Below are 72089 nucleotides of genomic sequence, written 5' to 3'. Positions count from 1 at the left end.
AGCTTCAGTTTGATCGGTCACTATTGCAAACCCAACTCTATGCCCATGGTTTCAGCGGTTCCAGTAGCCAAAGACACCACAGGTGACCCATCACATGGTGCACTAAAGAGTCCCATTGACTATACTCTTTTTGGGACTAGTAAGGGTTACCTTTGGCTCCCAATCGTACCCTACGGTTATAAAGCCATTGGTCACATTGTCATGACTTCCCTTGAAAAGCCCTCACTCGACAAGGTTAGGTGTGTTAGATCCGACTTCACGGAGTTAACCATGGTGGACAAATGGATATGGGGGCATAATTAGATGGGGTTGAGTTCTAGTATGGTTAATTTTCAAACTACAAACCCGAAAACTAGAGGTTGAAATGTCCCAACAGGTATGTTTTTGGCACGAAATAGCTGGAGTACACACGAGTTACCGTGTTTAAAGATGGTCAAGAATGATGTTTATTATGCTATATATGCCTAATCCCTCACAAATCAGAACAGTGATCAATGCTTATGCTCCATGGGTTTATTTCCATCCTGATGAGGAGTACTTTCCATCTTCGGTTTCGTGGTTCTTTGAAAGCGGGGCTGAGCTACACCGACATGGTCAACCTCCACGTGCTGTGATCAACAATGGCGATAACCTTCCGTATCGATGGTACAGCGGATGATGCATTTCTAGACATACCGTCTGGTCAACCTTCCTATGAAAGGTTACGAAAGGGGTGTCTTCGTCGGGTGCTGTTGCTTACATACATGTGAAACCCGCACAAGGGGGTACATTTACCGATCTTGCCATATGGTTGTATTACCCTACTCCATCTTCTCGTATCCATTATATGGTTTTAAAGCATTTTAGATTTGAAAAGTCGGCTCGTTCGTCGGTTTTAACGAAACAACACTTTTAAAATTGTAAACGGGCCCTTTTCTAAATCCGCTTACCCTTAAACATTTTGTAACTTATTTATAGCCATTTTAACTCAAAAGTTTTTGTTCTAAATGTATATTCTTGAATTTTCAGGGTTTAAGAATTAATCGGTTTTTCTTTTTTTCCAAAAATGCCCTTAGCCACATTTAATGATTCAAGTCCGGTTTTTAACCACAAAACAGTTTTGGATATGTTGTAATACTTATTAATGACTTACAAAAAGTTTCATATTGGTATGAGGGTGCTCGGACCCCAAACAAGGGCCTCGGTTCTGTTTCATTTCCAACATAGTTGTTCTAACATTTCATAGCCCGGTTTCGGCCCGTTTGGTAAGTAATTATATCCATCAAAACACATCATGATATTATTATATATTATATATTATATACATAGATAATTATTGAGATGTCGGTGCCACGATACCCTTTTAGTACCATTTGTATGACCTTTTATACAATTAATTTCTATGTATAAACAAATTCATGGTTTGTTTGGAAGGCTGAGACTGTATTGCTAACTCTTTGAAAGGCTATGTGTGTGAGTTCTAGTCCCCTTGCCATTAGTGTTTTTTTTTCCCTTTTTTCTTGCCATTAGTGTTTTTTTTTTTCCTTTTTTCTTTTATGAGCTATTTCTAAGTGTTGTTTAATTGTTATCGTAAGATAGTCCACCGGGCTGGGCCAATTATATTAACGATTATTTTTTCCTTAATCGAGTCCCTTGGCTACAAGTTCTTTTAGTCGTTCTCGTATGTATATTTTTATTATCTATTTAGGTTTAGTTCCATACTTGTAATGAACCTAACTAATACTTCGTGTTAACTCGCCGACACAACGTCCGTGTATTAAATATGACAACTTGACTAAATTAGTTTTTGAGTTTAGTTTCAGTACTGTAACAAACGTAGCCAATACCGCTCGAATTCGCATCAACTCAGCGTTGCAATGTCCATCTTTTACCGACCGAATATGGTCGTTTTAAATATGTTTTTTTTATCATAGGCTATATGAGTTTCAATACGGGTGTCTATTAATATTTAGGGTTGTAGGGTTTAATGCATACATCCGCCAGAAGCATGTGCATCAATTGTTTACAATTTTTGTTGTTTTCTTTTGTTTTAATTCCGGCACTGTAATCGAAACCGATTGAAGTCGAGTAATACGCCGCCGCAACACCCAAATTTACCGATGAATAAACGTTTTTTTTACGTGACGTTTTTTTGTATTATAAGTTATGAGTTTTTCTTTTGTTTTAATCCAGTACTATAATGAATGTAATCAAAACCGACCCGACTCCCCGCTGCAACACCTATATTTTATTGACCGAATGCATCATCGCATCGCGACGGGTGCATAATTATTTAAAACTAATATTGAGTTTGGGTAATTTACAGACAAAAAATGAAAAAAATCCTCATGGTTTCTTTTGCTGACCTTGATAACCTACAGACGTAATTACTAAAATTAAATTTAATTCAATATTAAATAATTAAATAATTATATTATTAACTAATAATTCAAAACACACAAGTCTCTTACTTCTTGGTCTTCATTATCCGTTAAACTCATTTTCTTTTCCTTTCAACCGGTGTGATCTCCTACGAATACAAATTAAATATTAAATAATTATATTAAATAATAATATGATTTAATAATAATACTACTACTTATTATTATTATTAATTGTTTTATAACAAGCCTACTAGCAAGAAGATGAGAAGATAATTAGGGAGAGAATAAGTTTATATTATTAATTGGTGTGTCATATAATGAAATACCAATAAGTATTTATATGAGAAGGAAAAATTAAGGAACAAGCCAATCTATATTTAGTAGATGATAATCAAATAATAAAGACAATATTATTATTATTATTATTATTATTATTATTATTATTATTCACCTACTCGTTCTTATTCATGCAAAACTTAATTTTGTGTTTGCCTGTTAACTCTGTGTGATCACAAGGTATGTACCCGCCTCAACACCGAGCGAGGCGGGTCAACCCACAAGATATAGACAAGAGGCTTGAAATCAAGATACTATGAAGGCACAAAGCTAAAACCTATGCGCATGGCGCATATCACATATGCTCACGCATATCACATATGCTCATGCATCACATGCTCAGGCATCACATATGCTCATGCATCACATATGCTCAGGCATCACATATGCTCACGCATCACATATGCTAACGCGTATCACATGCTCACGCACCATATATGCTCACGCATATCACATATGCGCGTGACGCATCCGCGCGTGACGCATATCACATGCTCACGCATATCACATCTGCGCGTGGCGCATCCGCGCGTGGCGCATATCACATATGCTTGTGCATATCACATCTGCGCGTGAGAATAAAGAGAAGACATCGCGCATCCTCAGGATAGGCGCATATCACACATGCACATAATCAACCTCGTCCTTATCCAAATCAGGATAAGGGCAACCTTGATTGTGCACGTCAGACAACCTTCCAGAAGGTATCCTTTTAAGGAATAAGAATATGCTGATGTTGACAGCTGCCAATGAAAGGTGGACAACTCAGCAAAACCCATGTGCTACCACGTGATTGCACATGGGTCAGGTAAAATACCTGGGTCAGAGAATAATCAATGAAAGAGCACCAGGTGTCCCAAGGACACGTGGCGCAAAGCAATAGGAGGAGGCCAAAAAGGCCCTAGTGGGATCTGAGCCCAATCATTGGAAACCCTAGCACTATAAATACCACATCAACTCCACAAGGAGAGGTACGGCAGAAAAGCTATATTAAGCAATATCAAGCAATACATTCCAATTCCTTACTCTCAGATTATTATCTTCTCCTACAATCTCTTATTCTCACACCGGAGGGTTACCCCAAAGAGGACCCCTCTGTCCCTTTCTGAGGGGTAAGTTTACGGTGCTGTTCATTTTGTAGGTGGAAGAATCCAGATTCCAGAGAACCATCGGTGAAATAGCATAATCATACCCGAGGAAAGTTGATCGTCTACCAGTGAGCCGATCCACGTTTCTTCATTGGCGCCATCACCTGTTACAACGGCAACAAAATCTCATCAGTTCTCTCTGAAAAACTTCACCATGGTTTATGGTGTTCGTAACAGCGATCAAGTTCTGGAGGATATTGAGCGTGAGGATGTTAATGAGGGACAGCAGTTTCTGAGGGTGCCGCGCGATTCTGCGCGCACCACCAGTAACCATCCCTTCATCACAACTCCTCATAGCCAGACTGAAACTCCTCCAGACGATCTCACGTTCCAAAATCTTACCGGCGCGAAACAAAACGGGCCAATGGGTCCAGAAGATGAAACCAATGACCCTAAAGAATGGCTCATAAACGAGCAACGACGTCTAATGGACAAGTACAATGAGCTGGTCAAACACAAAAAGTTAGCCGACTTAACACAAAGGCTCGCGTTTGATAAGCAAACCAATCAAGGAACAACAAAAAGGGCGCGCGCGCCGGAAGATGGTCACTCTGTTCACACTGAACACGCTGAGTTCAGTGATGAAGAAGTACACAGCATGAGAAAGACGCGAGACACTAATGCAGGAGGCTCACAGCTCCGCGCGCACATGAACATGACGCCTGGAGCCAAAGCCGATATGGATCTGTACACACCGAACAGCCCACCAGTGAGAGGGCAAGTGGACGTAACCACACCGTACAGGCCAGCCATCTTGGTGAAACATTCAAAATTCACTGAGCGCATCGCGAAGGCTCCCATTCAGCACAAAACCAAGATGCCAAGTGATTTGGGCAAATATGACGGCACAACAGATCCAGACGATTTCTTACAAGGTTTTTACAACACTGGAAACCTAGAAAGCTGGACGATGCCAACATGGTGTCACATGTTTGCTCGCTGCCTCACGGGCACGGCGCGTGTCTGGTTCGAAAGCTTGCCGACTGGGCAAATCGATGGGTTCGAGGAACTATTGGAAAAGTTCCAAGCTCACTTCGTACAGCAGCGCAGACACACGCGCGACCCTGATGACATCATGCACTGCGTGCGCAGGAATGATGAAACGATTGAAGACTACATAACTCGTTTCAATCAGGAGTCTCTGGCAATTGGAGGTATCACTGAGCAACTCTTGCGCGTGGCCTTTATACAAGGTGCACGCAATGATCAACTCCGCAGAGCTCTTGTGAGCAGAGATGGCATGCCAACCACTTGGGCCAAGCTAATGGAAGTATCGCGAGTCTTCGCGCGAAATGAAAAACAAATTGCCCAAGATAGAGCGAGAGAAAGAGGGCATCAAGCAGAGGCACCGCGCAACAACGAAAGAAGGGGCAAACAAAACTCTGTATGGTCCAGGTTGCAACAAACCAGTTTTTCTCCCGCAGAAAAGCAGGCGCAACCAAGCTCACCCCAGCCCCAAAAAGACATTCGTAATCGCGGAGAGGGTGACAAGAGGGAAGGCGGCAGAGATCCTAACAGACCTCTGCCAAGAATATGGACTCCCCTCACTAAAACGCCTTCACAAGTATTAAGCACTGAGAATGTCCAGTTCAAAAGCCCCAAGCCACTACACTATAAGGGACCATCAAACAGTGGCAAGTATTGTGAGTTTCACAACTCCACAGGGCATAACACCGATGCATGCCACCACTTGAAGGATGCAATTGAAAAAGATGTGAAATCAGGCAAGCTGGCTCACCTGGTGAAAAACCCAAGACCAGAAAATGAGCAGCCAGAGGGAGCCTCAGCCAGCAAAAAGTTCAAAAGAATCTGTGTAGCCGAGGGAGGAAGGCAAGGGCAAAGATCAAGAAAGAGAAGCGCGCAAGTCCAAGGAGATTGGCGCGAGCAACAAGTAATATTCCCAAGAATCAGGGGAGGCCCTTCTATCAGCAGTCCTCTAGTCATCACTACACACATTGCTCATTATGAAGTGTCAAAAGTCCTGGTGGACACTGGCAGCGAATCAGACATCATGTATGAGCAATGTTTCAGGAAGTTGGATCTAGCAGACCAAGCAAGGCTCGAAATTGTGAATGCACCAATCTCTGGTGTTTCAAATGAAATCATTCATCCCCTAGGTCAAATACAATTTGAACTAACTATGGGGGATGAGAAACACAAGCGAGCCGAAGTTTTCAACTTCTTGGTCTTGCCCACCACTTCTTGCCACAATATGATCTTGGGTAGAGGAACGATTGCCCAATTCAACGCCATACCGTCGCCAGCGCACGGCGCGTTGGGGTTCCCAACACCAACAGGTGTAACATTTGTATACCGAGATCATTTGTGTGCAGTGACAAGTACACCACGGGAAGGGAGAATGAAACTTCCAATGGCAGACAACGCGCCAGAGGAATGGATTCTCAACCCAAAATTCCCAGAGCAAACAATCACAATTGGCGCTACGATATCAGACGACACGAGGTTGAGAATGAAAAGATTGCTCACAACATTTATGTCGGTCTTCGCGTGGCAACATTCTGATATGACCGGGGTTCCGCGAGACCTGGCGCAACATTCTCTCAACACGTTCAAGTCTGTAGAGCCAATTGCTCAAAAGAAGAGAGTCATGGGGGATGAGAAGGCGAAGGCCATGAATGACCAAGTTGAGGATCTACTGCGCGCAAACATCATCCGCCCGATACGATACCAGACATGGGTAGCCAATCCTGTGATGGTAAAGAAGAGCAACGGGTCATGGAGGATGTGCATTGACTTCAAGGACCTCAACAAAGCATGCCCAAAAGATTGTTACCCCCTCCCAAACATCGACGCAAAGGTGGACTCCGTGGCGCCATTCAAGCTCAAATGTTTCCTGGATGCCTACAAGGGCTATCACCAGATTCAAATGGCACCACAAGACGAGGACAAGACTGCCTTCAGAACCGACAAGGGTGTTTTTTGTTACACAAAAATGCCCTTTGGTTTGAAGAATGCGGGAGCCACCTAACAAAGACTTATGGATGCGGTTTTCAACGAGCAAATTGGAAGAAACCTAGAAGTCTACGTGGATGATTTGGTGATCAAAAGCAGGGAGGAAAAACAAATGCTCAAAGACATCGAAGAAACCCTTGGGTGCCTAAAGGAAGTAAACATGAAGCTCAACCCGAGCAAATGCACTTTCGGCGTACAAGAAGGGAAATTTCTAGATGTAATGGTCACCAAGGATGGTTTCAAGGTGAACCCTGAGAAGGTGGAGGCCATCCTTGACATGCCTACGCCATCCACCATGAAAGAAGTCCAAAAGTTGAATGGTAGGTTGGTATCAATCAACAGGTTCCTAGCGAAACCATGCAAGCAAATCTACCCCATTTGTTAACACATTGAGAAATTGCCTAAAGAAAAGCCAATTCAAGTGGACTCCTGAGGCCGAGCAAGCTTTCAGTGAGATAAAAGAATGTTTGATAAATCTGCCCGCGCTCACAGCTCCACTTCCTGGTGAAACTTTGACATTGTACCTGTCAGCAGGAGAGCGCGCCATCGGCGCAGTATTGTTGGTGGATCGCAAGGGGATCCAAACACCAATATATTATGTGAGTCGGGTGCTGACAGATCCTGAGACGCGCTACTCCATCATGGAAAAGTTAGTTTTGTCACTAACACACGCGTCGCGCAAGCTTCATAGATATTTCAATGGTCATCCTATTGAAGTTCTGACTGGTTACAACATCCAGCAAGTCTTGCGGCGTCCCGCGCTCTCAGGAAGGCTGACAAAATGGGCGCTGGAATTAGGAGAGCACACGATCGCCTATAAGCCCCGTCCAGCAATAAAGGGACTAGTCTTAGCTGATTTCATCGCAGAAATCCCCGAAGGAAAAATTGAAGAGGCTCAGCGCGAGGTAGACCCTCCGCGAGCCAATGATGAAGAAAATGTTTGGAGATTATTCACTGACGGAGCTTCAAACAACGAAGGGTCCGGCGCAAACCTCAAACTGGTGGATCCAGAGAATCATGAATATACTTACGCAATCAGGTTGGATTTCAAGAGCACCAACAATGAAGCTGAGTATGAGGCCCTGCTGGCTGGCCTGCGCATCGCGCACAAATTCGGAGTTAAAAAGCTAGAGACCCATGTTGATTCATACTTGGTAGCAGCACAGGTCAATGGCCTTTATGATGCCAAGGAGAACACCATGCCTCTGTATCTAGAGCAGGCGAAAAAGCTCATCGAGCAATTTGACTGCTTCAGAATCATACATATTCCGCGCAGTGAAAACAAGTCTGCTGACGCGTTGAGCAAGATGGCATCAACCAGCTTCAATCACTTTGGCAAAGATGTTAGGGTAGAAGTAATGAGCAACCCGTCGGTGGGAGCGAAGTCTGTCCTTGTAATTCATACAACCCCTTCATCATGGATAACTCCAATAATGGAATTCTTGAAGGAGGGAAAGGTACCGAACGATCGCGCACAGGCGAGGAAGATAAGACACAAGTCGCAGAACTATGAACTGCTTGATGGTACATTATATCGACGCTCTTATCTTGGACCGCTCATGAAATGCCTAGATGCTGAGGAAGCAAGCTATGTGATCAGAGAGATACACGAAGGAATCTGTGGAATACATGCTGGCCCGCGCATGGTGGTTGCCAAGGCAATGAGCGCAGGTTACTATTGGCCAGGCATGTACTTGGACGCGTTAAAAGAGATCCAAAAATGCAAAGCGTGTCAGAGCTATGCGCCAAACACCATGCGGCCAAAGAAAAACTTGATTCCGGTAACCTCCGCATGGCCTTTCCACAAATGGGCAATTGATATTGTGGGTCCCCTACCGCAAGCGCAAGGGCGAGTAAAATTTTTGGTAGTGGCAGTAGACTATTTCACAAAATGGGTTGAAGCCAAGCCACTAGCAAAAATCACAGCCGAGGCGATGAAGCAATTTATCTGGAGCCACATCATATGCCGTTTTGGCTTGCCCATGGAAATTGTGAGTGACAATGGCAAACAATTCACTGACAGGAAGATATCCAGCTGGCTCAAGGAATTGCGCATCAACCAAATCTTCACTTCAGTATACCACCCTCAGGGGAATGGCCAAGTGGAGCGCGCGAACCAAAGCTTGCTAAATGGGCTGAAGAAAAGGTTGGAGGGAGAATCCCATTCTTGGGTCGAAGAGCTACCTAATGTCCTGTGGGCGCACAGGACATTAAGCAAAACCAGCAATGGCGAATCCCCGTTCAGCCTAACCTATGGAACGGAGGCTATGATTCCAGCAGAAATTGGATGCCCATCCCATAGAGTGCTCATGATGAACAAGATTGATAACGAGCGCGAAAGGAGGTTGGATCTCAACTTACTTGAAGGGCGCAGAAAGGCGGCTATCATCAGTGAAGCCAAATATAAGAAAAAATTGGAAAAATATTACAATCAGCGCGTGAAAGAATGCCACTTCAAGAAGAATGATTTTGTCCTTCGAAACAATGAAGCTAGCCGCGCGATACCCCCGGGAAAGATGTCCCCCAATTGGGAGGGACCTTATCAAGTCTCGGAAGAATTGGGAAAAGGCGCATACGCCTTAAAAGATTTGAATGGAAAGAAGATCCCGCGCGCATGGAACGCAGCACAGCTTAGAAAATGTTTCATGTAAAAATTGTCAAATTTGTAATCAAGGCTTTTTAAGCCATTATGAATAATGATACGCGCTATCTTCTCTTAATGTGGATTCTATTACCTTTTGCATACATGTTTCACACTTCCCTTTATTAATTTTGAGCAATATGACAACATTGTATTGACATCAAAACAAAAAATAAAACGAAGTAAAACATACATGCGCGAGCTTCAAGCTCAAACGCGTTAACGAGTTTTAACTCTAAAACGTCAGGGCCTTAGCCCAATAATATGAGCCTTAGCTCAGGGCCTTAGCCCAATAATGTGAGCCTTAGCTCAAATTACTCACAACATCCATCCTACATGCTGCGCAGCCTGACCATAAAAATACCTAAGCACAACTAAGGCAAAGCACATGCCAAAACATAGTTGTTAAGGTCTCAGGTCGAGGTCGCGCATGAAATTGTAATGGATATCTGAGTAACACATACTGACACGTAAAGGCTAAAAAACTCATAATTCCCTATAATAAATGCGCGATAACGTCGCGCAAAAGAGGAATAATGAAACGCCAAGGCACGTGTCAACATAATCAGGATATTGCAAAATCACTTACAATATGACAAGGATTAAGTAAAATAACTTCTTTACAACCTTGTTCTTATTTCAACGTGCAAGCATATCTTATATTCAACAAGCAAACATGCAATATAAGGAGATGAATTGGGAATGCGCAAGATGCGAATGAAGGGAAAACAAAATTTCATTCCAAAGCATTGAAATTTACAAATTTACAAATTGATGAGATACAAACTACAAATAAAAAAAAAAAAAAACATGAAGGGCTTCTCAAGTCTCTATATCGATGTTAGCCTCTTCATCGCCCTCATCACCTCCCTCAGCATCTGGCGCAGCCCGCTCCTCATCATCTCCAAACGGACCATAGTCAAGTTGTTCGTCTTGAATGGAGTCTTCTATCACAATAGTGTCAGGAGCGGGTCCTTTGGCCACGCCAGAGCCGCTAGCAGGGGCAGCATTCCCCGCGCCATCATCGCCGCCACCAGCCCCTTCACACTCATCAAGTAGCTTCTTTAGCGCGCCGAGATCGAGCTGGTCAGCAAGCGCGGCTATCTGCAAATCATAAGAAAAAGTATGAGTACAAAAAGACTTGGAAAATAAGTCAAGGTAAACTCATTAAGGTTAAAATACCTACCCAAGAATGGGAATGGGAGTATTCAAATACTTCTCCCCCATCTCGGCCATGTCCGCGCAGACAACGTCGAGCTGATAAGGGTAGTCGGATGGGTTCTTCTTCAGCACGCTATATTCACAACCATCCTTGAACCCTTCAGCTCGACCCACCAAGCGCGAGGCAGCGTTGCAATCCATCACAAGGGTCTGAAACTCGTCTGAATATTTCATCGCGTAAGCGCAACGAGTCATACCCTGTGAGATTAGCCATTGGCGATCCCACACGAGGGAAGAAACAGACGTCTCAAGAGCAGGAACCTGAGAGTTTAACAACTCAACAGTTTCCTTGGTCTGTTTCAGCTCCTCTCTGTCGGACGCTGCTGCCGCCAAGGCCTCTTCCTTTTCCGCTCGCGCGGCATCGAGCGCTTTCTGGCTAGACGCTGCCGTCGCCAAGGCTTCATCTTTCTCTGCCCGCGCGGCCTCAAGCTCCTTCTTCAGGCGCGCAACCTCACTCTCCAATGAAGATTTGTCAGTTATAGACCGCACAAGAGCTTGGTCACGCGCCTCCGCGTCCAGCTCCAAGTCGCGCACTCTCCGCGCGTACTTGGCCGCGTCCGCCTCGGCCGCCTGTAGCTTCTCCCGCGCAGCCTGTAGCTCATGCCCGCGCTTCACGAAGGCAGCGTTGGCACTTGCTCGGTTCTCGCTGAGCTCTGCTTGGAGTTTCTCAGCTCTCTCTCGAGCATCAGAAAGATTCCAAGCAGACACTTTAGCCTCTTGCTTGGCTTCCGCAAGAGCATCACGTACCTTTACGTAATCATAGCGAAGCTCTTGGGAGGCAGCAAAGAAAGCCGACCCAGCAAACAGATGGTCATTGAGCAAGTCCACGCGAGCGCGGTCCTCCTGAAACCTCCTTTCAGCTGGAGGCACAGAATGAGCCCAGAAGTCCTCACACACACCCATGGACTGAAATGAGCTGTCCTCAGTAATATTCCATCTCGGGCGGTAAATGTGATCGGCTTCCTGCAAACACAAAGTAATGATCTAAGTCATCAAAACACTAATATGGAAGTCCGCGCAGCGGAGCAAAACGAACTTATACCTGCGGGGAGCAAGCAGAAAAGTCAGCGCCAGCCCCACGAGAAGACTGCGCCGCGAAATCTCGTGGCGCTGCAGGGCTGGCGCGGCCGCCGTTGGAGTCTTCAAGTTGAACCTCCTCATCTTCCTCTGAAACAGGCCTTTTCTCCTGCGACCTGGAAGAACCAAAACCAGTCTCGCGAGGAGGGCTGCGCGCAGGAGGAGGTGAGGGAGGTCTCGACGCCGCCAGATCGGCGCGTAAAACGGCCTCCTGCTCCTTAGTAATCCCGATGAGGGGAGATTCAGCGCTTGCAGGAGCAGGAGCAGAACCAACGGCGCTGGCACCGGCGCCAGCAGTGCCGCCAGCAGCTTGTGCGCCAGCTATGACTCCTATGAAAAATCAACAAAAAGAAATGGTTCATGACTTGATCTAAAAGAAAAAAGTCAGAAAATAAACAAAGCGCAATACATACCTTGGCGCACCACCGTTCGCGAGTTAAACATCGCCATGAAGTCCATTCTCCCCCTTTTTGGGGGTAGAACAGGGGACTTCGAAGCAACCGCCGGCGCAGCCTCGGTACCTTGTTGTGCCTGAGGTTGATCCACCAAGGTCGCCGGCTCTACAAACATTTGAGTGGGCAAAGATTCATTAATAATTCTATCAGAATCGCGCTCATAAAACCATAAAGTATAAACAAAGTATACCTGTTGAAGAGGAAACAGCAGGCGCAGCGCCGCTTCCTTTTTCCGCCGCGCGAAGGGAGGAGGTGGCGGCACCATACCTCGTGTGGACAGGAGGTCTGCCCACATTTTGAGGCAAGGAAGACAAGGAAAACTTGGAGGTAAACTCCTGGGTTTTCTCAAGTCCCCTCGCCTGAGTAGGAGGATCCTGAGCAACAGGGGCATCATCTTTCTTCTGTTTCTTACTGGCCCCTGCGCCAGTTTTCCCTTTAGCTTTACGCTTTAGTTGGGGCACCTCAGCCTCCTCCTCCTCCTCCTCTTCCGCGAGCTCCAGCTCGTAGTTCTCGAGCGCGTCTACAATACGTGCAACAGAAATGTTACCCAAATTTGGTATTATAAAGGCATAAGCATAAGTACAAAGACTTACCAGGCGCGTCGCTGTCAAAGCGAAATCCCAGATCAACAGGGATGAACATGTCATCGAAGCGATCGGGGAAGCCAACCTCCCCAGCGCCCAGCGCGACAGAGCCACCCTCCATATGCTCATCATAGGCGGCGTGGACATACTCCTTGCTTATTGCACAAAACAAGTCAAATGATATCAGCAAAACGAATTATATTCGCGCAGAAGTAATGCAATGAGTTAACTTACACAAGCCGTCAACTTGGATAACAGGCTCAGTCGCGCTATCGACCCACCTCCTGCTCATACCAACCCCCACCAGCGCCTCCTCGCAAATGTTCTTGGCGGGGGATGGTTCAGCAGTCAACTTTTTAACCCAGGAGCCAGTTGGGTTCTTGAAGACATCCACATCCGCGGGCGCAGAAGAGATCGCGCGCATGGTCATGCGGATGGGAATCACACCAGCCTTAATGTAATAAAATCTCTCAGACCAGTCATGAAGGCTCTTGAAGGAAACAGTGCAGCACTTGACCTTCTGACTGCGAGGAATGAATGAGAACCAAGTATCTTGGATCTTTGGCTTATAAAAAAACTGAAAGCGCCGAGGGGTGGGCTCCTCGCGCTGAGATTTGCACATGAACTCAAAGTGAGTCATGCGCACGAGTCCAAACGGATGGGCTTAGGATATGTGAATCCCATAGAATCGAAGCAGCGCACCCACAAACCTTGTCATCGGGAGACGAAGGTTGCAGTGGGTGAAAAAATGGCAATACAGGGAGATATAGCCGGTGGGCGGATCCGCCGCCGTTTGCCCGGCCGCCGGCAACATGCAGCCATACTCAGGGAGGAAACCCTGAGAGGCGATAAGACTGTCAAAATCGGACTGCCTCAGTTTACAGGGGATCTCATCCCACTTCTTCATTGCCTTGACCTTCCCCACCTCCTCCGATGAGGCCTCGGCGGCCCTTTTCCCCTTGCCGGTCTTCTTCAAAGTAGACATTACTAACGACTTCACACAGCGTTTGCTGGGGGAGATTGTGGTGTCTGGGCTATCAGACACACAACTGTAAAATCGGACAGAGGTTACTTCAAGAACGGAGATCTGGAAGCAGAAGACAAAGCAATCGGAATAAAACGAAAGGAAAAGCTCTGAATAAACAACAATGAAGATGAAGAATAATAACTCTAAGGGCTTGCTTTTATAGGCCCAGGAGAGAGAGAAATTGGTACTGATCGGACTTCACGCGCCCCCACTCGCAGGTGTAAGCCAACGCGAGCGCGACTCGTGTCCCTGACACTGTGTGAGGGGACACGAAAGGGAACGAAACAGGTGCTGCCAGAGTTCACGCGCCACCACTCGCAGGTGTAAGCCAACGCGAGCGCGACACGTGTTCCTGACACTGTGTGAGGGGACATGAAAGGCAACTGTAGCACCTCGAGCACACGAAAAGTCTGACACGTCTCCATCTCTGACGCATGTCAGCAACAACCAACCACGTACAGGGACGATTCGTTTCAACCAAAAGGATAGAATTTCGCGCAACGATGAGAAATAAAAGGAAAAAGACAAACCCTACTAAAAGAGCAAACTATTAAGTCTAATATCTATCTTACCTCGCTCGCGCGAGACAAGACACACATTAGACTGGGGGGGCTTGAAGAGGTATGTACCCGCCTCAACACCGAGCGAGGCGGGTCAACCCACAAGATATAGACAAGAGGCTTGAAATCAAGATATTATGAAGCCAAAACCTATGCGCATGGCGCATATCACATATGCTCATGCATCACATGCTCAGGCATCACATATGCTCATGCATCACATATGCTCAGGCATCACATATGCTCACGCATCACATATGCTCACGCGTATCACATGCTCACGCACCACATATGCTCACGCATATCACATCTGCGCGTGACGCATCCGCGCGTGACGCATATCACATGCTCACGCATATCACATCTGCGCGTGGCGCATCCGCGCGTGGCGCATATCACATATGCTTGTGCATATCACATCTGCGCGTGAGAATAAAGAGAAGACCTCGCGCATCCTCAGGATAGGCGCATATCACACATGCACATAATCAACCTCATCCTTATCCAAATCAGGATAAGGACAACCTTGATTGTGCACGTCAGACAACCTTCCAGAAGGTATCCTTTTAAGGAATAAGAATATGCTGATGTTGACAGCTGCCAATGAAAGGTGGACAACTCAGCAAAACCCATGTGCTACCACGTGATTGCACATGGGTCAGGTAAAATACCTGGGTCAGAGAATAATCAATGAAAGAGCACCAGGTGTCCCAAGGACACGTGGCGCAAAGCAATAGGAGGAGGCCAAAAAGGCCCTAGTGGGATCTGAGCCCAATCATTGGAAACCCTAGCACTATAAATACCACATCAACTCCACAAGGAGAGGTACGGCATAAAAGCTATATTAAGCAATATCAAGCAATACATTCCAATTCCTTACTCTCAGATTATTATCTTCTCCTACAATCTCTTATTCTCACACCGGAGGGTTACCCCAAAGAGGACCCCTCTGTCCCTTTCTGAGGGGTAAGTTTACGGTGCTGTTCATTTTGTAGGTGGAAGAATCAGATTCCAGAGAACCATCGGTGAAATAGCATAATCATACCCGAGGAAAGTTGATCGTCTACCAGTGAGCTGATCCACGTTTCTTCAATTATTATTATTATTATTATTCACCTACTCGTTCTTATTCATGCAAAACTTAATTTTGTGTTTGCCTGTTAACTCTGTGTGATCACAAGGTTTGATGGGTTTACCGATACAAATCATCGTTTGATTAAATTCTGATTTTTTTTTTGTAAAAAGAACCAATTTTATCTTTCTCTTCAATAAGTCCGTGAAGGGTTGCTTTTTCCTGTGTAAGCATGTTATACAGTTCAACCTCAGTGACGTCATCAACTTCATCGTTTGCAAGAACATTTCCCATCTGTGTTCTTTCATACGACGTCATCCAATTCTTGAACTTACACCCGTTCTTGGCTCTTCTACTACACGAATTTGGTGAAGTGTCCGCCCAATAACCTTTATCGATTCATTACACTGATTAATTCTGACCCTCAACCGCTGTAGCGAGATCAACATTAATTCCTGTTCCATTATCTCCTGTAAACTATGTGAGATAAAATTCATATAGTACTTTGTAATTTTTATGCATCTTTTTTTTAATTCTTTTTTATGTTATATAATAAAACTAATTTTAGAGCTTGTGTAACACACGAGATTATCTAATAAATTACAAATAAAATAATACATAATGTATATGAAAAAATGTATTACATCTATGCGTGTATCAATACTATGTGTACATAAATATACTTTGTTTAAATCTCAAAATGATTTTTTTAAATGAACTTAATAAAAAAGTAATAATGCACGTGCAAAAACATACATGAGAACGTTTCATCTATTAGAAAATTTATTATCAATATCATATATGTATAATTGAAAGAATTTTGATTATGAACCAATTTCAAAGAATATTTCTCAGACAATAATAGTTTTGGAGAAATTTCATTATCAGTATCATCTATTAGATTTTTCTTTTGCTTAAAAAATGCCCTTAGACACATTTACGCTCTGTTCCCGAGTTTCATTTAAGAAGAGAAAAGAAAAGAAATGGAATTTGGAGATAAAAGAAACGAAACGAAAGGAAAATGGGTGATTCTATTTGGTGTTCCAGAGTTTAATGAAAATGAAATGAAAGGAAAGAAAATTTAACATTTTACATGTTCCCGAGTCAGGAGGAAAAGAAAAGAAAGTTATGATTTTACTAATATACCCTTGTTAGAAATAAAATAAAATTCACATGTGATAACATTCCAAAAGCATTTCACGGATATATAAAGCAATCCTATCAAGATTTTTAACATTATAATATCAACCGACACCGTATCGTTTTCAATAATAACATAACTGGCTAAGAAAGTCAACCAATTTCACTTGTAACAAAATTGGAGTAAGAAAGTCAACTTAAATACCATTTTATGCATTCCAACTGGTTGTATTTGAGAGTGTTAATAACTAAACTCTCCTTATCTTTTTATTATTCTACTTGCTCTTGTTTTACTCAAGCTCGATATGAAGAGATTCTTCGATTCTAACTTATATCTTAAATTCTTTTTTTTTAATTCAATTATTGTTTATACGTCCCAACAAAAGTCATTCCATCCGTAACAATTAACAATTTTACTGATGGATATAATCATAGATGGTGCAGAATTAGTAGCAAAATTGTATATGCTGATTAAAGAATTACAGTATATGGGCAAACATGTACAATTGTTTGAATATGAGTTACCTATGATTGTCTTCTCTTAAGCAGAATTGCAGAAACCAGAAGAATGGTGAAATCAAGTTGGGAGAGATGATGAAGGTAGTTGCTGAAGACATGGCGGGTAGTGGGAGATATTCCCGCCATGCTTTTATTATTCTTATAGCTAGTAAGTCGCCTCACGCGCAAGCTTTATTATTCTTATAGCTCGAAAGTCGCCTCACGCGCAAGCTTTATTATTCTTATAACTCGTCACCATCATGAAGAAAACCTCCCAAAACTCAAAGACAATAAAGATAAGGCCAAAGAAAAGGGAAAAAACCGCCTCACCTCATAAAGTCCAGCGCTCCACCTAAACGCTTGCGCGCTTAGGAGCAACGCTGGACTTGGGGGGCTTGTAGGGGTATGGTACTAAACCCGGTTTTACGACCCTAAATTTATTATGTTTGGCTTATTTTATTATATGGAATAATACATTGTTATTGGGCTGAGGGGGTTTTGTGGAGGTAACCCTAACTGGGCTAGGCCCATTAGGGTACCATGATAGTGGCCATGAGGCTCCCTATATAAGCAGGTCTCCACCTCCTTATTAGGGGTTGGTCATTCTCAGTAAGAGCCACCACCATATTTTTGTGTCTGTGAACAAGAGATCCTCGAGATTTCTTAGCGGTCACCTCCTCACCCCCAAAAAGCCATTGCAGATCCCAAGTAACCGGAGAAGAAGATCAAAACGTGGTTCGTTCATCTCGAAATCCGTGGAAACATCGTCATGGATCAGGTCAGATTCATTTCATGCTTCGACGGGCAAACATGTACAATTGTTTGAATATGAGTTACCTATGATTGTCTTCTCCTAAGCAGAATTGCAGAAACCAGAAGAATGGTGAAATCAAGTTGGGAGAGATGATGAAGGTAGTTGCTGAAGACATGGCGGGTAGTGGGAGATATTCCCGCCATGATGTTGACAAGGGCAAACATGGAATTGAATTTTTAACTTGATTTTATGTCTTTATTTCTCTTCAAATCACTCCAAATTGGGAAGAAACATATAAAGACTAAAAACCCATGTGTTTCTCTTCTCCTCTCTTCCTTTCTTTCCTAAAAATAATCTCTGGAACACCAATTCTTTTCTTTTCACTCCAAATCATCTCTCTTCTCTCCTAAACTACAACTCTGGAAGACAGTGTTAATGATTCAAATCCTGGTTTTCACAAAAAAAAAAAAGTTTTGGACAAGTTGTAATACTTATGACTTACTAAAAGTTTTATATTGGTATGAGGGTGCTCAGAACCCAAACATGGGTCTTGATTCAGTTAGGCCCGTGTTTGTTTTGCTCTTAGCCTTCCTCATCAGGCTAGTTTGATTCCTGCTTTTCTTTTCAAACGTTTGACTTCCTACGAAAATAACCCAACGACATCATTAAATTAAATTATATATTAAGTAACTATATTATTAAATAATAATAATAATAGTAAAATATTGATGATTTAATAATTAATTTAACTGATTATTAATGTTAATAATATTATTATTTTTAATAATTTTAAATATATATTCATTTACATGCACTAATAATAATAGTAAAATTTTGATGATTTAATAATTAATCAAGTTTGAACCAAAATATATACCCATCATAAGATTTTTCTTTACAACATTGACACATTTACTCAATTCACACATATACATACATTTAAAACATATATTCATTTTGACGTAATCATGCCTTAAATTTTTTCAGTTCAGTCATGAGACACTCTTAACCATAACCATAACTAATTAATCAAATAACTAAAACTGCTCGGTCTAATAGTTCTTCAGTTATCAGTTAATTTAAGTTAACGAGTAGATGGACTAACCCGAAAAACAAAAGGTGCGGGTCGTTCCTCTTTACATAATAATAATAATAATAATAATAATAATAATGGTAGAGCACTCACTTTACAAGTGAGAGGTAGGGGTAGAGGTGCACAAATCGGTTTTTTTTAAAAAACCGGTTCGGTTATTAACCGGACCGGTTTTTTTTTGGCCCGGAAAAAAACCGGTTCGGTTAATAACCGGACCGGTTAATAACCGGTTTTTGTCTGTCAAAACCCTAACCGGTCTAACCGGTTTAGAAACCGGTTAGAACCGGTTAATAAACCGGTTTTTTTATTAACCGGTTTTTTAATAACCGGTTTTTAGGTTAACCGGTTTTTTTTTTTTTTTAAATAACCATTATTTTTTCACAGTATAAACAAACCGGTAACTACAAGGCAAACCGGTAACTACAAGGCAAAACGGACTGACCGAAGCCATTCTTTGCTTTCGTTGTTAGGGTTCTTTGCTTGGAAGATTAAAAACACATAACTTTCATTTATAGTTTTTACATTAAAAATACAAACATTAAATCGTTATCGCATATTCGTAACTCAAAAATACAAACATTAAAGAATGCTTAGACACGATTACATGAACAACTTGCTGTTTCTTAATCATTATTTGCCTCCATGTTTGCTGTTTCTTTAACTAATTTTCTTCGCTACCCGATCTCGAGCTATTCCTTAGGTAATCGTCGTACGCGGCTTCTTCATCGGTCATTGGTTGAGTGTGTCCTTCGTTGACCTCGTCTTCATACAAGCCCGCCTCATACTCCATTTCCCCCTCGAGTGAGCGTTGATGTTGTGCCCTATCTAAAGAGTCCAAGTAATCCTTGTAGCAAATCGACATCTCTATAGCTGGTGGAGTGAGTCGAGTCCTTCTAATCGATATAACCCTGCCAGAAACAGAAAAAGCAGACTCCGAAGCTACCGTGGAAGCTTGGACCGTTAGTAAATCTTTGGCCATGGCGGCGAGGATCGGAAACTCATCCTCCTTACCTCTCCACCAAGCCAGCAAATCAAGACTTCTAAATTCATCCGGAGTCATGTGTTTCACAAAGTTGGTACCACCATACCTTCCAAGTTCACTGCTTGGGGTGTTTACCTTTTGACGTTTACCGGCGTCTTCCCAAATCATGTAGTACATCCCCATTTCAAGGTCGGTTTGGGATTGGGATTGGGCAACAGCTCTTAACGAGTCATGAATTTGGGAAGACGACCCGTATTTTGTAAGGTAAACATCATACATGTTTGACAAGGTGGTGTTGAAAACATTCTTTAAAGTTTGGCTATAATAGGGGTTTTGATCGTCGTTTAACTCTAGCTCATCACAAATTTTTTCTATTAAAGCTTCAACACCACCAACATTGATGCAAGGGTTTAACGAAGCAGCACATGTCAAAACAGCGGGTAGTTCTTGAAAATATTTTCTAAATTTTTCTTTCATTTTTACACCCATATCAAAATAAAGTGCACCCCTACAATGAAGTTCACTCAACTTTGTGCACATGACAGCAATTTTTGGTAAAGCAATGGGGCTTGTTGGATAGTAAACCCCGGATAAACTAGTTGTGCAAGATTTAAAAATTTGAAGGACCTCCGTAACGATCTCAATCAATAACCAGTTTCTAGGATCGTACGGTGCACATTTACCCATACTTGACAAAATTTGATGAAACGCAATTAATGATTCTTTTTGTTGGATGGCTTTCTCAAACATATCACAAGTCGAGTTCCATCTTGTTGGACAATCCCAATTTGGCCCCAACCATTGACAATTAGCTTCTACACAAAATTTTTTGTATCTTGAAAATGTTTTATTGTTGCTAAAAACATCTCGTAACATTCTTTTAAAATTGTTTCTTTGCGTTTCGATCACGTTTAACCCATCTTGCACGGCCAAGTTGATAATATGTGCAATGCATCGGCTATGAAAAAACGCTCCATCACAAATAGGTTTATACTTTAATTTTAAATGGCCAACCGCGGCCGTATTGTTGGACGCGTTATCAAACGAAATTGAAAAGATTTTATGTTCAATCTTGTATTGTCGAATGACTTTATCCAAGAGTTTAAAAATATTTCTACCCGTGTGCGGGTAATCAAACAATTGAAACGCAACGGTTTGTTTCATCATTTGCCACGACTCGGGGTCAACCCAATGAGCCGTCACACAAATGTATGAGTCGGGCGAACCATGAGGTACCGACCACACATCCGTTGTTAAGTTTACACCAGTTTGTAAGTTTGAAAAGTATGAAATTAGTTCGGATTTAGCGTTTTTCCATGCTTTAAGACAATCTCTTCTAAGGGTCGAACGACTTACGTGTTGGTAGCGTGGTTGAACATACTTTTGCATCATCTCCGTGAATTGAGGGTTGTCGAAGTGGTTGAAAGGAAGTGTTTGTTGAATCACAAAGTTTGAAAACTTTTGACGTACCGCTTCAAGGTCGTACGTAAACACCGCTCCTTGATTCGTCATCTCCGGCTGCGAACTACTTCCCGATTCGTCCTTCAAGGCCTTGCAAAAGGGCCTTTGTACATGCGCTTTTAAAGTGGAGTTTGCATCTTTGCCATAAAACTTCAAACAATGTTTGCATCGAGCTTTTTGGCTACCGTTAGACATTTCGCATAGGTCGAAATGTTGCCAAACATCATGGTTTCGTTTCGTGGGGATGACCCGAACGACCGTTTCTCCCGTGTTCGAGGCACCCATGTTGACGGATGAAGCAGCACTTTGGGAGGCCATGATAATCGACTACGAAATAAGAGCGTATGGAGTGGTAATGTGGTATAATTGAGCGTGAGATACCAAAATAATCGCGTATGAAATACGCGTTTAGAGCGTTTGGAGTTGTATAATCGAGTGTGATCTAACCAATACCCAACCTAAACTATATATAGATGTTTGTGGGGGTAAAATGGTAAAAAAAAAAAAACGGTAAAAAAAAAACGGCCATATAGCCGTTATACAACGGTCAAAAACCGGTTTTTAACCGGTTAACCGGTTATGGAGAAACCGGTTAACCGGTTTATAAAAAAACCGGTTAACCGGTTTTTTTTTTTGACCGTTGTGGAAAAACCGGTTAACCGGTTTTTCCATAACCGGTTATTAAAAAAACCGATTTTTTCATTAACCGGTTTGTTAACCGGTTTTGGATCTAAAACTTGTAACCGAAATACGAACCGGCGGTTTGTAAACCGGTCAAACCGGTTTTTAAAAAACCGGTTTTCGTAAAAACCGGTTTCCGGTTTAAACCGGCAAACCAGTTCCCCAACCGGTTTTTTTGACCATCTTTAGGTAGGGGGATCAAACCTCTCTACGACCAACTTATATGGGAGATATTAGGGATGACCCTGGCTTGCCAGGGTTCGAGTCATGATCTCACCCGGTTTTACCGGCTCCTCGCTGTCGTGCCGTTTGGCGGGCGTGGGGGTCGGGTTTTATCTGGTAAATCCCTCAATAGGTGGACCGCTAGGGGCTCCGTCCGTCCGGAGTAGTGGCCGGCTCGGGCTACCTTTAGCCAATGGGGGCCGCGTACGAGGTACCCGGCGTTACTTAGTTGGCCGTTCAAAAATAATAATAATAATAATAATAATAATAATAATAATAATAATAATATCCATGTATAAAATAATAATCTCCCACTCATTCATTGACGCGCACACAGAGAAAGAAAGAGATATCTTGATCCGTTGTCTTCGGCGCCATTTTCTTCTCCATTCCGGTACGGTCCTTCCTTCACATATTCTTCTTCTTATCTTCTACATTATTCTACTTGTGTTGTGTAGATCTGTGTTCTCTCTCGTTGATTTCATCTGATATTTTTAACCAATCAGATCTCAAATACCTCATTCAGACTCATCTCATTTTGCGATTCCATGAATGATTAGTTGATGATTGTTTAGATTTATGTGTTTATATTTGATTGATTGATCTATAGACGTTGATTTTTAACCTAATTAGATCTATAGGCATTACGATACCAATTGGTGAACTTTGATTCACTTTACCAGTATTTAGGATTAGGAGTTGGATTATTTTTATGCTTACATATTCCATTACTAAATGAACTTGTGGCTCACGGTTTAGAGAATGATTTTCCGCGATATAGCCTTCACAATTAGGTTTTAATCACTTAAAGTTAAGAGGATTAAGTGTGATTTTGTGGTAAGTTTTTTAGGTATTTGATGAGAAGGAATGGAATTGAGAAAGGAGTGTGATTATTATTATTATTATTATTATTATTATTTTATAAATGAAGGGAGACTTAAGAACAAGAAAGTGTATGGATTGATGTAACTTGTAAGTAAGCTTTGTTATTTGTTGATCTTTGCTTCATTAATATGTTTGCATATATAAGTATATGATGGTACACAAACATGTTCCTTTACAATGATGTTTAAGTGTAACGTCTTTACCTTGTTAAAAGTTATCATATTATTGTTAACCATCCACATCGAGCTAGTCGAGATCAATGTACTTTCTAGCTATAAATCCCATCTACTTTCACTTGTTTCAGAGTAGGCATGTGTTTTTAGGTTCAATATTGTTTCTTGTCTAGTTGCATTCTTGTTACCCTTACTTAATTACAACTTATTAATTGCTTTATATTTTATCATTATGTTAAAATTCAAAAATGACCTTAATCGGAGGCTTTGTGTTAAAGCGCAAACCTTCATTTATACAAACTTCTTTCAGTCTCCATTTATCTTATTGGGCTGGTAGATTGGACGGGTTGAGTAACAGGCCAAAATGGTTTTCGATTGAAACAAGTAAATTTTAATTTTTTAAGTACTTGTAATATGCACAATGTTCTTAATTTTGTATAAATAATGTTTATTTTGATTACGGAAACACATTGCTTTATTAAATATTAAATCTTTATATAAAAACAATTTAGGAGGTTGCATCATCGTGTGCACTTATAATAGACTTCGGGTGACTTTCAACTCATTCGACCCGTTCCCTTTTAGCTAGGTTTAACCCGTTGTCACTTTGACCCATTTGAGAATCTTGATAATACATAGTGGTGTAAACGAGCTGAACTCGAACTCAACTAGGCTCGAACTTGAGCTTGTTTTAACTTATGAGCCCCTCAAGCTCGATAAGTGAAGCTCAGGCCCGGGCTTTTTTATTAAATAAGCTTATTTTTAGGCTCGTGCTCACTTAAGCTTGGCTCGAGTCAAGCTTTTAGTGAGCTGATTTCCATTTGCTCACAACCGGTTTGGCTCGTTTACACCCTTAATACACAACCCAAACCAACCCATTCATAAGTAAATGGGCCAAAATCACATATATTTTTTTTCTAATGTATTTGTTCATTTTCCATTTCAGAATTGACAAAGAAGAGCCTGTTTTTTTACAAAGTAGGGCCCGTTTTCTAGCAGTATGGTTCTAGACGGTGTAATAACTTCACCTCACCGGAGGACACAAACCGTGTTTTCTTCATCTTCAGTTAAGAAGCAGCACACGAAAACCGAGGAATTGGGTAACTTTTCAACAGTTGTTAGGCGACACCGCTTTTTGTTAACCGCACTTGCACTACTTGCTTTCTTGTGCACCATTTATCTCTACTTTGCTGTAACCCTTGGTGAAGATGGCTCTTGTTTTGATTTGACCGGGAGTCAAAAGGCTTTATGTCATGCGCAACATGTAAAACAATCAGTTTCCCATGGAAAAATGAAAATTCTTTAGGGGTTGTGATATTTATCTAGGGTTCTTTCTAGGGCTCGATTTAAAAACGAAGGAAATTCTGTATCCTATATTGTGGTGGTTGTAAAATTAGTCTGGCATTGTATTATTTTTACATGTTTTTAATGGTTGTATGAAGATTGTGATAATATTGGGAGTGCAGTTTTGGTGTACTTGTAGTGATTGATTATTGAATTGATTGAATGATGGTTTAGTGTTGTAAGTTATATTCACAGTCATAATGTACACGGCCTTCTTTAGGTATTAAAGAAACACTAAGTGTCCCCGACAGATTAAGGATAATCTTAGGGTTAAGTAGATGTTTCCCACGAGGGTTAGGTCCGGCAAAGATGGTTATTCTTCTCAACCTGCAAAACAGACACCGTAAGCTCGTCACTGAGAAGGGGGGGGGGGGGGGTTCCTCCTTGTGACCACCATCCGGCGTGAGAATCAGACTAGGTTGCTCTGAATATAAGTGTATATAGAGAGAAATAGCTAGAGAGAAGATAATCCTACCGTTCCAGGGTGTTGGAATATTTATAGCCGAAGGTAGGTTTCCAAGCTGGTACGGCCAGCTGTATATAATATTACTTTTCCACCAACTATGGGCTACGTTCGTGCCATGATGGGAGTTGGTGGGTAGGCAGCGGCTAATAGTGACATTTTGTACTGGAGCGTGCTCCTCCTCGTACTATTGTCAGTGAGCTGTCACCCTATGATTGGTTCATGGGTTGCTTTTGTCAGATCTTGTCTATTTGTTCATACCTTGGTAGGTATAGTACAAAAGATCTTCTAGAAGCGTACGGACTGGCTCTTTTGGGCGGGAATATTCCCGCCCTGCTCATTCCTTCTTCAGGTGACATTACTGAAGTATAAGAGTTAGTGTCTTATACGTGTAGCCTTACTGTTAGTGCGGGTAGCCTTCCTTCTTGGCTTGTACCACAGCTGCGGGGACAGGCAGGGTACTGTACCAAGGGAGGCTTTCCTACGGGGACAGCTGGCTTACTGCGTGTAAGGTCTTCATCTCTCTGAGCATGGTGGGTCCTGCGGATCCAGTTGGTCTTTGCGTAGACGTATCTCTTCAAGGTGAGTCTTGTGGGTCCAACTGGGCTTTGCGGGAACCTACCTCTTCAAGTCCTCCCAGTCCATTGTTCTTCTCATGAATTGTTAATAAGTGAGGGGAACTTTTGGACTTTAAGCAAGGGGCTTTAAAAAGAGGTTTTCGTTTTTTAAGGTTCTCCGTGGGGATTCTTCCCGCAGTTTTCCTAATGTCACTTGCAGAAAATTCCCGACTTTTCTGCCTGATCTTTGGGTATGATGCGGGTAGGTGTGTAACCTCTTCGCAAGTCGGGAGTGTTGAGTTTCACTTGTGTAGATTCTCCACGAGGTTTTGGTAGTTTTAAACATAGTGATCAGTTATGTTAAACAACCAAATCCACCTTAAAGCTTCAAACAATCTAGTTCTCAACGTTCCCGCCATGCGGGGGTGTTATTTCTCTTTCCGCAAGCATGGCCCATAAGATCGATCTTCTTGGCTTCAATTCCCTGCAAGTGCTAAGTATGTGAAGGGTTTCGCCTTGACACTGTACCCGCACTTGTCTTATGGTTTCTTGCTTTCCAAGGTAAGGGGGTATATTCCCACTTATTTTTGAATCTTTTTGAAATTCGGAGGGTTGGTGAAAGGATAAGGACAGTCCAAACGGTTGAAAGGACGTTGGCGTCTTCTGACGGTTTCAGGATGTGCAGGAAGTTGTAACAGCATGTGGTCAATCTGAACGCTTTTTCAGGCGCGTGGGCGCGAGTTTCATGGCACGCGCCATTCTGACATCTGTTGCCAGCTTGCTTTATCCACACGTGTCGCCATGTCATTGCTCCTACGCTTTCTCTCATTCGCATTAAATTCATCGCATTCATTGCGATGAGTATATAAGGTGGAGAGGGTGTATTTCGTCCATTATCTTCACTTCACTCTTCTTTTTCTTTTAAGCGATTTCCGGCGAATTCTCATCTTTTCCGGCGAGCATTCTCCTGAAACCGCTTTCTTTCATCCTTAACATTAAAAAATGTCTTCTTCTTCTCCTCATGACCCAGAGGTTAACGTCGAAGAGTCCGACGTTTTCACCGAGAACCCGACGTCAACGTCCGATAAGGACGATAAGAGTACTGCTGGCGAGTGTCAGTGTACTCTTTCTCTCGATGTATACAATTACATCGTCAAGAAATTCATGCTAGAGCCCTATGAGCCGGAGTTGCCGGAGACCAACCAGACGGTATACGACGCCCCTAAGGGCAAGATAGGGGTTTACGCTTCGTTCTTCATATATGGGAATCTAAGATTCCCATTAACGAAGTTCGTATACTGTGTTTTGGAGAAACACGGTGTTCATTTGACAGAGGTGCACCCAATGGCAATTGCTAAAGTTCGCCATTTCGAATGGGTGTGCCGTATTTTGGATATCGAGCCTCGAGTCGACCGCCTGATGACCTTCTATACTTGGAGGTGCATCTAGGGTTGGTATACCCTGTCACTCGGATCAAGGGTTTGAAGATCTGTACTACTGAGCGTAGTCTTCGTTCTTGGAAGCATGAATTTTTCTATATTTCCGTTCGTGTCGTTCCCATTGTAATGACGTTCAAGAATGGGAGGGCACTTCCTAATCTTCCGGCTTCCAATTACCAGGAGACGGAGTGGTTCACCAAGATTTCCCAGATTCAGACTCCTGTTTATCGCTTCTCGGAATCTGGGATGGTCATGCTTGGGATGAGTCGCGTGTGGAAGGACGCCGGGTCTGGGACACCGCAAATACCCATCGTTCTTGAATACGGTTTAAACTATATTCCTTATGGTGCGCCCCGTCTTTTGTGTTGGTTTAGGGTTTTCCTTCTAACATTATCACTTTTATTTCAGAAGGGAACGACTTACAGTCGCTTTTGCACCCGCGGGAGACTGGTGGTCCAACGCGGTTGGGTACTCGTGATCTTGATGAGAACGAGTTACCCGTTTTGGAGAAAACTGCGGATAGGTTCGTAGAGGTCTACCCGCCAGGCCATGAGATTTTAAGCGCCACTCGGCCAGGTAATGAGTTCTTTAATCCTCGTCCTCTTCATGCTCACACTTCTGCTGGGATTCTTCTGATCTTGTCATCTTCTGATGAGGGATCCGCAGATGAGCCTTTTGTTGTAAGGAAAAAGAAGGCGGCTAGCGTGAAGGGCAAAACGAAGGTTGCTACCTTCGTTGACTTGGGGGATCAGTCTGATTCCGAGACTGAGAGTGAGGAGGCGGCGAGGAACCTTGGTGGTGGTGACGAGACCATTGTCTCAGAGGTTGAGACAACGACTGTCACTTCCGAGCCGCTAAGCATTGCGAAGGTAACTGGCGTGAAGAGGCCATTTTCATCGGGTCCATCTCCGCCTAACAGGACTTTCAAGATCAAGAAAACCAGTAAGTGTACTTTTTGTGTACCTTTTCCGCATCTCCTTCCGCCTTCGTTTTTGATATCTTAAGGTTTTTCTTTATGCAGAAGTAGACTTATCTGTTTTTGAGGAGAGTGGTGCGGGAGGAGTTGGTTCAGGACCCACGACGATAGGTTTGGTTAACCTATCCGAGGCGATGACCCAGGCGGCTGCGTCTGTTTCTGGTACTGGTTCTGTTGCTTTTACTGTTGAAGCAACTGTTCCGGTTATGACGTCGTCTGTCATGGCTGCTGTGCCGACGATGGCGTCCACTTTCGTTGCTGCGTTGAGCAGTTCAACTTCTTCGCCAGCCGTCAGTGCCATATTTACCATGTCATTCACCGGACCGGCGGTGACTTTTTCCATGAGCTCATCTGCAGCGACTGCAACGGTTATGAGTTCATCTCCAATGGTCTCTACCTCTGTGACTTCTACGGTGTCACATTCGGCGTCAACGACTACTTCGTCCTTGGCCAGTTCTTCAGGTATGTTTAGAGTTGGGACCTCTAGACTTACCTCTGTTGATGAGGCGGTCCGATCTTTGCCTCCTTCCCATCTCCTTGACCTCTTGGATGGATATCCTTTAGGTTCGGGTGATGGGTTTAGCGGCTATCGGCCTGTTATCGACCCTACAGGTGCGTGGGGTTACTTTGGCCTGTTATCCATCCTTAGTCATTTTTTCTTGACTGTTTTTTGTTGTTGCAGTTTCGGATTCCAATGAGGTTTATGCCCCAAGGTGGAATATCCGCCGAGGAACAACTCTCAGGACGGCTGCAGACTGCGTCGATTGGACGCGCCATGCCGCTCCAAGTGGTGCATTGGGGGAGGCAATGGTTAGTTACCAGGAAGACAGGTTGTCCACCGAGCTCCGAATTCTACTCGCCCAGATGCAGCCGCGTGTCGAATTACTTTGTCGTGAAAACGATAAGTTAAGGACTGCGCGTAGCTTGGAGGGGTCTCAGGTGCGATCGCTGAGGGAAGAAAACAAGAAGCTTGCCGCCACCGCTACTGAGAGAGAAAAAGCCTTCAAGGATCTTGAGGCCGAAATGCAAGCTAGGCATGAGGCCCGTTCCAAGGCTTCTCAAGTTGTTAATGAACAGCTTAGGTTGGCTAAGGAAACTACGCGTAATGCGACTGAAAGGGCCACAAAAGCTGAAGCTGTTGCTGAGCCTCTACGCACTGAGAATGAAGAACTGAAAGCTAAACTGGAGAAGCTTCAGCAGGCTCATGAGGCTTTGGCTTTGGAGGACGCCAAGAAGCTACAGGAGCTTTTGGATCAGAGGGGTGTGCTTGATCGCACTGAGCGCAAGCTTAAAGGCGTTGAGGAGGCTACTGCCAAGGAAGTGTTGCTTGCCAACTTAAATAAGAATGAGGCCGAACACGCACGCGATCAAGCTCAAGCTACCCTTCAAGAGGCTCTGTCCAATAAGCATTGGCTTCTACGAGAAGCGTTGCCGCAGGTACGCATAGCTCAATTATTCTTTGCTTTTTGCTTTTTATACTTAGAAAAGTTTTTTTTTTTTTTTGTAGGTTGTGCATCGGATTTTCGCGAACACATCCTATGATGATGCCATGAGCACAGCCCTCAACGCTTCTCATGAGGATGGAGAGAAAGTTAGTTTCTTACTTGGCCTAGGATTTGCAGAGAAAGGCATCTCGCCTTCCAGATTTCCTCTACACGATGTTGATACTGAGGCTGCCTATGACCAAGCTGTGAACCAGTATGTTGCTTTCTCTCATCCGGTCGTGGAAAAGGTGAGTGAAGTTGCTGCTGCTGATGACGGGCTAGCTGTTCTCAAAGCTTTCCTTGAACAGCCGCAGCCAACTGATGGTGCGGGTTCAAGTGGGTTTGGAGGGAGTGGTCCCGAAGCCTGAATTTTGAGATTCCTCCAAGCCGTTAGGATAGATTTGCACTTTTTGTTGGCGGGTAGATACCTAGCCATTTTGTAATGTTTGAACAGCTTTTATCGTGAATATAAATGTTTTGTTAATGCCTTGCCTTATAAACATTATATGTTTTGAATAAGTTAACTTTTCGACACGTGTCAGATAATAGGTTAATGTTCTGTTTCCTCTATCATGATTGTGCGGGTAGGACCGTCACTTTCACTTAGTAGGATGACCAAACTTCATCTATATCTGACCTGCGTGAAGGTTTTCCTTATCTTTTCCTTAGAAATTTTTACTGTTTATTTGTGTTTATGCGGGTTGTGTCGCTTTCCACACGCAACGACTTACTTCCTCCCTCACTTATTTATGCGATGAATACCGGCATATCAGTGTGGTCAGATCATAAGTATAAAGGTAAGGCTATCAGCATCAATGTGATAAGGAGAATCATTTCCATTAGAAGTGGCTCTAGGCCTGTTCGTTACAAGTTCGTTAAGTATTTGCTTAGTTATTTTTTTGTCTTCAAAGTAGGATGTACTAGTTATCAATTAAAAAAATTTAATGGTTATGAAAGGTTTTAGAATTTAGTTGGTTTTAAATTATAAGGATTATCCTAGGAGTCTAACAAGTGGCAAAACATTTTCACGTTTTTATTAGAGAGTATATATATATACAAATTTAAGATTATAGTATATGTAAACTAGAGAACGTGCGTTTCGGTCAAAAACAGAAAAGTAAATCATGTGCAATCAAAGATTACTTTTGGCTAACTTGAGCTAACGCACTACTAGAAAAGTGAAATATTTCTGACAAAATTTTCCAACAAATTACAGACAAACAAAGATTTCAACGAGTTAGCAACTAATTTCCCACAAAAAAATAAACTTAAAAAACCTAAATTTTCCTTCAATTTTCTGACGAAGTAGCGACAAATATATTTTTGTAGGTATTTTGTCGCTACAATTAAGTAGTTGCTGACGATTCACAGATAAATTTCCCACAAAATTTATTTTAGTTTTTAATTCATTTAATTTTTATTGTTAAATAACGTAACTTAATTATTTATTAAAGAGAAAAAAAATAAGTTTTTAAAGCTTTGTCGGAAAGTTGTAGGAAACTATCCGAATTTATGACAAATTGGCCACAAAACTAATTCTTAATTTTTTTAATTTTTTAATTTGTTTATTAGTTAAAGTAACTTATTTGTTTAATAACTTAAAAATATACTTTTTAAATGTTTTGTAAGAAATTTGTAGGGAATAATAGCATTTCCGACAAATTTCCCACAAAACTAACCTTTTGTTTTAAATTCATATAATTTATTTACAATTTAAAGTGACTTTTTATCTAATAAAGAAAAAACAAATGAGATTCGTCATAAGTTTATCAATAAAATCATTTTTAATTCGTTTAATTTATTTTTAATGAAGGAAACTTGTTTCTTTAATAAAAAAAAGTTTTTAGCTATGTTGGAATCATGTCAGTAATTGTTTATATTTCAGACAAATTTTTCACAAAACTAATTTTTATTTCTTAATTCAGTTCATTCATTTCGGCAAATTTCCCATAAAAATAACCTTTATATAATTCATTCGCTTATCCATTAATGTGAATGTGAATGTTTTAGAGTATGTACATGTGTATTTGTGTGTTATTGTGCGCGTATATGCATGTGTATGCATGTGAATGAGTCTATATTGTAGGTGGTACTATATGTATGTATCAATCTACATGCGCGTGTGTGCGCATATGCATATGTGTTAGTTTATGTGTGTGTGTAGTGGGGATAATGTATGTGTGGATGTGTTAGTATGTATGTTGGTATGATGCATGTATGAGTGCGTATTAGTATGTGTGTGTTGTGTGTTAAGACTGTATATTATTTACAGACGTATTATTGGCCTTTAAGATCTAATATATCACAATAAATGTTATATTGGGCTATTAAGGTAGCGTTTGGTATGTATAATTGTATGAATGAGAGGTGAAATTAAATGGATCATTACCATGGAATGAAAAAAAATGTGTTTGTTTGGTCAATAGAATGGAATCACCCATCACCATGTTCATTCCATTCCTCCTAAAACACCCCAAATTCATTCTATCCACCCCCTTGTTTTTTTTCATTACATCCATTTTTCACACAATATCACCTCCTCCACAACTAGCCATTGCCCTATTACCACCACCACCACCTCCATCGCCCCCTACCACCCACCACCGGCCACCACAATCACCTCTCTTCGCCGCCCACGACCAACACCACCACCACCACCAACCTACCACCTAACAACGCCACCCACCACCTCCACCACCACCCACCTCCGCCATCACCACCACCACCACCTCCTCCACCATCACCAACCACCCTCCACCACCCAACAAAGCTGCCCACCACTGCCACCACCAACCATCGCTCCCGGCAATCACCACCACCACCCGCTAACCTTCGGTTACCACTGCCACCCACTATCACCACCATCTGCCACCACCAACAATCGCTCCTGGATCCCGCCCATTGCCACCGCCACTCACTACCATTTTTGTTTTATTCTGGCATATTCTAGCTTACTAAAAAAATAAAACTAATAATGCATTTCATTCTCACATGGTAACCAAACATGTCAATGGAATGGTAATGATCTATTACATTCTCTCGCTCATTCCATTCCAACGTCCATTCTATTACCTCATACCAAACATACCCTAAGAGTTATCAACGCTTTCAATATGGTCCATAAGGAAAGTATAGTATGTTATTGTCTATTAAGATCTAATATAATTCATTACAATATGATACGACCTTTTAAGACCTAACATGACATTATAAAGGCAATATAGATCATTAAGAGCTATCAAGGCCTAATATAGTCCTTTGAGGCAAAAATGACATGTCCTCTGAGAGGTTTAGGTCTATCAGATCATGTCTAATCCTCTCATTCCAAGTTAATTTAGGTCGTCCTCTACCCCGCATCCCTTCTATATTAATGCTTTCTACGGATCTAGAGGATCCATAAACCTATTAAATTACCAAAAAGCACGTAATTAACATATTTATATTTGACATATCAATATTTTAAATATATATTATTTTAAGCAAAAATAGCATTTCACGGGCCATTAAGCATAATGGTTTTATAATTAAAATAACAAAAATGCTAATTAATTAATGACAATTGTTATTAATTTCATCTATACAAATGAAAAGTAAGTGTTTATTTTATCACGTGTCTAGCTACCTACCCCATGTAATCCAATTCAACGCACCCAATTAGGCGCCATATCTCCTTATTTCCCACTAACATTTTATGTCTGTGTGATCCAAAGTACAGCGCCTGCCCTAATTCTACTTGTAATCGAATCCCCATCCGTTGCTCAACTAATTCCCTCGACAGCCTCCACTAATTTTGTGATGTAACCAGGTGTGAATTTCGTTTAAAATTTACAATTAAACCTAATTTATTCTAACTTTGTTAATGTATTCATATAATATGATGTTTAGGATTTTAGGGGCTGTAATCTTTAGTCACACAGTATGCTCTTCTATAACAATTTGATGAACAAAAACCTATATCAATTATTATAAGGTAAAGTGTTAAAGTTCTTTTTTTCTTTTTTTTTTAACTGTTATCTCTTGTGGCTATTTGATAAAGTAGGATTTTTATCTCTTGTGACTCGTTAGTGGATTTGATTAGGTTAGCGTGTTGTTCGGAAACTACGCTTGGCTCGAGCTCGTGTAGTACTTTAAATGAGTTGTTTAAGTAATTTTTGAGTTATGTTAAATTTGGTATAATAATTTGAAGTAGGACAACTTTTATTTAAGGGAAATCGGTTTTGGCAACTCGAGGGGTGCAAACAAGCCTAGTTTCTCGCGAGCTACTCGAGATCGGCTCGTTAAAAAGTTCAATCGAGCCCGAGCTCGAGCGTAAAAGTAAGCTCGTTCAATAAACGAGCCCGGGCTTCACTTATCGAGCTCGAGCCGGCTCGCGAGACTAAACGAGTCTATCATTTATATAATTTTTTAAAATATATATTTAAGAATTTTTAATCAATATATACAATGTTATGAAAAAAATAGATAAAAATAACTATACAAAAATATGTATAAAAAATAATTATAATTATACAAAAAATAATAAATAAAAAGTAAACGAGCCGGGCTCGAGCTTGAAAATCTACTCACGAGCCGAGCTCAAGCTTTGAATATAAAGCTCAAAACTAGCCGAGCTCGAGTTCTGTGTAAGTTAAATTAATGAGTCGAGTTCGGGCTCGGCTCGGCTCGTTTGCACCCCTAAATTTCCGTGCAGTTGTTGTTGTACTTTGCTTTATGCTGTGAAGAAACGGTCTTTTATTATGGTTGATATAATTATATATATAAATGTCATGTTTATGTTTTTGTTATACCCATTTTAAACACCACATGTATATGTGTTTTAAAACACTTGCACATTAACAGAAGCTTACAACCAAGTCACAAAAAAACAAAGTTGTTATTTGACTTCAAAACGTTCTAGCACATGTTAGTTTAGAAGCCCATGGAGTGGTTGTTTAAAAGGTCCTTTTGTTAATTTCTAACATCTGTTGGATTTTGGTCATAGGTTGATAAAAATGTCATTGAATAGAGAATGGATATATACGATGAGAACCAACAGAGATGGTACTTTCAATCTGCAATTTAAACAAGTAGTCTCTTATTTCTTGTCTTTTGCAAAAAAATACGCAACAGATGATGAAGATGAAGATGAAGATGAAGACGGCGATGATGAAGGCGATGAGGATGAGGATGACGACGACGATTATGAATTGGTTTATTCTAATCAACATGACTTTAAATTATTTCCTATCATAGAGCTGCCAATCTTATTATATATCTAACCAATTTTTTCTATTAAATATAGGGTGTATACACTATGGCCGGTAGTCAAGGTAATCCTGGTGGTGGTCGTCGTGCTGGCACTCGTGGTGAAAAGGTACAATATAGGCATTATGTTTATTATTTTATTATTGTTTAAGAATTACACCATACTTTTTTTATCATATTGTTTATGCTTAGTTTTTCCCAGACTAGGAGGATCAGTTTTGGAAAGCATTGTTTGTATGTTGCATTACATAATTTGTTTAGGCATTGTTGTCGGGTTAGGATCGATTTAGAAATCATAGTTAAAATGCTTGTATGCATATGCATGTATGTAAATATGCGTTATTTGGAGTGTTGATCGGGTATGCTAAATGGGTTTTGTGTTATAGGTTTTTGGGTATGGGTGGCACAGGGTCGGCCATGTAATCGCTAGGTAATTGTGTTAGGTTAGTTGATTTTATAGTTTTTTTAGATAGTAGGAAATTTTTTGTTAACAAGTTCTTGTTTGATTTCCACATATTTGCTTTGGTATATTTTAGATTGACTCATTTGGACCTGGAGTTTTTTTGTTATAACTTGTTAACTTGTAGCTACTTTAAACACTCATTTTGACTCAAACCTATTTTGAGCATATGTGCATATGAGATTGTATGTAAATATATATCATATATTTGATTATGTATGTTTCAACAATTGTATAGGCTCAAGAAGTTGGACCCGAATTTGACAAAGAGCGCGAATGAGAGCTTAATTATAAGAACAATCGTTCGGAACGAATGGAATGAGAGCCGGCTAAATAAAAGGAAAGGGAGCGACAATTATAAGAACAATTTGAAGAAACGATGAAACACATTAGCCAAGAAGTAATGTTAGTATGCTTTCTATTAAAACATTTTATTTAGATATTTTTATGGACGACATGTGTTATCTAGTTAAGTTTTTTTTTGTTAGCGGCTGACATGTGTTATATTGTGGTATTTTGTAACCAAACGTTGTTTGTAATAGAAAATGTTTAGGTTTAATGGGTTTTATATGCATTTTTTGGTACAAAAAAAATTGCTATTCCTGATTTTGTATTTTCGTACATTCAGTTTGTAGGAAAATTGCTGGCAAAAACAAAAAAGTAAAACATGTTTTGATCGGAAAATCGTATGTGAAAATAAAAATAGCAATATGTTTTTGTCGAAATATCGTCGGTAAAAAAAATAAAATTCATTTTTGTCAGAATTTTTGTATGTAAAAACAAAATATTAAAATGTTTTTGTTGAAAATTTGTCAGTACCAAAACAACATAATGTATTTCTTTTGTTAGAAATTAAAAGTTTAATTCATTGTGTTTATATTAATGAAAATATTAATAATGTTATTATCATTTTTATTATAAAAATAAAAATAATAATTAAAAACACCTATTGGTGGGAAAGTTGTAGCTAACTAAACGAAAAGCAAAAAAGTTCATTTTGTGGAAATATTGTCGGAAGTTAGCGACGACATTATTTTGTCTCTAATTTGTTGGAAGTATTGTCAGAATTTTGTGGGAAAAGATTTTTCCTACGAGGGTTTTTTCGACAACACGTATTTGTCGGAAATTTGTCGGTATAGGCTGTTTTCAACAAATTTCCTACAAAAAAACGCTGTCGGAAAAGAGCAAGTTTTTTGGTAGTGACGTAAATATATTTTATAGTACTTTTAACATAATATTAAATTATAATAATTTGCAAAACATGCGATATTTAATATGTAATACTGTATATATAAAAAAGCTACGTTGTGCCTAGGGGTGTAACAAGGTGTTCATTATTCAAATCAGACTTTAGTAACTCTAAACCGACTTCGAGTTTCGCGTTATTAGAATCGAAACTATATTCTAACCGAATTTCTAACTGGAATTCGATTCAATAACCACCTCTAGTTCTGCCGTCTTCCAAAATAATTTGAAAAAGGTAGTTATATGTACCTTGTTCAAGGCAGCAAGACTGCAACCCCAATCCTATCAGCCATACATATAGCTTCTTCAATTTGATTATTTATATCGTCTTTTGCGAATGGTAAAAAATACTGCAATGTCTTAAACCCGTTAGTAGTGAAATTAATACAATATATTAGTTGTCGAATGCTGTGAAAAATGAACACGAAATGGACTAATTAGGTACCATGAAACCATATCTTGGCACTCCCCAAGTTTGAAGCAATTTTCCTCTAAGATGGCAGAAAGTGTACAAGAAAGTCTTGGATTTAGCCCACATGATCAACATAACCAAGAAAGAAAATGGCCAAGATGGGAAGAAAATAAGTGTTGTGGTAAATGGCCACGAGCTTAGTGATCTAAAAACAAATGGGGCATGCATTGATGACATGACATCAATACCATGTACAAGAAACACAAATTCTGGTGCTTTAGCTTTCTTGCCTGCAAATTAACAAGAGAAATTTGTATATGATAATTAGTTAAATGTATAAAATGTTGTCAAATGGGACACTCTTTTCAATAAATCATATACCCTAATTGTGTTGGAATAATCAGGTCCTGGTTGTATCATAAGATTTATTGTTATTATTTGTGTTATAAGTTATCTTGTAAGTATGGTAGTTATAGTTAGTTAACTGGTGGTTAAACTAACCATGTTCGTTGTTAATGTTAGTACCGTTAGTTTGTATATATGCAGAGGCGGACCTATGTGTATGGTAGGGGGCGGCCGCCCACCTTAAAATATTTTTTAGTGTTATTTGTATGTAAAAATCTCGATTGCCCCCCTTAAAATTAGTATTAAGTTTCGATTCCCCCCCCCCCCCCCCCCCCCCCAAGAGAATAATTCCTGGGTCCTACATGTAAAACTCACATTTGTTTAATCAAAAACACCAGTATAATGCATGAAGAAAGGATGTTTACCTTCATTTGAGCTTATTTCTCTATGAAGAGCCCAAGAATTCCCATTAATGGTCTTCCCCAAAACATCAAATAGAGGCATAAAGAGGCAAAATTTGGCCTTCTTGTCTTGATGATGTATAAAATGGTATCTAAAGAGTGAAACATAGAAAGTAATAAATCATTGTCAACTTTTCTTTTTTGAAAATTTAATAGAGGCTCCAAGTGGATATCAAACCCAAGTTGGTTACCTATGTATATGCATTAAACCCTACTTAAGTGACATAACTTACGTTGGCGTATAAATAATATATCTGAGCATAGGTGCGGTATCAAAAATATGGTGAGGAACAACTTCGACATTACTATGCCCCATACATCTAAGGGAATCGAAGACCAAAACATAACCATAGAACATGATGACCGAACTATGTCCAATTAAAGTAGTCCCAATTATCGGGACTCCTATAATCAGGCACAAAAATATTTGCTCCAAATATGTTGCATGTCCAGCTGCACCGTAAATGATTCAAAGGTTCAAGAAATGGTTAGCTAGCAATTATTATAAATGTATTACATGAGTGTCAATTTATTGATCTTTTGTTTTACCTGTAAATGGATGGTTGACTTGAGAACTATGATGTAGCCAATGGTATTGTTGGAAGAAATATGATGAATGCAATAATCTATGAAGCCAATAATATAGAGGTTCTGAAAGCCCAATATGGAAAATAATACAATAAATAATCCCACTTGTTTTCCAAACAGGAAGATTGGTCATTGAAGGATTGATCAATAAGATTAGTGAAGCTACTAGTGCCTGAAGTATGATGAAATTGTCCCTGTGATCAATGAGAAAAAATTAACCCATATATTTCCATCACAAGCACATAAAAAATAAGCATTTTAACTTGATGTTAACTATATGATATAAAAAACTGCTTCAACTTGAAGAAGTTATTACCCCTATTAGCAAAACTGATTATATGACCCCAAATAGTCAAATAATGTGGTCATTATTAATAAAACATGCGTTCAAACGCCTTGAACTAAACACAACAAACAAGAAGAGCGAAGAGAAATTACCAGTGCCATTCCTTGTCGATTTGATTGAAATCAATGTTCTTATGAGATAATCGACGGTTTAGATAAATGAAAAACATACCATTAAGTGAACTCCATAGCTGGTGCACAAGGCCTCTTAGTGAAGACAATATTATAATATGCATACACCAACCATACTCACTTTGCCTCTTCTCATAAATTCTTGAATAAATTAAACCAACAAGAAGTGGCCCAAACAAGATGTACTGATTCAAGCAACAATTCAAAACCATTTTAACACAAAAAAATTTTCCAAGAATAAACAAATTAGGAAAATCAAGAAAAGAGAGAACTAAAAAATGATATTAATCACAAAAAACTAACACACTTACTATTATTTACTAAAAATTCTCCAACTCGATTTTGATATTAAAGTTTCTAAATATGTTTAAAATACACGTTTTGTGGGTTCTTTAAAATGTTAGCTAGTAACATAATCATTATCTATATGGAGGATATATGGACAACTCTTTTATTAAACAATTTAAACGTCACTTTAACAATTCTTGACCCGTTTAAGGAGTAATACGTTATTTTTCAAAAACATACCAAAGGTTGAGTGAGTTTCTAACATAAGATGAATAAGTATGTTAGCTACGGAGTATTTTATAATGATAACCCTTGAAAACGGAAGTAAGATGAATAAGTATGTTAGTTTTTTATAATAGTAACGCTTGAAAATGGAACACGTATACCTTGTAACTGTCCAAATTATGCCATGGCCAACCAAATAATGGAGCTCCCATATTCCCTGAAGAACAAACCATTCTATTTTCTTTTTGGGTATCCATTCAAATATTTGAACTTAACAAATTCTTTGAAACAACTTTTCTTTCTTGGCTATATTCTTTTAAGGCTTCAAAAGCTTTTTTTGGTGTTCTTGGAGCACAAATATTGAGGACATATATATACACACATAATACACTAGCACTGCTTAGCATACTGTTTAGTGTGGGGGCCTCCGCCTCTACGTATCTATATCTCGAGGAACAAACATATCTAAGTATAGTAGCTAGGGTGTTATACAAGTTGTGTCGTGGGTTGAACCCAATACGAAAGAGAAATTTGATACAAACCCCAAGATGGTGTCAAACATATGAACCCAAACATGACACGCGTCATCTAATTAACTTTTTATAAGTACTCTAAAGTTATAAATTTATAACCAAAAGTACAAATTTATATGAAATAATTATTCTTGAACTACATTCTATTTTATCTTTTAAACTACGTCATAAAACACCTTATTAATTTAAGTTGTGACATAATTAAATCTAGAAAAACGAAGTATAAAACTTAGAAGGCCAACCCGAAAAACGAAGAATAAATCACATATATCCCAAACAGTAGCTTCCCCTTCCCCCACCTGGTGAAAGGAGAAACTACTTTTAAAACGTTAGGCCACATCAGCCCGTGCAACCAGTTTGCAACATGTAGAAAATAGACCACAGCGTACAAGCATTTAACAACATGTGCATTATTAAAAGATAAACGCTAACACTTTAGGGCTGAAAAGTATAAACTATGTGAGAAGCCTCAGCACCATATAATAATATATTTGAACCTTTTTTATTTCACAAATGATTTAATTCACACATGCAAAATGCCAAAAAAAAAAGTTCCAATAAATAGTCATCTTGACCACGATTGTTAACAAAACATACATAACTCTTTAAAGTTACTAATTAACCAAGGTGTATTTGAAACAATAGATTCAACATGACACTATAAATCCTTGCATGAAGTAGCAAATTCAATCCATTGATTAAAAAAATAATCTTTTATTGAAATGTTATTTGTAATATATAAATGTTATTGGTAATATAAAAACAATTAATATAGATATACAAATATTATTCATTAAATAAAAATAACTAATAATGAAACGTTATTTGTAAATTAAAAAAATTTGAATAATTAGTGTCTTAATATAAAAATATTATTTGAAAACAAATAAAAAACAAATAAAACATTTATGTAAAATTAAAATAATTACTATTAACTGTGTATTTTAAATTGGTTTGCCATATACTTAAAGATAATAACATCAAAAAAAACATATTAAGAAATAAAAATTAAAAATATAAAAAAAATTAAAAATTTATTTTTTAATATAAAAATAATTGATACAATTATAAATATAAACAAAATTATGGAGCATCAAATTTCCACCCGGAGCCATCTTTTTAATCAAAAAAAGTCAAACCATACTGAAGTAAATAAAAAAGTAAGGGCCATTCTGTCCAATTAAAATGTCAAAAATGGCCATTTTGGCAATTTTATCATTTTTGACCCATTTGAATTAAGGTTGTGAATTTATGACACAACACGTTCTAATATATAGTTTGCGGGTTTGAGTTTGAAACAAATAGAATCAAATCAAGAACAAGTCAGACAGGCAACAAGTGTGTAAAGAGATTGAACCTGTATAATTCAAGTCTGACAAAGATAACTCATTTAAAGAAAAATGCTAATTAATCGGTTCAACATGTAGACAATCGGTTTTGATAAGCGCTTATCAAACCTAAATGAACCTTTTTACGGATTTTACCGCTTGTAAATTGTGATCACTTCTATTTTATCATACAAAATGTGTTGCGTCATCATTCACTAACCAAGTTATATACGTAACGTGTTGTGCCATTAATCATGTGATTGAACTATTTGATTTTGTCATACTATACAGGCATGCCGTGTAACTTATTAAACAGGTATATTAATGATTTAGCAAGTGACACGACCTGCTTAACATGACACAACGTGTTGCGGGCCCTAACCGGAACCTTAACCCGAACTGCACCAATTAAATTTGAGGAATAGAAACAAATTAAATGATACATAATAATCAATAAACAATTTGACCTAGGCATTTCCTGCCTTATATCTCTGGAGCTCTTCCTGTGCACATAAGAGCCTACACACAGAAGAAACCTTTTAATAAAATCCATGTTAACTAAAAGTTCAAAAGGTGTTTATGAACTCGTGTCTAGTACCTTCTATGCATATCAGTTCTCACAACAAGTAGTTCTTTTTCTTTATCATCAGTTGCCTCTAGCTGCAAATAAAGAATAATATATTAACAAAAACTGTAAGTTTTCTCTCTATGGTTCGACCATTTTGCGTTTATTTAGTAAATATGATTAAATTTTACTAAGGCGATTTTTACATGTGTTTATTTGCAAAACCTCTTAAAAGATTATGTAAAAATGAGTTTTTACATGTAAAACACATGGTTTCGCGGTTCACAACTTTTGTGTGGGTTATGATTTTTTTACATGTAAAACATATGGTTTCCCGGTTCACAACTTTTTTGTGGTTCTTAAATAAACGGGCCCCATATATTTATATATTGCAAGAACATAAATAACAAACCTAAGTCACTTAGTTTTTTCTATCAGTGGTTTATATTTATACAATCTTTATTTATTACATACAAAGTTTGTTATATAGATAAAAAAACCATAAAATTATTTCTTTATATGTTATTTTTTTAATTTTACCCACACATATGTAGGTTGTGTGTCTACACATGTATAGGATCTATAAATAAACAAATTTTGTTTATATTCTTTTTAGAATGTTATAAAAGATGAATAACTTGCATTTTAACCATTTTGTTACATTTATTATTTTTTAAATTGAAAGTAAAATTGCACTAATTTTAACGTTTACTAATCTTGTGAAAATAACGTTAAAAGTGGCGGAAGGTTAATCAGGCATCATGTAGTGGCGTTGATAGCCGAAAGATAATGGTGCATGCACCAATCAGCCGGTGTCCCGATGATTGAGTGCTATGTGCCTTATGTCCAAGGCTTGATGCAAAACTACTATCGAGCCAGGGGTCTCATCGGAAGCAGCCTCTCTATCCCTATGGGGTAGAGGTAAGGCTGTCTACATCTTACCCTTCTTAGACCCTACCATAGCTTTGCTATTGGTGGGATATACTGAGTACAATGATGATGAAATTGAAAATAAACGACGATTTTTTTTTTGTTCTCGCAAAAATATATCTTTAACATAGAACCCTCCCCTTTGTGTGTACATAGTGGAGGACTCCCAGGAAAACCACTTTTAATGTGAAAACTCGTGAAGACCACTTTTAAACAGTATTTTTTCAATCGTTTTATATATTGTTAAAACCAACACTTTTAAAGAGTATTTATTTCAATAGTTTGATATGCTATTTTAAAAATAATTTATATATATATATATATATATATATTCATGTGCTTTAATCAGTTTAATAAACAAACGCAAACATGCGTATTTTTTAATGAACCAACGCCTTAGTGTTTGTGTTCATTCCTTTGTTCCTTCTGGTTAACTTAAACGAACAAAAACAAACAAGCCATTATTCGTGTACTTTTTGGTTAATTTAAAACCCTGTCTTTAGATAAATTATAATTAAAAAGAAAACAAAACAAAAGGAGTCAAAACATGTTGAAAGTTGCAGGCAGCTTGTTTTTACAATATACAACCCCCTAAGTAGTCTGCTGTTTGCTCTATTTTCTGTACTCATGTTTAACAAAATAGTTATCTATATTAAAAAAAAATTAAAGTAAGTTTTCAGTTTATCATACTAAAGCCCGCCCGTTTTGACACGCCATGTACTTTCGGATTAATGGCCGTTAAATAATGCATGAAGTTTCTCATATTTGTCAACAAAGACATTCATCTATTAACTATATGAGAAAAAATGGAAATACTACTTACTCCCAAAAACATGATTTGTTTCATTACTTCAAACCTATAATAATAGAGTGTCAAGAATTATTATGCTACAAGATGTGGTATTAAGTTGACTGATGATTTATTGCTTCACCTATAGGGCCAATAATCAAAGTGTAGGTGATAGAAAAACAAGCTCAACATAACTAAAAGATTTTATTTATTTATTTATTATAACTTTTTGTGATATGCTAATTTAGCTATAAACTTGGAGAGTTGATTGACCGGGACAGATTCATAGTACCGTAAATTTTTCTAGTTTAGAGATGTTGGCTGCTGTGCATTCCACGTCTATGCTGCTGTCGGCTGAAGACAAAAACATATATGAGTAACAATCGTAGCAATGTTGATCAATTTACTTATAAATGGGTTGATTAGGTTATGTTTATCTCTAACCGGTCGATCCAAAAACAAAAAGGTGTCAAACAGGAAAGCCTCCCAACGGGTAATTTTAATATATAAACTTATAAATTATTATAGACAAACAAATTGCTTATAAAAAGTTTTACAAATTTGGATGATAAGTGTTTTAGATCAACCTAACTTGACCTTTTCCACCCGTGCAACAACAAAAAAAATCTTGACCCGTATATGTTTGGCCCATTACCCAACCCGCCAATTATTGTAACGAAGTGTAATTATAAATGTAGTTATACCCTGATCTGTAGCTTCACCCGTAGAAAGGTGCATTGCAGAACTTGAAATGTCATTCTGTAAGTGGCAATATGTAAACAATTATTATTATTATTATTATTATTATTATTATTATTATTACTGTTTTTTTAAAAGTAAAAGAAAAAAACAATAAAAACTTGTTTAACTGACAGATACCCTTTGGAGATGGGTGGTTTGATTTTGTGTTACAGAAGTAGCATCCGCTTGAGACAATTGAGGGCCAGGCACATGTTCAATTATTACCTGCACGCGGTATAGAAGAAATAAAAGAAAAATAAAAATATAACAAAAGCAAGACGAAGATCGCCTGCATCATTTCAACTTCTTTCTAATAAGCACAGCAATGCTTACCCAAAGTTATAAATACGGAATAATATTTTCCATGCGTCAAATGGGCCGTTTCAAAAATAAGAAAAATGGGCATTATATGATCCATCTGATTGTGTGCATGTCTTATTCAAACAGAATATAATTGCACATTTTGGTAAACAAATTGAACCTTTTTTGGTTGACCGGTTCTGAACCTATTTTGTAACAGCACATTTTGACCCGAACCAACTTTGAACCCTTTTTTCTAATCATCCCGTTCCGACCCGCACCTTGTACTAAGGGTAGGTAATTTCAAATATTGTGTTACAGGGAGGTGGCAATTTGGCCCATCTATATATAAATGGGTCGATTCAGTTAACAAAATGCAGCTGCATATGCGATGTGTCAAATTGTATTTTAAATACTATTCAAATTGTACTTTTTAATGCATAAAATCTCGTAAATTGTTGTACCGAAGAAAATATTATTGGAAAGTATAACTTTTGCCATCGTATTTGACATGCTATATACTTTTGGAGATACAAACTTTTGGACCAAGTGTTTGGATCAACGCATCCTGATCCGGCACGTTTGACCCGTGCCACAAATTACCCCTTTTGACCTTTTACCCAACATGTCTGTACATATTGACACCTCTAGTTTCACATGAAGTGTATGTATAATATCTCCTAAACAATTGTACAAAAACAACTTTTATTGAAGCAATTAAACTTTTGTAATCATACATGACATACTAATTATTCACAAGATGAACTTAAAATGTTGGAAAACAAGTGTTTTGGATCAACCCAACTCGCTCACCACATTTCAACCCGTTCCACAAATTACCCATTTTGACCACTGCCCCCACAACACAAGTCCACAAATTACTTTCTCACGGATCCTATTGAAGGGAGGTCTACTTTACGACCAGCTGATATTCTTGTGTTCGGGTGGGCAGGGGGGAAACACGCCTGTGTGGATCTTACAGGAGTGTCTCCTCTTGTTGGGCTCAGGGACCGTGGGTTTGTTGTGGGTCAGGCTGCGTTGAAGGCTGAATCGGGCAAAGTTGTTAAACACGAGAAAGCTTGTTTAGATAATCAACATGTCTTTCTACCATTTGCCTTTGATACATTTGGGTTTCTGGCTCCAGAGGCTGTGAAATTTTTGAGTAGGGTTCAGCGCGTCGTACACGGAACCTCTTCAGCTTCTAGGTCCCAAAGCTTCGTTTTTAGCAGGATTGGCTTTGCTGTTCAAAAGGGGGTTGCGGCGCAGCTTGTTGCCCGTTTGCCTGCCACTTTATTGTAATCGTTTTATAGTAAATTATATAAAACTTCGATTACCAATTATGCCATGGGCCTATGCTCAATACACTTTACCAAAATAAATAAAAGCATAAATTAAAGTTTTCGTCCTTTATATATGAGCTAGCTTACAAATCATGTGCTTTAACTTCAGTTAAGACATACGTTGTCACATTTTTCGTCATTTCCTCCACTAAATAGTTTTAACTTTTTATGTTAGTTTTAAAAGGGACCAGTTTACCTTTGTTTTAAAAGAAAACAAACACAAATAGGTTAGCTCAGTTAGTTAAAGAACGAAAAATGCGACAGCATATAAACTTTAAGCAACTTTTGAACTTTTTGAAGTTAACGACACGAGCTGCAAGTACATCCGATGAAAATTCTAATTTCATTTACGCTTTTAGACGAATAAGCAAGCAGGGTATACTAGTACCTGTATGTTCGGGTTCTTTGACGGTGTTGTGGATGAAGCTACCTACAAAAAAAAGTAATATTCGGTAATTACAAACTAAATGCACATGGCGATTTTAAAAAAACTTACCTTGTCTGTTTCGGGATCCTCAGAAGTAACTTTAAAACGCCCTTTTTGTTGACTAACTTGGCACTTTGATTTCTCATCTTGTTCATCACTATTTACTGTTGCACCAATATTGCAATTTTCATTATGGGAAGAACAGTTGTGCAAACTCGGCTCTCCATTGGTAGAACTCTCAAATTTGCCTCTGAAAATTTAAGGTCTAATAAATTGAAGAAAATAATAATAAAAATATAATAAATATAAAAGTTTCAAGCTATGCAAATATGTATAATAGCTTCATATATGCAAAACATATATAGCATGGTATTATGGTAATGTATAAAATGGTGTATTGGTGTATTAAACTAAAGTTAACATACACAGAGGATGTTGCAGTAGAGTTAACAACTGGAGCAGATCCTGCCTGCAATAAGTTCAAAATTAGTTATAAAAGCAACAAGAAACAAGAAAAAATGAATTGTATTATTATTATTATTATTTAATCAAATATATATCAAATATATATATATATATATATATATATATGTATATGAAGGCTATTAGCATACCAGATCTGAAGCATTGAAGGAAGCCGAGTTCCCTAACTGATCTTTGTCAGGTATACATTCTTCATCCGGAATCTTGTTACATAAACGAAATTGCGTTATTGATAAACTCAAATTAATTAGATTGGTTATTTCAGTTTTTGTTTTTAAGTTAAACAACAGATAAGTCAATAGTGCCATTGATATATAAGGACATAACTTTTAGGAAATTAGTATAAACCACAATACCAAGGAAGCCTGAGCTTTCAAATCTTCAATGTCAAAGTCCCAACTGCTAATCCCTCTTTTGTATTCGTTCTAGAAACAAGTTAATTTACAAAACATCATTAGGGAAGTAGAAACTAATAATCACAAAACCACATCAAACAGCCCTTAAAAAACTAGACGCGTAATATGTTTATCCAAACATCAAACACTAATAAACATGACAAATAAACCAATAATCAGTTCCAAAACTTCTTTCAAGCACTCCCAAAAAAGTACAGTGCTCGTTATTGGGTAATATGCCTGTTTGTTTTCATTTGTGTTTGTTTGTCTTCGTTTGTATCTGTTCAAGAAGTTAACAAACTCACACGAACAACTTCAGTTCCTTAACGAGCGAACAGAAACATGAATTTCATTCGGTTATGTGTTCGTGAACCGTTTGTTTACAGCCCTGTAACCATACCTGTGACATTTCTTCCTTCTGTCCATCGGGTATTTTCTTTTGCACGAGCATATATTCTTCCTTTTTCTATTATATATACCAACAGATCAATTACAATGAAGATACAAATAACATATATAGATTAAGTAAACTCATAATGATCCCAATCATCAATTCATCATCATCAACTTTAGTGAGGTTCAATGATGATGATAATAACAATAATTTTTTATTTTTTTGGATCAACTATTTCTTCAATTTACTATAAAACGATTACAATAAAGTGGCAGGCAAACGGGCAACAAGCTGCGCCGCAATCCCCTTTTGAATAGCAAAGCCAATTTTGCTAAAAACGAAGCTTTGGGACCTAGGAGCTGAAGAGGTTCCGTGTACGACACGCTGAACCCTACTCAAAAAATTCACAGCTTCCGGGGCCAGAAAACCAAATGTATCAAATCAAAGGCAAATGGTAGAAAGACATGTTGATTATCTAAACAAGCTTTCTCGTGTTTAACAATTTACGCGCAATATGGTAGAAAGACGTGTTTACCAATAATAACAGTTAGAATAAAGGAACCTTCAATGCCTCAAGGCGATCACCAAGTGATGGCATGCCTTCCAAAAGCTTACGCGCAATAAACTCATTGGATCTAGCTTGTTTGAAAAAAGAATGCTTAAGTAGCTTCTTTGAATTAGGACGTTTCGAAGGATCTTTAACCAAACAACTTGCAATCATCTGCTTAAAAGACTTTGAGCATATAGCAAACAACACAGATATCAGGCAATATGATCGATCATTAGGTGGTAAATTAATAAATTACAATTAGCCTATTAGATTACCTTAGAAAACTTCGTGTCCCTCTCATAGTCAAGACCAGGAGGTGCGTTTTACAACGTCATTAACAAAACCTACCATTTCAAAAGTCATTGAAGGTCTAATTACTTACTTATGGATATAAAACCAAACAATCTGATGAGAAGTTGATCTAAGAGTTGGCGGACTCTTATTTGTACCAGCTGGACAAGATGAAACATGACAGAAAGGGGCCAAACTTCAAACGCGCATAACTTGGGCCGGGAGTTGAGTTACAAGGCCCATAAGGCCATAACCAGTTAATGGAACGATAAGCCAGATCATCTTCCATTCTGACTATGCGTAAAACATTATTGACATAATTTACGCGTCTATATCTAGTCTTAACTATTACAGTATTCACTTTATAGTTTCATAAAATATGCTAATAGCTCGGTCAGAAATTAATCAACTTTCTCTAAAAAAAATTATCGCTGTTTCACATGTAACTGAAAGATGGATATGCACCTTCATTGGAGGATATTTAGAGAAAGGAGCATGACCATGAGCAAGCTCCGGAGCTGTTATGCCAAAAGACTAGATATCAGCCCTGCAAAAGTTGTTAACAAATATATATTAAAGTTTGCACTATTTGGGCCTTGTTAAATTGATGAAATATAAAGAAGATTACTAACTTAAAATCATAGCCATGCAGTTGTTCCATAACCTCAGGTGCCATCCTATAAAAATGTAAGACCGCGCTTAGTATAAATCCAGATGAAGGCATATACATGGTTGTCCATTATTAATTAAAATCTGTTTGTATATAGTATTTATGCAAGTATAAAAGAAATTATATACCAGCACGGTGTTCCAACAAATGTATTCCTCGTGCGTTGTCTATCACCAGAATTAAACAGGCAAGCGGAAACACCAAGATCTCCCAGCTTGATTGAACCTCGCTCACAGATGAGAATATTTCCAGCCTAGTTAAGCAGCCAAATAAAATGCGCATGAAAACTCGGTTTAAACCTCTACACAAAGTAGAAGTGGTTTCAAATCAATAAATTAAATAGCATTGTGATGCACACGAGAAAACAAATAGGCTTGCAACCCTTTAATCGATCGTCTTTGACAAATAATGGATGAAAGGTTGATCCAAGAATTGACGGACTCTTAAGACACTTGGATTTAAACAGAGAAAAGAAACTCACTTTTACATCGCGATGAATGATACCATGGTCATGAAGATACACGAGTGCCTTTAATACCTCGCGTAGTATAGTTGCAATAACAAGTTCCTCAAAACCCTCAGGATGTGCAGACTTCAAAATATGGAGGCAAGAACCACCAGGCATATAAGGCATGACAAACCATACATCATGGTCATTTACAAACGAACAATGTGATTTGAGAACATTTGAATGATCAACCAGGAACATTGTCTGAGCTTCACGTGATATATTGTTCTGATAACATAGTAACAAATGAGCAATGATATAACTAATGGTTATCAATCAAACATAAATTAGGTTCCTACAAAGTCATAAGCCAATCTGAATTAACTCACGAAATACTTTAATCTAAAAGTGAACATATACATAAATCAGAAAGCTATCCAAGTCTGATTGAAATATGAAACCTATAGCAACGAATTATGGCGTTTCATGACTCATTTACCAGAGTTTTTTCTTAATCTTTAGTATTGAGCAGATATTTGATTGTCAACATGAAAATAACTCTACAAAGTTTAAAGTATTCTCTCATTTAACAAACTTTATGTTAATATAGTTAAAAAGCCTAATGTATAACTTCTTTCAGCTTATCGCAACCAGATGAAAGAAAACCAAGTAGCAACTACCAAATGAATCAAGTAAAACTTACAATCTACAGTTCTGCAACCATACCAAAGTTGTAAAAGGGTGATGCTAAAGAGACACCACCCTAAGATATGTACACTAGTGTGACTATTACATCATGTATTATGTCAAATCAAGTATGTACACCAGGGCCATGTTACATCATACAAGTCGTATGATTGGGCGAAAATGGTCATACATGTTGTGTATGTGTCAATAGTATTGAGTTATTTTGGTTTGTGAGGATTGACCATGCGAAATGCTACATTTCCAATACGAGATATTCATCCTAGTCACTACGGGCATTTTATTTACTTATTTTATTGATTTTTGTTTATTAAAATATGAATAATTTCCCTCACTTTTTTTATATTATTTCTTTAAGTCCCATAGGTTTGAATGAATGGAATTAGGATATGGATGACATATAATGAAATAGAGCCACTATGAGGTTCCATTTTCCTTGTCCTGGGATCCTTTATCTTGGTTTTAAATCATAAGGTTACTTTCATTTTAACTAATTAGATTTTGTAATAGGTACACATCATACAAGCCGTATGATTTGGCAAACGCCACCCAGTAATGGAGACACCATCTGACTTCATCATACCAGCTGTATGACAAAATGGTCATGCGCTGACACCTTGCTGCCCTACCTCCTCATACAGCTCATAATACTGTGCTCCCACTGGATACTTCTTCTTCTCCATTTGCTCCAATCTCAAATCAAATAACAAATTTATAAACAAACTCTATTGAACATCAAACACCACGCAGATCCGGCCCTCAGGACGACGTCGAATCCGAATCCTACGATAATTTTTCTTCATAAACACAAAACACCTATTAGGTTTCATCATCATGAAACTAAGAGATCATATTTTACGTGGATTAATAACGGCAAAATCAATCAAACGACCGTGTTTTGTAAAGGCAAATGATGACGGTAACGGATGAACGGAAGAGAGATTGAGAGAGAGAGAAACGAATGCATGGTGATATCCCGCCACGTGTTATATGATAAGACAAGAGGTAGGGTGTAAACCTTGGGCTCGAGCTGGTTGATTTTGACTTAAGAGAGCTTGAACTCGACAAGTTTTAAGTTTAATATTAAGTTTGAACTTGGTTTGTTTATTATTTATTATTTAATTAATATACATTTTTGTTTTTAGTTGTGTTTTGAGGAAATTTAAAAACGATCTTAGGCTAGTCTTGGGCCGAGCTCTTGTGCGATGATTTAAATGAGCCAAGGTTTGTCTCAAGCTTGGATTTGCAATGTGAAATTAAAGTATAGAAGTGAAAAGAGTTGAAATTTAAAAATCCATAAGATTCGTTAAGGTTCAACGAGTCTAAAGTTTCTTGTACAAGACTCGAGCTCGGGTTCAATAACCAAATGAGCTTTATATGAAGATCTCGAGCCTTTTTATTGATTTGATCTCGAGTAGCTCGTGAGTGGATTGGCTCGTTGTACCCCTTAAGAAAAAAAATACTTAATTCATATAGTTTTTGTAATTTTTATGCATCTTTTTTTTATTCTATTTTTCAAGGAACTTGTTTGCTTTCTTTTTTATTATATATATATATATAGAGGATGAATCTTGCGAGAAATTATATTATAGCGAGAAGTGCGAGAAGTAAATCTTAATACTGATTACACATATCAATGATTTATATTACACAATGGCAATTTAGTAAATACTAAGAACTTATTACTAGCTATTAATCACTTACAATGGCAAAAAAGTCATTAGGTAGCCTTTGGTATGCATGAATAAGAGGCGGAATGGAATAAACCATTATGATAAAATGAAAAAAAAAATGTGTTTGGTTGGTCAATGAATCGGAATCACTCATTACCATGTCCATTCTATTCTCTCTAAAACACCTCAAATTCATTTCATCCACCCCTTGTTTTTTTTCATTTCATCTATCTTTCACACTATATCACCATCACCAATTCACCACCCTCCCACTACCCTTTGCCCTCTTACCACCACCACCACTACTACAGTCTACACATTGCCCTCTCACCACCACCACCACCCACCACTGCCTCCGCCGTCGCCGACCGCCGCCACCACCACCTGCCTCCGCCTCCACCACCGCCCGCCGCCACCAACACCCCCCTCTGCTGCCCGTCGCCACCACCACCTGCCTCCGCCTCCACCACCGCCCGCCGCCACCAACACCCACCTCTGCTGCCCGTCGCCACCACCACCCGCCTTCGCCGCCCGCCGCCACCAACCACCCCCCACCACCTACCATCGCCGCCCACCACCGTCACCACCAACCATCGCTCCCAGCCATCACCACCATCACCCGCTGCTTACCATTGTCATCACCGCCCACTATCAATGACATAATCAACCTCCACGCGTGGGATCTACAATGGCGATAACCTTCCGGATCGATGGTATAGCGGATGATGCCTTTCTAGACATACCATCTGGTCAACCTTCCTATGAAAGGGTATGAAAGGGGTCTTCGTCGGGTGCAGCTGCTTACATACATGTGAAAACCGACAAGGGGGTACATTTACCGATCTTGCCATATGTTTGTATTACCCTACTCCATCTTCTCGTATCCATTATTTGGTTTTAAAGCATTTTAGATTTTAAAAGCCGGTTCGTTCGTCGGTTTTAACGAAACAACACTTTTAAAATTGTAAACGGACCCTTTTCTAAATTCGCTTACCCTTAAACATTTTGTTACTTAATTATGGCCATTTTAAGTCAAAAGTTTATGTTCTAAAAGTATATTCTTGAACTTTCAGGTTTTAAGAATTAACAGGTTTTTCTTTTGTTTCAAAAATGCCCTTAGCCACATTTAATGATTAAAATCCGGTTTTCAACCACAAAACAGTTTTGGATCTGTTGTAATACTTATTAATGACTTACTAAAAGTTTCATATTGGTATGAGGGTGCTCGGAACCCAAACAAGGGCCTCGGTTTTGTTTCATTTCCAAGATAAGTTGTTCTAACATTTTATAGCCCGGTTTTGGCTCGTTTGGCAAGTAATTATATCTACCAAAAACACATCATGATTTTATCAAAACTAAAATTGAGTTTGGGTATTTTACGGACAAAAAATGAAAATATCCCCATGGTTTTCTTTGCGGAACTTGATAACCTACAGACGACAGTACTAAAATTAAATTATATTAAATATTAAATAATTATATTATTAACTAATAATTCAAAACACAAAAGTCACTTACTTCTTGGTCTTCGTTATCCGTTAAACTCGTGCTTTCCTTTTCTTTTCAACCCGTGTGATCTCCCACAAATACAAATTAAATATTAAATACTTAAATACTTATATTATTAAATAATAATAATATGATTTAATAATAATTTAACTACTTATTATTATTATTATACTCACTTATTTGTTCTTATTCATGCACAACTTAATTTTGTGTTTGCCTGTTAACTCTGTGTGATCACACGGTTTGACGGGTTTATCGATACAAATCATTGTTTGATTAAATTCTGATTTTTCTTTGTCATAAAGAGAACCAATTTTGTCTTTCTCTTCTTGAAGGATTGCTTTCTCCTGTGTAAGCATATTATACGGTTCAACCTCAGTGACGTCAACAACTTCATCGTTTGCAAGAATATTCTCCATCTGTGTTATTTCATAAGACGTTATCCGATTCTTTAACTTACGCCCATTCTTGGCTTCTTCTACAACACGAATCGTGAAGTCTCCGCTCAAGAACCTTTATCAATTTATTACACTGATTAATTCTGACCCTCAACCACTATAACGAGATCAACATTAATTCCTATTCCATTATCTTCTGTAAACTAAAGTAATGTGAGATAGAATTCATATAGAATTCAACATAATTCATGTTCCATTATCTCCTGATTAACATTTTGGCCGGAATCTCATTGGAAACCACTGAATTTGGCTAGAATGTCGTTGGAATCCGCCGATTTTAACTGGAACCTCGCATAAAAGGCTGACTAAGTTTGATTAATCGAGATTTCGGCCGAATTTGACCACTGGCCGATTAATTGACCTACCGGCCTAAATTAATTATTAGGGTAGTATGTCTCATGAATGGATCTGGCAACTAAGTTTGAATCAGTTCGTAGTCTTGGTGAGCGAAAATCACCAAAACCACCCAGATCTCGGATCAAAAATGTAAAACACACAGAGAGAGAGAGAGAGAGAGATAAAAGGCAAAAAGTTATTAGAGAATGGACTAAAATGATTATTTATACTTCACCTCTCTAGGTTATTTCAATGGGTCTCATAAGCTGGCCCAACTGGGCAAATACATGTTTTTTGGCCTACGATCCATTAGAACTTAGCTAAATGAAAACAAATTAAGTAAATACATGATGATCTTCATCTAATACATAAGCCTAATACAAGAATAAAACATAATGAGGCCTAACAATCTCTCTAGGCTTCTGTATAGATGCCTGCTTTTATCTCTAGCTTCATGCTTCAGTCAGTTTCGTACAAGAACGAGACTCTCATGTCATACAGTCGATTCGCAAGATGCGAATGACGAACCGATTAAACGTGTTGTTGATGTTGGTGAACAGGAACCAACGATATTGAATCTCCAGGTCTCCCAAGAGCGACTTGTAGTGCTTGATGACGTCTTGTTTTCCCAACTGAAGAAGCTCATGTCCATCAAAGATCTGAAGCCCGGCTTCGAGGTTGTAATAGACTACAGCTCCCCAGATGATCAAAACTCCAACCATGGAAAGGATCTAGTGTGTCACCATCTAGAGCATCACCATGACAAACGACATGATCGTCGATTGGCATCTTGTATTTCCAAATTCTAACCGGTAGGCCGGTGAGTTCATCTATCTTGGTAGGGTGAGCGAACTTCATCCTTTTGATGACTTTTGATATAAATATTATAACTATTTCCTATACTTTTAAGTTTCTTACAGGTGATTGTTAATGATTATGAATATTACTCCTAACTAGCTCAAATATATATTTTAATACATTTAAGAGACAACGAGCTAATTTGAAATACTTGTATTCAACTTTAGACTATCGTATGAAGATTACAATGATATTCTATAATATTATTAGTCATTTTATTTACCACATAATAATTTTAATAATCACTAAACAAAAGTTATTTGAACTGGTTGTTAATTGACACATGAATTCATAATACTAATTACAAACAAACACACTGCTTGATTAGAAAGTCCACATGAAGCTCGAGAAATGAAATAAAAGGAAGCAAGCATGCAAGCTGGCGGGTGAATTAGTTAAGCTGACAGACCGACATGTTGCTCAGTTATCTTATTTCTTTTATGATGAACCGTATTATATATTTTATTTTTGTTTCATCATTGATTATGAGTAGCTCGTTCTCTTTCACCGACTCTCAGTCCTAGCCACCACCCCTCGCTCTCTACAGCCCCTACTCAGGGCCGACCTTTAGGGAGGGCTAGGTGGTCGACGACCCCCGGCCCGACACCCCGTTAGGCCTGAAATTTTTCTTAAAAAAATATATATGTATTTTTATGAAAAACAATATATATATTTAATGTTTAAACACAATTACATAACAACTAGTTTGGCTTAGTGACAAAGATGTATTACTCTCAACCAAAAGGTTGTGAGTTCTAGTCCCATTTTGAACAATGTTTAAGCATATTTTTATATAAATTTTTTTACATAACTCAAATCATAACCAAGTATGCCAATTTAAAAATTAAATTGTTTAAAGTCAACAAAATACTCATTTTACTTGAGGCCCAAAATATTTTTCACCTTTGACCCAAAAAAATTTTTGGGGTCTCGGAGTCGGGCCTGCCCCCACTTCACCGATCGAAATCCAACACTCGAGGCATAAACCTACTGTACCCTGCTTCGCTACCTCTCGTCCCTGCTGCTCTCCGCCACTGACACCGCCTGCTGACTCTTCCGAACTTCGATGTTGACTGTAAGTGAAATTAACAGTCCTCAAATATTTTATTTGCTAAAAATTTTCTCATGATGAGATTGAAGGTTTTCGTCTATTTGAAAGTTAAAATCAATGTATATAGCATTTGAGAACTCATATTGAAAAAGACATAATTGAATCATTAACCCTAAAAAATATGTAGTTTACTTTCACAGTCGGTAGAAGTTAAAAAACAAACAACTTTCTTATTACAGATTGCAAAACTTTGGTTCACATATTCTTTTACAGAGGTTTGCAGATGTGAACTCCAGATATTTTACCTCTTAAAAAACAAACTACACATAAGTTAAATCTGAACTAAAATTTAAACAACCATGTTTAAAGAATCAATTAATCAAGTTGAACCAAAATATATACCCATCATAAGATTTTTCTTTACAACATTGACTCATGTATCCAATCCACACATATACATACATTTAAACATATATTCATCTTGACGTAATCATGTCATAATTTTATTAAGTTCAATTCAGTTATCGGTTAATTTAAATTTACGGGTGACAGAATTACAAATTTTGTCCTTTAAAATAAGACGAATTACGGTTCGTGTCCTTTTCTAAGTTTCCTTGCAGGCGGTGTACTTTAAACTTTTTTTTCCTACAAGTTTTGTCCTTTACGCTAACTGGGTTAGAAAAAGTCAGTTAAATGCCCTCACGTGAGACGCATGTGAGGGCATTTTTGTCTTTTCGTCTACCTGCAACTTCTTCTTCCTCTTTTCTTCTTCCCCCTATCTCTCCTCTCATGTGCATCCACCATCACCACCCACCTTCTTCTTTCAACATCCAAAACCCCACCACCACCTGTTGCCGACTGCCACCACTACCCACCACCTACCGCCGCCACCATCACAACTGGTAATCAAATATTCAATTACAGGTATGAGTATGAATATGAATATAGAACTAGGGAAAAGGGTGTGTTTCTTACCGACGTAGAGGGTGTTCTTCTGCACCTGTTGGTTCATTCTTTTCTTGTCTGGAGGAACACTGTGACTCAAGTCTCCTATTAAATATTGACGAAACCCGGCCCGACTGAACAAACCTAGAGACGGCTGGCTAATCCAATGGAAGGGTTTTCTTCTTTCTTTCTTTTTTCCAGGTCAAAACAGGTTTCAGGTTGAAATTGAATCGGAGGGTTTCTTGACGGATTCGGAGCGATTAAGGGTGGAATTAGGTGATGGTTTTAGTGGGTAATCGATGGCTGAGGTTGAATTGATGGTGTAAGATCGGTTGTAGATTGAGGGTTGTTTTTTGTGGTGATCGGAACCGATCATTTTTAGGGTTTTCGATTGAATTGAAATGAATTTGGATTGGGATGATGATGGTTTGATTTTGTGGGTTTTTTTGAGGCCTAGAGTCGGGTTTTTTTGAGCTCCGGCGGCGGCGGCGGAGGCCGGTGGAGAAGTGTGGGTCCGGCGGGTGGTCGGAGTCGTCGGAGAAGGTGAGATGGTGAAAGGCGTCGGTGAATTCGGAGTCGGAGTGTTGTGACATTGTGAAATTGAAATGAGAAGTGGAGTTAAGTTAAGGTTTGTTAGTTGAATGATGGAGAATAAGAAGCAAGCAGAGAAAGATGAAGAAGGAAGTCTGTTATGGTTGTCAGTAAATGAAGGTCATGTTTCTTGAGTTGAACTCTCAAATTATTATTATTACTAGACGAAAAGACAAAAATGCCCTCACATGCGTCTCACGTGAGGGCATTTAACTGACTTTTTCTAACCCAGTTAGCGTAAAGGACAAAACTTGTAGGAAAAAAAAGTTTAAAGTACACCGCCTGCAAGGAAACTTAGAAAAGGACACGAACCGTAATTCGTCTTATTTTAAAGGACAAAATTTGTAATTCTGTCTTTACGGGTAGATAGACTAGCCCGAAAAATAAAAGAGGTGCTGGTTGTTACTCTTTAAATAATAATAATAATAATAATAATGATAGTAATAATAATATCCATGTATAAAATAATAATAATAATAATCTCCCACTCATTCATTCACGCGCACACAGAGGAGAAAGAGATATCTTGATCCGTTGTCTTCGGCGCCATTTTCTTCTCTTTTCTGTTCCGGTACGGTCCTTCCTTCACATATTATTCTTCTTCTTCTTCTTATCTTTTACATTACACTACTTGTATAGATCTGTGTTCTCTCTCGTTCATCTGATACTTTAAACCAATCAGATCTCAAGCACCTCATTCAGACTCATCTGATTTTGCGATTCCATCGAATATCTAAAACTTTACACTCCAGTTTGTAATTTTATGACTGATTAGTTGATGATTGTTTAAATTTTATTATATTTGATTGATTGATCTATAGACGGTGATTTTTAACCTAATTAGATCTATAGGCATTACGATATCAATTGGTGAACTTTGATTCACTTTACCAGTATATAGGATTAGGAGTTGGATTATTGTTATGGTTACATATTTCGATTACTAATTGAACCTGTGGCTCGCGGTTTAGAGAATGATTTTCCGCAATATAGCCTACGCATTTAGGTTTTAATCACTTAAAGTTAAGAGGATTAAGTGTGATTTTGTAGTAAGTTTTTTAGGTATTTGATGAGAAGTAATGGAATTGAGTATGATTATTATTATTATTATTATTATTTTATAAATGAAGGGAGACTTAAGAACAAGAAAATTTATGGATTGATGTAACTTGAAAGTAAGCTTTGTTATTTGTTGATCTTTGCTTCATTAATATGTTTGCATATATAAGTATATGATGGTACACAAACATGTTCCTTTACAATGATGTTTTAAGTGTAACGTCTTTACCTTGTTAAAAGTTATCATATTATTGTTAACTATCTACATCGAGCTAGTCGAGATCAATGTACTTTCTAGCTATAAATTCCATCTACTTTCACTTATTTCAGGGTAGGCATGTGTTTTTAGGTTCAATGCTTGTTTCTTGTCTAGTTGCATTCTTGTTGCCCTTACTTAATTACAACTTATTAACTGCTTTATATTTTATCGTTATGTTAAAATTCAAAAATGACCTTAATTGACCTTCATTTCTACAAAATTCTTTCAATCTCCGATTATCTTATTGGGCTGGTAGATTGGATGGGTTGAGTAACAGGCCAAAATGGGTTTCGATTGAAACAAGTAAATTTTAATTTTTTAAGTACTTGTAATATGCACAATGATCTTAATTTTTGTATAAATAATGTTTATTTTGATTACGGACAGACATTGCTTTATTAAAAATTATTAAATCTTTAAATGAAAACAATTTAGGAGGTTGCATCATTGTGTGCACTTAAAATAGACGTTGGGTGACTTTCAACCCATTCTACTCGTTACCATTTAGCTAGGTTTAACCCATTGACACTTTGACCCATTTGAGAATCTTGATAATACATAGGAGTGTAAATGAGCTGAACTCGAACTCGATTGGACTCGAGCTTGAGTTTGTTTTAACTTATGAGCCCCTTGAGTTCTGTAAGTGAAGCTCAGGCCCGAGTTTTTTTTATTAAACAGACTTATTTTTAGGCTCGAGTCAAGCTTTTAGCGAGCCGATCTCCAGTAGCTCACAACCGGTTTGGCTTGTTTACACCCTTAACACACATTTATAAGTAAATGGGCCAAAATCACATGTATTTTTTTTTCTAATGCATTTGTTCATTTCCCATTTCAGAATTGACAAAGAAGGGCCTGTTTTTTACAAAGTAGGGCCCGTTTTCTAGCAGTATGGTTCTAGACGGTGTAATAACTTCACCTCACAGGAGGACACAAACCGTGTTTTCTTCATCTTCTGTTAAAAAGCAGCACACGAAAACCGAGGAATTGGGTAACTTTTCAACAGTCGTTAGGCGACACCGCTTCTTGTTAACCGCACTTGGGCTACTTGCTTTCTTGTGCACCATTTATCTCTACTTTGCTGTAACGCTAGGGGAAGATGGCTCTTGTTTTGGTTTGACCGGGAGTCAAAAGGCTTTATGTCACGCACAACATGTAAAACAATCAGTTTCCCATGGAAAAATGAAAATTCTTTAGGGGGTGTGATATTTATCTAGGGTTCTTTCTAGGGCTCGATTTAAAAACTAAGGAAATTGTGTATCCTATATTGTGGTGGTAGTAAAATTAGTCTGGCATTGTATTATTTTACATGTTTTTTAATGGTTGTATGAAGATTGTGATAATATTGGGAGTGTAGTTTTGGTGTACTTGTGATTGATTATTGAATTTGATTGAATGATGGTTTAGTATTGTAAGTTATATTCACAATCATAATGTACACGGTCTTCTTTAGGTATTTCATGTATCGTATATTCATAGACCGTTGAAACCAATAACCATCCAAACACAATCGTATTTTATCTTAATAATTTTTTTTTTAATTTAAATGATTGTTTTAGAAACTAGTTGGTTTGTCTGACCAATTTAACCCAATTGTGTTGCTTAGCAATTTCGGTTGGAGTTTTTGTTGCAACCGGTTGAACCAAGCCATGAACGCTCTTAATTCACATGTGAACTTACACTTTTATTTAATATTAGTTCACATATGGGCAAATTTTAGTTTGCATGTGAACAAATGTAAATTTACACAATTTATTTTTTAAACTTAGCTGTAGGTTTTTATATCCACAATTTTAAACCTAAAACGGTCAAGTTACCATTGTAAATGAAGAGTTGATAATCTGATATAATTGTAATATATACTATATAAAAATAGTGATTACATCAAAACAGAAAGTAAACGGGAAACTATATTATAAAAACTGATTTAATATTATATATATATATATATATATATATATATATATATATTAAAAAGCACATTTTTACACATACCATCCACTATTCATGAAATCTTCACCTTACAACCACACACTTATAATGTTTTCCTACCTTACAACCAACTCATTTCTTATTAGTTTGTTGAAATGAATATGTAGATGAAGAAAAACATGATGGTCAATGCTTTAATATAAAAGCAATCTTTTATTGATTTTGGTAAATGAAAGAGAGATGGGGTTCTTCAAACCTTCGGCCTCAGATCACCTTCTAACGGGTTAATGATATGTTACACCGCGAATCTGGACTCATGAATGTCGGATATGGCCCAACCGGCCACCCCAACAACAAAACATGGCTCATTTACATTATGGCAAATGATTGTTAACATCAGTTCCAAATGGCAAATGCTTAAATTGTCCAAACTGATTAAATACCATGATAAAGAAATATAAATGCGCAACTAAAGTTCGAAAAAGTGAACTCAATTCGAAAACCAATTAAAAACCAAATCAATTCTATTCGAATTCAATTGGTTCAATTTAGATGCATTACAACAAATAACAATTAGTATTATTACTTATGTATTATTTATACTCGTTATGTAGACAACATCTTACAGTAGAAACACAAAACAAGATGCACCATGACACCATCACACTCTAACTTTACAAAATGATACACAATTCTTTTTTTTTTTACTAAAAGAAATGGACTTACGGTTCTTGTGGCCCATCATCATGATCATCATCATCACCGTCGATATGTTCGGGGTCCTGAAGCATATTCATGAGCATATCAACTTGGTTTTTAAGTAAATTATTTTGTCGCTCAACTTCTGCACGTTTGCTTCGTTCATCTAGCAGCTGAAGTTGAAGGTGTTCAAGGACACGTGAATCTTCTTCCAACTGCTCGTTAAGCCCGTCAATTTCTCTGTCCTGTATTAAGAGCTAGATTCATAATCTATCTGTATCACAAATCCTCCCCTAGGGTGTGAATGTGTGACACAACAAGACACGAACCGAACCTAATACGAAAATCGCATGTTTTGGTTTAGTCTAAACGGGCCGCATTCACTTCAACCCAGCGTTATTGACCTGTCTAACCCATTTTATTTTATAAATTTTATGAGTATGTATTTTATGTAATTAATTAAACTATTTAGGTACTTTTATGCCAATATTTAAATTTTCAAATGTAAATTGACATATTATAAACACAATTGCTCAAATAAATAACAAACTATATGTAAATTTGTAACTTGACCTTTAAACCCGTGAATACGACCCATTTAGCAGCTCTAACTATAAATTTTTTTTGTTCCTTATAAAATGTTCTTTTATTGTCACGTGCAGTTGAGCGATTAGAAGATGTCTTAGTCCTGTTTGGGCTATTATAGGGTGTTTTAACGAGAACCCAAACACGACAAAATCTTATATAACAAGCTTACATTAGAATCCAAGCGTTACAAAAGTTTTGCGCGACCAAACATGACAAAAGTATATCTTTTAAAAACTTTAAGCACAAAAGAAGTAATAATGTTAATTATGATAGGAAAACACTAGTCTTACGATAAAATTTAGTCGCTGGTGTGTGAGTGAGTTTCAACTCATTTGACTATCTGTAACATTTTTTGCTAAAATTTTATTGACCAATTAAAATTATACATAACTAAGGTTATGGGACGGAATTATTGTCACCTCCAGTGAAACCAAACCATACAAAAATTACTAGATATTTATTTCATTATGGTGGCAGGTGAAACACAGTTCAACTCATAATGTTATTCTCTGTCACACGCACATGCCAATATAAGATAAAAATGGCAAGTTGTTATCTTGCTGATGTACAGTCCACATGTCGTGTGGGTTCGTTGACATGCAAAGGCACAAACACATTTTTGCCGATTTACCAAAAAAATAAAAAAATAATAATAAATACATTATTATAAACCTATATTCTTATCAAGAAAACTAGGAGGTTGTATATATCAAACTTCTTCAAGAAATTTGACTTGGTATTTTAATAATATAGTTTTCTAAATCACATTTAATACACCTGTAAACGAACCCAACATTCAGCAAACCGTTCATGAAGCGTTCGACGGGAAGTCCATTTATGTTTGTTTACCTCTAATAAACATACAAAAAGTTTTTGTTCATTTAGTTGAGCGAACAAACATGAATAGTTTACGTTCATTAGCGTACGTTTGTGGGTTTGCTCATTCTCGTCCGTTCATTTGTGTTCGTGGGTTTGTTCATTTACCGCTTATGTTCGTCCGTTTGCATTCAATAGTGTACGTCTTTCCAATTTGTTCGTTTATGTATTCATTTAAACTTTTTTGGGTCCATTACAATATAGTTTGGGTTTATTATTTATTTAGGACCAACAGATTGACGTTTACTTTTGATTGGTGTTGCCTCATTTATTTTCATCTATGTTTAGTTATGATCGTCCGTTTGTGTTCGTGAACCGTTCATCTATACTAACAACAGGCACAAACAAACACGAACAAGAAAACCCCATTCGTTTAAATGGTTGTGTTCGATAGTTTGTTTGGATAAAGTAAAACAAACAAACACGAGCATTCCCCATTCGGTTCCTTTACAAGCCTCTTTGGATTCATGAGAAAAGGTTTACATCTAAACCCGACCCAACCCGTTTTGACTCATATTATAAATATACGTTGTAACCTACTGTTCAAAACCTCGCGGATCGTAATAAAATTAGCTAAAAAGACTTGATTTGTAAAGACCTGAGCCAAGCTGGTTCATTTTTGTAACTGAGCTGAGCTTGACCCAAGCTTAGCTCGGGTCATGGCTCGGTTCTTTGGCTCGATCTTAGGCTAGTTTAACTTCAAGATCGAGCTCGAGCCTAGCCGAGCTTCCTCGTTTAACTTCAAGTTTGGGCTCGGAACCACCCTGGCTCGACTCGTGAAAAACTAAACCTCTTTTGACCCACTGCCCAACTTACTACAAACCCGATCCAGTCCATTTTGACTCATAATATAAATTCACATTCTTACCTAAACCTGTTTTAACGCGTTAGCGAACAAACCAGACAAACCCCACCAGGCCCGTTTTGACTCATATTTATATGTTTCCAAAACCTGTTCATTTCCTACCACTACTTGTATATTTGAACCCAAGTGCAAATTAACGATACCTTTCGGTTCATTTCTTGTACTGCAATCCTGCGCATGCTTTCAACGACATCAACATTTACAAGTTTCCTTTTCTTCCCAATAAGCCATCCACGAGGGTAACTAGCAGAGTCAAAGTCGGGTGGGGGGAGTAAAGATTCAGCTGTAGGTCTTCTACCATTCAAATCCATTATTGGTTCCAAAGGTTCAAAGAGAGCCTTACGTTTCTCAGATAAAATTGTTGGCGGTGTTGATTCCTCCATTTTTTCATCATTCACTTCATCTTCTTTGTTTTCAGGTGTCTTGTTAACATCATCCGTTATGTCCTTTTGCAGATTCTTTGCACTAGCTGCAAGTTCCATTAGTGTTTGATTTAGATCTCTTGAGTTTCATATCAATTGTTGTGAAATCTATGTAACAAATCACAAATTAAACAATTATGAAACTTCAATACTGTTGAGAGTTGACCAGTTGACTTACTCAATTGCGGTCAAATCATTCATGGAAATGCACAACTATCATCAAATCATTAACAAGATCACTCAATTATGAACAAAATCATTCGGAAAACAGGTTAATCTACATGCTTAAATCAACAACTATCAAACAATCAATCACAAAACTACCGGATTACTGCCAAAATAATTGCAAAAACTACTCCATTATAATCAAAATCATTAACGGATCGATTCTCCTCAATTACGGTCAAATCATTCACGGAATAACTTAGTTAATATCACAGATTAACTGAATTACTAACAAATTTTTCAGAAAACAGGTCAATCTACGTGTTAAAATCAACAATGATTTAACATTTTTTTTTCAAATTAACAATCTATTTAAAAAAGTAGTGATTACATCGAAACAGTAGGCAAGCGGACAACATGCTCGGCCGCTACCCATTTTTGAATCGCAAAACCCAATCTTTTAACAATTAATCACAAAACTACTGAATTATGATCAAAATCACTCTCGGAACTGAATTACTCAGTTACGGTAAAATGATTCACGAAAATTTCTCAATTATCGTCAAATCATTCACAAAATTTCTCAATTATGTACAAAATCATTCAGAAAACATGTTTATGTACGTCTACATGATTAAATCAACAAGGATTTAACAATCAGTCACAAAACTATTGGATAACTGTCAAAATCATTCGCAGAACTACTCAATTATGTTAAAATCATTCACTGAACAGAAGTAATCAATTACTGTCAAATCATCCATCACTCAATTAACGTCCAATTATTCACAATAATTACTCAATAATGAACAAAATCATCTACGCGCTTAGTTCAATAAGAATTTAACAATCAGTCACAAAAACTACATGATTACCGTCAAAATCATTCACATAACGGAATTAGTGAATTACGGTCAAATTATTCACCGAATTACTCAACTACGGTCTAATTATTAACAGAATTACTCAATTATGAAGCAAATCGTTCAGTCAAAATCATTCACATAACGGAATTAGTCAATTACGGTCAAATCATTAAGATTCGAATCACCTGATCTCTTACGAGACTTCCAGAACACCGGAGGAGCAGAAGACACCGGAGAGAAGCCGTTAACGGTACCGTCAAAATCTGCACCTCACAGTCAACAAATCGATCACTGTTCAGCTAATATCACACAAATTCTCAAGCACACGCAGTTAACGGTTGAAAAGACACAGCAAAAGGATCAGAGAGAATTTTATTATTTTACTTTTCTTCTTGTGTGAGCTGAGTTGTTGGATCGTAAAACGTACACACCATATGGATGACAATTATTTATTTTAACGGTAAGATCGAGATTTAACGGACGGACGGACGGACGGACATGATTTGATGGTGGGGTCCTTGCAAGTCCACGGCGGATTGTTTGTTGGCTCGCTATCGTCTTATGGTTTTATCTGTCTTGATGGAATTACGATATTGCCCTTGCGATTGGTGAAATATTACGAGGGTGGGAGATTCTATTCTATGGCCACTGGATAGTTTTGATTGACATGCGTTATCGCAATTTGTTAGATGTTGATATATCAATTAGCCTGCTCGTTGTTGATAACCGTTGGGGGTGTTAATCAACAATCTGACCCCGTTCATGCTGCTAGGCTTGCAAAAACAATACCACATACTCCACATTAGTCATGATGTGGTCTTAACACTGACAACAAACAACCATACGATGCAAAAGAAGATGTAGCTGAGAACAACAAGTGGACATTGAACTAAAAACATTTAGACGAATATTTAGGGTATGGGATTGAGTATGAGATTAATTTTATATATCTCGGTGGGTGTGACAAGTATGATAACAGGTAGCATCCGACTTGGTTATACGAAACATACATGAACTGTATAATTTTTGTTCACCCATGGGCAATGGAGAAGTATACTAACCCAATGACTTTTTAGTTTTTAAGTTTACAATTTATTTGGATAATAAGAATATATAAAAAAAAATTATAGCGTGAAGAAATGTAATTGAGAATCTCAGTAGATAATTTTAACAAATAAATGAGTATGGACACGAGACTGAGTATGAGATATTGTTCTACAATTGGGTATGAGATTAAATTTTAATATTCATCACAAACCATTTCATGTAATCTGATTGGCGACGTTTAAGCATACTTATAAACTTGAAGAAATCATAATGAACTAGATAAAAAGAGAAGGGGTTCATTGCAAATAAGACAAGAATGTAAGGTACCAAAATAGAGTTTGTTCGAACAAAAGAATATACTCTCAATGTCTTCGGCCGTTACATTGTTTACACTCGTGTCCATAATAATTTCTTAAAAACGTATCTTATTTACATTTGTTCATATTTAAAGCATTCGTTCCAACATGATAAGATAATGATTAAGAAACAAAAGGCATCCAATTTTATATTGTAAAATTATACACCTAATTGAGAAGCGATTTTAATCAGACAGCCATAATAAAGACTTAAAACGTTGTGATTATTTAATATATATAGAGAGACACGTGCTTATAAAATTACATCACGGTTTTGTGTATGAGAACTTAAAATGGTTTCCTACTCCACTTTGTCCTAACTCCTAAGCAAGCTTGTAACCAACTAAACAAGTCAAGGCTGGAGCCTGAACTCGACTAAATTTGAGCTCGTCCGGTTTCAATGTTCAAGTTTAAGTGTCACTCTTTATAAGTTTTTCAATAGGCTCGGATTTGCCATTTAAAAAGAGATGATGACGCAACTTATTACTTGCCTCTCTATTGTAATTGGATTCTTTTATTGGTGTTAACAAAGAGAGTACTCATTTTTGTGTATGTATTGACTTATATGAATATGCTTACTGTGTATGAATGTGTTATATCATAAAGTAATGTTATATTTATATGGATATCTAAGCTTTGTGACTAACTGACTATAGTCAACCTTGGTGTATAAACAACTGAATCAACCCGGCTACCGGTACTTGTATAAGTATGTGACTGGTACTAAATTAATATAAGTATCAAATTAATGATAAGATAGTATTGAAGAACTTTAATATGGTTGTCAACTTTAAATGATTTGATTATTTGTTACATAATAAAATTACGAAACAATTTTATTATGAAAAAAAATAAACGGGTCATGGGTCTCACTAAACCCATTGTAAGGCCAAAAAGTGTGACTTGTGATATCAAATTACGAAACCCGTTATATATTTAATGGTCAAGTAAATAATTAAATCCGACGAGAAAACCGGACACGAGACGAGAGCTTCGACACACGTTTAACTTCAACGGGAGATCTTCTAGTTTCTTTGTATTGTGTTAGGCTTTAAATATGTCATTTTGTAGTATTTTATGTGTGTGTTTTGTAAGGTGTAAATCACCCACCCAATGGGAGCTCACCTTGGGTGGGTCGGTTCTAGTTCAATATTACAATCTTTTAACCGACAACGAGATCATTCAAATATTTTATCTTTATGTAATTTATGTTCGGTTGTTTGATTTACCGCACCCGTTTCGACACGTGTATAAAGTGCAAAATCCGTTCGAGTGGCCGTTTTGGGACCTACACCCATATAGCTTTTAAACCGGGTTATAACATTGCATTTATTTGTAAAATCCTTTCATCATCAAATCCGAAATATATTATTAACATCGTTACAATAAATAAAATTAAAATTCAAAAAATATATATAAATATTATAAACGAATAATAAAACAACCCCATAACATATATATGATTAAGATCATGTGAGAACCATTTTGAAATTGAGAATTTTGAGAACCATTATGAACTACAAAAAAAATTAATATAAAAAAGAATTATAAAACGAAAAAAAACACGAAAACAAAAAAAGTAAAAAAAACAAAAACATTTATTTTTCATCCTGATTACATAAAAAAATTAAAAAGGGTTTAACAAAATTATACATATATGTATAATACGTATTTTTAAATTTTATGCATGTTATTCTTTATACACATATGTACAATTAAGATAAATGATAATGTACATATGTGTACATTACGTAAATCAAGATTAAATAAAAATATACATATGTGTATAATTAGGGTTTTTTATGAAATCGTTAAGAAAATTAAAAACTTTTGTTTTTTTTTACTTTTTAAAAAATTTCGTTTCTTTTGTTTTATAATATTTTTTATATTTTTTAAGGGTTTTCTTATAGCTTAAAATGGTTTTCAAAATTCTCAGTTTTAAAAAGTTAAGCGGTCTATTATTTCAGAATTTTAAACATAAATAAAAATACGTATGCCACGGACGATATATTCATAATTTTATAAACCTATATATTTTGAAATAAACAAAAAGATATTATTATATCAGTCATTGATTTTGATAAATCTTCAACCTGTTGGGATACCTCTAGACTTGGGGCTAAAGTTTCTGGTGTTACATCATTAATCCATCATAAATCGCCACCATCAATCGATATTATTCACTAATATTAGTCTACATAAATAAAAACTCGAGTTTTAGAAATAAAACTCTAAACGAACCAACCTCCAGAGTCCAGCCCAAGCCCTAGTCTAGACTTGGGGGCTAAGTTTAATTCACCTATATATTGTCACCATCAATCGATATATTCACTAATCCTACAGAATTATAATAATATAATAATGGCTATGTTTCCTCCAGAAATTACGTTGGAAATATGTCAAGATTGCCTGTCAAATCTTTGGCTCGTTTCCGGTGTGTATGCAAATTATGGCTCAAATACATCAATGATCCTTACTTCCATACCATTTACATCAAAGAAGAACCCACACCAATGATGTTGGAACTATTTTCCAACAAACAAAAACAAATCAAAATCAGTATTTTGCAAGGTGTGCAAAAGGAGCCCCTTTTCAAGTCTTGTTATATGCATGTTGGATATTATCAAAATCTTGTTCTAGGTTCATGCAATGGGCTAATCCTAGTCTGTTGCTTAGAATTCCGCCCTCGTGGCTCCTTTGTGTTTCCAGTCATCAACCCTCTTAGTAAAAAACGTCACGATCTGCCACCTACTCATATCAACATTACATATAGATCAGTGGACTCGTACATTCCACGCAAGGCAGCAGGGATCGGTTTTGATGAGTCCACCAACACTTTTAAGACGGTGTTTGTTATTCTTAAAGAACAGGTCCAGTCACAAGACATTAATGTGGTACGGAAACATATATGCACCCTGGTTCATCACCAGGGGACGAGCTCGTGGCGAGAGATTGCCCAAATCCCTGCTTATCCGATAAGCGGTGAAGGTGTATATGGTCATGGACGTTTGCATTGGTTGATCAGTCCTTCTGATTGGCAAGATCGAAGAAAATTAGTGTGGTTTGACATGAAGGCGGAGGAATTCGGGTTAACAGACCACCCTCCCACGCCAAGATCAGGATCTGGCTATCAGATTCAGCTGGTAGATCTAAATGATGAAGTTGGATTTGCATATGTCGGCAATGAGCGTACCGAGTTGTGGATATTGAAGCAGGAGGACTCTTCCTGGGTGTTGCACTGTTGGTTTGATCATCAAAATATAACGCCTCCGCTTAAAAATGTGGCGTTTTCGGGCTACTGGAACAAAGCAAGGGACATAGCATTTACCTCTGACCGAGGGAAAAGGTTGTTTGTTTACACCCTCAAAACTGGTGATTTGCGACAAATTGATCATCCGGGTGATCATATGTGCGAATTAACACATATCCGAATGTACCAAAGCAGTGTCCGTGGTATCCACACAAAGATTTAAACTGATCATAACAAAGTGCTAAGAGAGAGTTAATTAGTTGATGGTGAAGGGTGCATACTTTTTATTTCTTGTTTGTTTCTAGTCCAGATTGCCTATTCCATATTTACATATATTAACCATTATTCATTCCATAACTTTTAAATCAAGAATGTTTGACAAAACAGACTCCAGTTTAGGATAACAGGATTCATACCTGTAGGGGTATGGTACTAAACCCGGCTTACGACCTTAATTTATTATGTTTGACTTATTTTATTATATGGACTAATACAATATTATTGGGCTGAGGGAGTTTTGTGGAGGTAACCCTAACTGGGCTAGGCCCATTAGGGTACCATGATGGTGGCCATGAGGCTCCCTATATAAGGAGGTCTCCACCTCCTTATTAAGGGTCGTTGTTGTTCTCAATAAGAGTCACCACCATAACCATTTTTATGTCTGTAAACAAGAGATCCTCGAGATTTCTTAGCAGTCACCTCCACACCCCCAAAAATCATTGCAGATCTGAGCGGAGAAGACGATCCGAGATTTGGTTAGATCTCAAGCTACCGGAGAAGAAGATCAAGTCGTGGTTCGTTCATCTCGAAGACCGGGAAACATCGTCATGGATCAGGTCAGATTCATTTCATGTTTCTACTTTGGCGCCATCCGTGGGACGGTAACGAACCACACCTCAATCTTCCCCATTTCATGTCCAGATCTGTGTTTCTAGAGTGACGGAGGTTAGATCTGGTTCTAATTCCTTCAGATCTGATTCCGTTTGAGCAACAGTTACGTTCGATATTCTTGTTTGTCTCTCTAGACCTGCGTTCATACGCAATGGGTGCCGGATCCAGATCTGATTTTTCAGTGTTCAATGCTGGAATAAGATCTAGATCTATAGTCACAAAGCAAAAATTGGGTGTAAAAAAGGAATACACAGGAGAATGACAGGCTGTGTACAGCCTCAAAATAATAGCCATCAATGTTATCCCATTTTGGGGTTTTAATTGTGTGCTCCCGCATATCCATGAAGCCGCATGCGCGTTCCGGCGATTCACGCCATAGCGGGCTGCATGCGCGCTAAGTGATAAATGGCAGATCACTTGAGTTCTCCCGCAAATCCATGACTAGCCGCATGCGCGTTCCGGCGATTCACGCCATAGCGGGCCGCATGCACGCTAAGTGATAAATGGCGAATCACTTGGGTGCTTCCGCATATCCATGACAAGCCGCATGCGCATTCCGGCGATTCATGCCATAGTGGGCAGCATGTGCGCTAATCTTTACTCAATGGCAGATAACTTGTGAGCTTCCGCGGATCATGCAAAAGCTCCGGACAAAGTTACGCTCCGACATGAGTCAAGTGTAATCTTATGAGGATCTGTTTTCATGTTATTTTTACACACGATTTCAAATACATAATTACATGTCTGAGTGATTTCAAAGTGCAAGTTATATTGAAGATCTGAATATTGTTCCGGTACAAAATTCAAAATTAATTAGGCAAATAATGTCACATGAATGACGATTCAAAATAGCTTTTTAGAGTAATGTTTTGCTTTTTGGGTGAAAAGAAATTAATTCCCAAGTTCAGGAATGACCCTCCACCATGCATGCGCGCCGGCGGGTCCTCTCTCCGCCGCCATGCATGCGCACTGCCGAGGGTCACTTACCGCGGGTCAACACCTGCGTGCCACCATGCATGCGCGCCGGCGGGTCCTCTCTCCGCCGCCATGCATGCGCACTGCCGAGAATCTAGACTTCGCCGCGATGCATGCGCGTCCGCGAGTCACCACTCCGCCGCTATGCATGCGCACTGCCGAGGATCAAGACTTCAC

At 38.1% G+C, this 72089-nt stretch overlaps 4 protein-coding genes and 1 pseudogene across 5 annotated transcripts; 3 read left to right on the top strand and 2 right to left on the bottom strand.

The window, feature by feature from the left end:
* Positions 1 to 22629: 22629 nt before the first annotated feature.
* On the top strand, positions 22630 to 60224 carry LOC143571418 (uncharacterized). 2 transcript variants are annotated; one of them, XM_077056849.1, is made up of 2 exons: positions 22630 to 22682; positions 59819 to 60224. In XM_077056849.1, the coding sequence occupies exon 2, from the start codon at positions 59872 to 59874 to the stop codon at positions 60175 to 60177; it is 306 nt and encodes a 101-aa protein (XP_076912964.1). In that variant the 5' UTR covers positions 22630 to 22682; positions 59819 to 59871; the 3' UTR covers positions 60178 to 60224. The 2 variants fall into 2 exon arrangements, with proteins under 2 accessions (XP_076912964.1, XP_076912963.1); XM_077056848.1 differs by lacking the exon at positions 22630 to 22682 and adding an exon at positions 58135 to 58236.
* Positions 23358 to 24876, top strand: LOC143571404 (uncharacterized). The gene has a single exon (XM_077056835.1). The coding sequence runs from the start codon at positions 24347 to 24349 to the stop codon at positions 24650 to 24652; it is 306 nt and encodes a 101-aa protein (XP_076912950.1). The 5' UTR covers positions 23358 to 24346; the 3' UTR covers positions 24653 to 24876.
* Positions 36813 to 51058, bottom strand: LOC143571425 (uncharacterized; annotated as a pseudogene).
* A 1194-nt stretch (positions 60225 to 61418) lies between the features above and the next one.
* LOC143571416 (protein HEADING DATE REPRESSOR 1-like) lies at positions 61419 to 65816 on the bottom strand. The gene is made up of 3 exons (XM_077056845.1): positions 65579 to 65816; positions 64084 to 64409; positions 61419 to 61856 (listed from the first exon to the last, which is right to left on the bottom strand). The coding sequence occupies exons 2-3, from the start codon at positions 64321 to 64323 to the stop codon at positions 61635 to 61637; spliced, it is 462 nt and encodes a 153-aa protein (XP_076912960.1). The 5' UTR covers positions 64324 to 64409; positions 65579 to 65816; the 3' UTR covers positions 61419 to 61634.
* Positions 65817 to 69192: 3376 nt separating this feature from the next.
* On the top strand, positions 69193 to 70269 carry LOC143571424 (F-box protein At1g11270-like). Its single transcript, XM_077056854.1, has one exon. It carries the CDS (start codon positions 69193 to 69195, stop codon positions 70267 to 70269), a length of 1077 nt encoding a protein of 358 aa, XP_076912969.1.
* Positions 70270 to 72089: the final 1820 nt, after the last annotated feature.

Source organism: Bidens hawaiensis, unplaced genomic scaffold, assembly GCF_021521415.1.
Source record: "Bidens hawaiensis isolate Kalapana, Puna unplaced genomic scaffold, B.hawaiensis_p1.1 tig00025375_1, whole genome shotgun sequence".
Classification (NCBI taxonomy): Eukaryota; Viridiplantae; Streptophyta; class Magnoliopsida; order Asterales; family Asteraceae; genus Bidens; species Bidens hawaiensis.
The sequence above is the reverse complement of the archived record's forward strand: the minus strand, read 5'-3'. Positions and strand labels throughout refer to the sequence as shown.

What these genes read in the sequence shown, in the direction of transcription:
- LOC143571416 (XM_077056845.1), bottom strand. Translation starts at nt 64,323, where the DNA reads ATGGAGGAATCAACACCGCCAACAATTTTATCTGAGAAACGTAAGGCT. An exon ending in TACAAGAAATGAACCGAAAG is followed by an intron (nt 61,857 to 64,083) that starts GTATCGTTAATT and finishes CTCTTAATACAG; the next exon opens with GACAGAGAAATTGACGGGCT.
- LOC143571424 (XM_077056854.1), top strand. Translation starts at nt 69,193, where the DNA reads ATGTCAAGATTGCCTGTCAAATCTTTGGCTCGTTTCCGGTGTGTATGC.
- LOC143571404 (XM_077056835.1), top strand. Translation starts at nt 24,347, where the DNA reads ATGGTTCTAGACGGTGTAATAACTTCACCTCACCGGAGGACACAAACC.
- LOC143571418 (XM_077056849.1), top strand. Translation starts at nt 59,872, where the DNA reads ATGGTTCTAGACGGTGTAATAACTTCACCTCACAGGAGGACACAAACC.